Here is a 67,078-nt window from a genome sequence, read left to right as displayed (position 1 = left end):
TGGAGCCCAGCTTAGAACACAAGGCCTTCCCTCCCACTAACGGGAGAGGGATGAGTCCCAGGGCCAGCAGAGCAGGTTTGGAAACCATGCCCAGGCTTCCAGCTCCACCCGACCTCCCTCCTGTACACTTTGACGCCTAATTGGGCTGCCAGCCAAAGCCTGCTTCTGCCAGGCCTGCCCAGTCACACCCTACCTCTCCAGTCCTGCTGCAGTAACAGGCAAGCAGCTGGGGTGTATACAGAGAAAGAGTCCTGGTCTGAGAATCACACCATCTCTAGCAGACCCAAAAATGACTTGGCTGTCTGGCAATAATCAAGTCACTCAGTGCCTCAGTTTCCCCAGGTAATATGGAGCCAGCGTGACCTGAGGACTTTGGTAAAAGTATATTATATACCTTAAGGCACCATGAAAATTTGAATTGACATATTTTACAACCTAAACTCTGAAACTAAGGTGGGCCTACTTCCCAGCTGAGATTACATTTGTGAAGTGGAAAAGCCCTGGATTTGAAGTCAGAGGGTCTGGGTTCAAATTCTATCACTGCTTCTTACTACCCATTTATTAGTTGGTTAAGTCTATTCCCCTTTCTGAGTCTTGTTTCCTCATCTGTAAAATGAGGGGCTTAGCGTCATTTATTGTTGTTTAGTTATATCTGACTCTTTATGACCCCATTTGGAGTTTTCTTGACAAAGATACCGGAATGTTTTGCCATTTCCTTCTCCAGTTCATTTGACAGATGAGGAAACTGAGGCAAACAGGGTTCAGTGACTTATCCAGGGTCATACAACTAGTGTCTGAGGCTGGATTTGAACTCATGAAAATGAGCCTTCCTGATTCCAAGCCCATTGCATCCACTAGCTGTCCTTAGATCCACGATTCTAAGAAAAAGGAAGAGGGTGCTTTTCTTCCTTTGAATTGACAGAAGGTGAGGGTTTAAGAAAAGGGGAGAGCTAGGTAACACAGTGGATAGAGCAACAGGAGACATGAAGTCCTGGGTAAGTCACTAACCCCAATTACCTAGCTCTTACAGCTCTTCTACCTTGGAACCAATACTTAGTATTGATTCTAAGATGGAAGATAAGGGTTTAAAAAAAGAAGGGTGAATGCCCTTGGGCCATTGCTGTTCCCTCTCCCCTTGTAAGGGGCCAACCAGGCACATTGCGGGGTATATGATGAAGAAGAGAGTGTGGCCCTGGCAGGAGCCCTGGGTTCTAGTCCTGGTCCCTTCCCTGGGTCTGTTTCCTTATCTATCAAATGAGGGGATTGGGGTAGATGGTCTCCAGGGCTCCTTCCACTTCTGATAATAAACCCACTGTGTCCTCCATCACATGAGTAAGGTAGCATTGGGCTCCATGATAGGTAAATTAGGCTAGCTCAAAAGCTGGCTTACCACAGATTCTCAGCATCTCAGTTAGAAGGACAGAAGACTGAGTTTAGAGTCAGAGTGTTTGGGTTCAAATCTCCACTCACTATGTGTGTGACTTTGGACAAATGAATCTCTCTGGCCTCTGGGTAAAGGAAGTAGATTCTAAAATCTCTCTCTCTTCTCTCTTTGTCTGTCTGTCTGTCTGTCTGTCTCTTCTCTCTGTGTCTGTGTGTGTGTCTGTCTCTGTCTCTTCCTCTCTCTATCTCTCTGTGTCTCTGAGTCTCTCTCTCTCTCTCTATCTTTGTCTCTGTCTCTCTCTCTTTCTCTGACTCTATCTTTCTGTCTCTCTCTGCCTATCCTTACCTCTTATCTTGGTATCAAGGGCTAGGCAATCAGAATTGAGTGACTTGCCCATGATCACACAGTGAGGCCAAATTTGAACCCAGGTCTTCCCAACTCAAGGCCTGATGCTTTATCCGTTGTGATCCCTAGCTGACGAACTCTAAAGTCTGTTAATGGCTAAAGTCAATGGTCCCCAGGGCAGCCCTTCAGATACTTGGTCCTTATGTTCTTCCCTCCACTCTTGGCCTTCCCAACATCCTTGACTGCTTAAAGAAATTGTCATATGGGGGCATCTGGATGGCTCAGTGGATTAAAAGCCAGGACTAGAGATGAGAGGTCCTGGATTCAATTCTGATCTCAGACCCTTCCTAGTTGTGTGACTCTGGGCAGGTCACTTAACCTCCATTGCCTAGCCCTGATTGCTCTTCTGCCTGGAAGCCAATATACAATATTGATTCTAAGACAGAAGATGAGGGAAAGAAAGAAAGAAAGAAAGAAAGAAAGAAAGAAAGAAAGAAAGAAAGAAAGAAAGAAAGAAAGAAAGAAAGAAAGAAAGAAGAAGAAAGAAAGAAAGAAAGAAAGAAAGAAAGGAAGAAAGGAAGAAAGGAAGGAAGGAAGGAAGGAAGGAAGGAAGGAAGGAAGGAAGGGAAGGAAGAAAGAAAGAAAGAAAGAAAGAAAGAAAGAAAGAAAGAAAGAAAGAAAGAAAGAAAGAAAGAAAGAAAGAAAGAAAGAAAGAAAGAAAGAAAGAAAGAAAGAAAGAAAGAAAGAAAGAAAGAAAGAAAGAAAGAAAGAAAGAAAGAAAGAAAGAAAGAAAGAAAGAAAGAAAGAAAGAAAGGAAGAAAGAAAGGAAGGAAGGAAGGAAGGAAGGAAGGAAGGAAGGAAGGAAGGAAGGAAGGAAGGAAGGAAGGAAGGAAGAAAGGAAGAAAGGAAGAAAGGAAGAAAGGAAGAAAGGAAGAAAGAAAGAAAGAAAGAAAGAAAGAAAGAAAGAAAGAAAGAAAGAAAGAAAGAAAGAAAGAAAGAAAGAAAGAAAGAAAGAAAGAAAGAAAGAAAGAAAGAAAGAATCCTTATATGGTACCACCCTCAGGTCCTTCCTGCTCTGACTTATGCTGGTGTCATCCCCTCTTCTCCTGCGGCGCCCTCCCCCCCTTCTCTGTGGTTGTAGGGTAGACTTTGGATTGCTTTAGGTTAGCTGGGACTTGAAGGAAGCTGGGGAAGCTGGGAAAATGCTAAGAAATGCTTTTGTAAGAGAAACCCCAGAAATGGGCCTGGAGAGCTGGAGGCCCAATTCCTGACTTGTATTAAGTCAACAAGCCTTCATTAAGTGTTTACACTGGTCTAGGGAGGCAAAGGGGGGGCCAATTCTATTCCTGAGCTGCTTCCCCAAAGAGATATGGCCCTCCTCCCACTCCCAAGGACCCAGCTAGCAGAGACCATGCAACAGAGGCAAAGATAGGAGGCTGACCTCAGCTGCCCACTCCCACCACTGCTCTAGAGTCAAGCCCCAGACCAGATCATCCCTCTAAGATAAAGTTCAAACAAGTCTGGCATTTAAAGTCCTTCCCATGTCAAGTTCAATCATCTCAGTCTTATCTGACTCTTTGGGACCTCATTTGGAGTTTTCTTGGCAGAGATACTAAAACAGTTTGTCATTTCCTTCTCTAGCTCATTTTACAGATGAGGAAACTGAGGCAAACAGGGTCAACTGACTGTCACACAGCAAAGATTCTGGAGTAGTTTGCCATTTCCTTCTCCAGCTTATTTTACAGATGAGGAAACTGAGGCAAACCAACCAGTGAGGTAAATGGTGTTCAAAGGTCATTGTCCCATTTTACATGGAGGAAAAACTGAGGATACTGCACAGAAGGAATTTAAATGATGCTTTGGAAAGAAAAAAAAAGTGGTTTGGAAAATGAACATGGGCTTTCAGGGCTGGCCAAGACCTTGGAAAGCATCTTGTTCGCCCCTCATCTTAGGAGACCCACAGAGAGGAAGTAATTTGTCCCTAGTCACACAAGTAATTCATGGCAAAGCCAGGACTTGGACTGGGACCCCCAAACTCAAAACCTTCCCCTAACTAAATTGAATTGAATTCAGTTGAATAGAGCAGGGTTGGATCAGATCATTTCTATGAGGTCTGAATTCCTTGAGATGAAAGGAGGAAGTGGAAGCTAGGAGCTTGTCCTGGTCCCTCTTGGCTTAGCATAGGAGTACAAGACAGTGAGCTCCCCAAAGGGCACTGATGCTGGCAATGGAAGACTGACTGTAGTGCTCTCCCGCCATCAAACTGTCCTAGGAGATTGGGCAGCAAGGGGGCACCTGCTGTAGGAAGGTGACATCCTACAGAGGGGCTGGGGGGGCTGGAGCTCTTATCTCAGAGCACCCATCACCACGTCCCAGAGTAACTAGAAGTATGTATCGAGGATCCCTCCTCAAAGCTCACTGGGCTTGGGGTACAGGGGAATGGGACAGTGGGGCTCTTCCATAATAGATCTCCCCCATCCCCTTTGCTCTCCTCTGTACCCCCAGCCTAGATTGTAGCAATCTCCTTTATGAAAAGTTCCTGCCTCTGGTCTCTCCTCCCTACAACCTCTTCACCACCCAGTTGTCAAATGAATACGCCCCATTGCCCAGCCCTTGCTGCTTGTCTGTCTTCGAGTTGTTACTAGCATAGAAAGTAAGAATTAAAAAAAAAAATTCCTCTGCCTGAAACGCTGGTCTGATTCTGTCACTCCTCTGCTCAAGAAACTCCAATGGTTCCCTTCTGTCTCCAAGATAAAATGCCAACTCTTCCCTCTGGTCTTTAAAGCCTTTGACAATCTGGCTCCAGTCTTCGTTTCTAGGCTTGGTACACACACTACTCCCCTGCATGTATGTACCTATGAGCCAAATAAACTGACTTATTTGATGGCTCCCCCATATATTAGTTCCAACCTCCTTGCTTTGCCCAAGCTGTGCCCCATGCTTAGAACACACTCCCTTTTCACTTTGTCCTCTTATGAGCACTGGCTTCCTTCCAATATTAGTGCTAGGGAATTACTTTGTATATATTTTCTTTTTTTTTTCAAACTCTTACCTTTCAATTTCTTTTAACTATATGTTGGTTCAGAGGCAGAAGAGTAATAAGGGCTTAGCAATGGGGGTTAAGTGACCTGCCCAAGATTACCCAGCTAGGGATTGTCTGAGGGCAGATTTGAACCCAGGACCTCCTGTCTCTAGGTCTGGCTCTCAATCCCCTGAGCTACCCAGCTGCCCCCTTTCCTTTCAACTTCTAATCAATGTTGTGTTTTGGTTCCAAGGCAGAAGACTGGTAAGGACCCATCCGTTGGGACTAATTGACTTGTTCAAGGTCACACAGCTAGGAAATGTCTAAGGACTGATTTGAACCCAGGACCTCCTGTCTCTAGACCTAGCTTTCCACACATTGAGCCACCTAGCTTCCCTCTGTTTATATTTTGTATTTAGCTTCTATGTCCCCTATTCCCTTTCTCTCCCCTAAATAGAATGTTGGCTCCTTGAGGGCAGGGATTATTTTATTTTTATCTTTCCCATGTTATTATATCTTCCTTTATTATTCCTAGCACCTAGCTCAGTGGTCTAGGACATAGAAGGCACTTGGTAAATACTCAATCAAATGAATGAATGAATTTGACCCCAAACCCTCATTTTACAAACAGATACAGATTACTGAGACCAAAGGGGTACAACTTGCTCAAAGTCATTTAGATAACCAGAGGTGGAGCTGGGATTTGAACCCAGATCATCTAACTTCAAATCCATTCCTCTTTCCTCTGAATCCTGCTGCCCTCTGTGAATAAGGATAAAAAGGTTTGCAATTTGAAAAACTGTGCAAAAACTGAAAAAATGCAAACTTAGGAATGATTGACAGTGGCATGTGACCAGGTCACATGGGAGGGAGCCTGAAGGATCTAGGTGAAGATTCTATCTGCCCAACTGACTTCCTTCTCTCCTGAAGATGAAGGCTTGAAGAGATTTTCCTTGTGATCAAACTGAGGAAGGATTTTTTTTCCTGTATCTGACTGCTGGCAGCATCAGTCTTACTTGGACATTTAACAACAAAAGATCCTGGCTCTATTTGATTTTGGACTCCTGCTGTGAGATTGGGATATTTGGGAAGTTAAGGTTTTAGTTTAGTAACATAGTTTAGTTAGTTTTAAAATAAGACTAAGTAGATCCCTGAACCCTTATTCCTTTCCCTTTCCAAACAATAAAGCAGATTTATTTATGTTTTCCTCTTGTATTTCCCTTACCCCAAATCCTACCTTAATACCTCCTTATCTTAAGTGAGATTAAAAATGAATAAATGCTCAAAGTATTTCTTATATAGGATTTAATGATAATAAAATGAGTAAGAAAAGGTTTCAGTCAAGTGAGCAGAGCACAGAGCCAGAGACCCACACCTGTCGAGCTTTACCAAAAACCCAAGCTCAAAAAGAGCCCTGCAGCATGGATCTCAGCCAAATTTGCCTTCTAAGCCTCCGTACGTAAATAAAAGGATGCTGGGTAAATGTAGTTCAGGTGTAGAAAATTTCTATTTGCACACTTAGGAGATTCATTTCCAAGATCCAGATGCTCAATGAACAACAACAACAAAAAAAAAAAAACCACACACACCAAAGGCATATTTGGAAACCAATCGCAACTTTAATTCAATGTAGAAATAATTAATTTCTAACAATAAATATAAAAAATAATAAATTAATGTCACCAAAAAAAAATAACCCATAAAACATCAACCTTGCAAAGATTAACACTGACAGACTAGTGACCATCATTGAGGGGAGTAAGGCAGGAGGCCGGAATAAACGGAGAGGGAGGAAAAGGAAGACCATCCCTCGGAAGTCAGAGCATCTGACTGTGCAGCCTGGCCAGCCTGTTTCCTCCCAGACTCAGGAATGTCAGAAATAGGACCCTCCCATCCCCCCACTGTCTCCCCCCACCCCCAGCAGGGTCCCACACAAACACACTCTCTATGAAGTACAAAATATATAAAATAAAAATACTACCCAATGAAAACTTTCTAGGCGACAGCCAAACAGGACTTTGGGCTGGAGAATGAGAGGAAAGTGGGAAGGGATGGTCCAAATTACAGAGAATGGGAGAGGACGAGGAAGAGGGATACCCAGGCTCCTCAGTCGGTTTGTCTATCCGTCTGCGGTCTGGTCTCCATGGTGCTGTTTGGGTTTTTAACTTTTCAAGAGTTCAGGCTCTGTTCTCTTATAAAGAGTGAATGGGGATGGGGTACCTTTCCCCCATGGTGATGGTCGAGACCTGGACCACCCCCTCCCCACTGCCTTATGGGCAAAAAAAGCCCACAAAGCAGTTTTGAAAATGCCACAAGAGTCAATGGGTTTGTTTTCCCCAAAGATAGATACATTTAAGTGCTTGATGCCCATCAAGGTCGAGGCCCTTTCTCAGAGACACAGAACCAGTCTGAAGAAAAGCCTCAAACAGGCTGTTGCGCCAGTAGTAATCCGGCCTGGCGGAGGGGCATCAGACACCCCAAGCAAGGGGTTAGGAAGCCCTTGTACATTGAAGCCCGGGCGGCATCCATGAGGAACTTCCTGTGTCTGACGAAGAGAGCGCCCAGGGTCCAGGAAAATAATGCAGAGGCCCGGAAGATGGCGAAGCCCTCTCCTTACGTAGCAGCCAGTTTTCCTCCAGGAGGGAGGAGGCCATGGTTTGTTTTCATTCTGAGTTTCTTCAAGTATTTTCCATTTGTGGAGGAGAATGGAGGGGTTGCGGGGCACAGGAACATCTTTCCTCCCTGGGCCCATCCTCCGGTCCTACACTGGGTAGCTCCACTCAGATGGGGATCCCCACGGTGTTCACTTGCTCCTTAAGACCCAGGAGGCTGTAGGCAATTCGTTTCTGGTGGCCAGGCAGGCGGACCCCGATTCTCTTGATGTCGCTGTTCAGGAGGGAGGGAGAGAGGGAGAGTTAGGGACTGGAGGGAGGGAAGGAGGGAGAGTTAGGGACTGGAGGGAGGGAAGGAGGGAAGGAAGGTTTGGAAGAGAAGGAGAAGTGGGAACTGGAGGGCAAGAGGAGGATTTAGGGAGCTGTGGGAGGGAGGTGGAGGTTGGGAGTAGAGGGAGGGGGAGAGGTAAGGTAAGGGACCTGTGGGAGGGAGAGAGGGAGTGTTATGGTACCACAGAGAACCATAGACCTTTAGAACCAGGAGAGATTTTAGAGCCCATAATGTCAGAGCTGGAAGAGGTCTTAGAGAATCACAGTTGGCACAAGAGTCTTAAAATAAAGAATGCTGGAGGTGAAAGAGAACTCAGAACAAAGGATGTATGTCAGAGCCAGGAGAGACCTTAGACCATAGAACAGCAAACCTTCAGAAAGGAGAGTCTCAAAGCCTAGAGGAACCTTACAATGCAGTGTTACATATGGAAGGAACCTTTAAGCAGAGAAATTCAAACCCTGGAGAGACCTTAGAACTCAGAATGTTGGAGCCAGGTGGGACCCTTAGAACATGAAATGTCAGAGGTTAGAAGAACCTTAGAATATAGAATGTCAGAGCTTGGAGAGACCTTAGAACATTGAACGTTGAAGCTCAGTGGGACCTTTGAACATAGAAGAAATAGAACTTCTGAGCTGGAAGGGACCATGGAAGGCAGATTATTTGAGATGGAAGGGGTTGTAGAATAGAAAATGTCAGAACTAGAAGGAATCTTAGAGAATATCTAGTCAAACCCCATTATTCTTTGGATGAGGGGAAGTGGCATCATTTGGGCTCCTTCAGTGATCACCAACACTGATTTCAGATAGCTATTTCTACTGAATAACAAACTGGGAGAAACTTGGAGGGATGGGAGGGAGAATTATTTGAATGTCTCCTTATGTGGCTGGGATGACTGGTGGCCCAAAGCAGGGGATGCCCAAGGGAGTTGCCCAAGCCCTTCCACCCCTAGATGTCACCACTCAAGGCGTGGTTTCCCAGAATGAGTCTCAGTGTCTCCCCAACTTGCCTTCACTCTATCCAGTGACCTCAGAGCACTTAACAGGAGCAACAAAGCTTCCCAGTTTCTCCCTGGGGCATTTCCCTCTAGCCCCTATACAGGGAGACAGAAGACATAGAAAAAAGACCCCTGGCTCATCACCCAGGCTCCCAGAGATACTCAGGTCTTGGTCTGGAAAACTCAACAGTCTAGTTCCCTATGAATGATCGGCTGTAACTCTTCATCTTCCCAAAAGGGTCTTGGCCTTCTCCCAGCTCCCCCCCTCTCCGTATTCCTGTTTTTCCCTCCCCCCATGTACAAACCTGCCCATGCTCCCCCAAACCCCAAGAGAAGATCTTTTATTATGGTCTTTGTTAGACTCCCCTGCCGCCATCATCACCCACCAGCCCCAAACAGATGAAAACACCCAAGTTTTTATGGGACCAGTCTCTGGGTCGTTAAAGGAGCTAATTATATGGTATTTGCTTCTATTTGCATCTCTTAAGACATGATTTTCCCACAGGCTTTGGGAGCTACCAGAGAGATGTGCTGAGCAGAGAAAAGCAGACCCAGACTTGAGGACAGAGAAGATCTAAGGTTAAGGGTGGCCTGTCCCATCCCAGAACTACAGTTGCCTTCCTAGAGGAAAACCAAGGCCTCAGAATACATGCCACTCCTTTCCTAAATGCAATTACCGCTATTTAGAAAGAACTGTTGGCAGGGATCTTCTCAGAACCTGTATCTAGAGCTGGAAGGAATTCTAGGGACCAACTTGTTCCATGCTCTCATTTTACAGATAAGGAAACTGAGGTGAAGTGACTTCCCCAGAGTCACACAGGAAGGAAGCCTCAGAGATGAGATTTGAACCCAGGTCCTCTGATTCCAGAGTCATGACACACATTAGGGAGGGGAGTCTGCTTTGTCTAAATGGAGTGTATCTCCTAGTGCCTAGAATAGAGATCTTTATACACAGTTGGGGCTTCATAAATAATTCTCTAAATGAATTGAACTTCCTATTGATGGAATCACAATCATAGACTAAGAAGTGACTTAAAGGTCCTCTTGGTCCAACCATCATGGTGATGAGCAGGGCAAAGTCTGGGTGATTTGGGTCACATGATTTCTCATCCATGGGTCTCCTCTTTTGTACAATGAGGGAAATGGATAAAACAGAATTTTAGATTCCCTCCAAGCTCTGAATTTCCATATTCTATGGTTCTTCTGAGCTCTGACATTCTATGTTCTAAGGTTCTTCTCAGTTCTGACATTCCACATTCTAAGGTGATTTTTTTTTAGTTTAGATATTCTGAGACGTTTATGTGATGGAGACAAGTAACAAGGATCCAGATGCTCTTTCTTGAATGCTCCTGACTTCCCCACCTTTGCTACCCTAAGCACTTCAATGCCATTTCTATAGGAAAGCTATCCTGACTCTTGTCCTCCTCTTTTTCCAGAGACAAGGTTGGAGCCTCAAACCTACTCCAACTTCACGTCTAAGGGTCTATTCATCCCTAGACCCTGGGCTGGATTTCCTAGGGAATTGGTGCCCACTCTAGACCTGCTCTCAATCGCCCTATCCCGGATCTAGCTAAGTTTATATCTTGTCTTGAGTTGTTGGTCAAGAACCCTGCAGTCAGAGAAGAATGAGTCAGGAGATTCCAGGCTTACTCAGAGCCCTATCCAAACAGGAGAGGGGGAGGCGAGCTTTGAAGAATTTCTTGAATTTAATGAAATACTTTCACTTTAAAAGACCCCAAACTCATCAAACCAAGTGATGACTGTTCATGGGAAATTGATTAGCAAAGAGAACCCAGAGCTATTGGGAGATTCTTTCTGGAGGGTATATTTCCTTGAAACCTTTCTCTGTTGACTCCTTGGGACAGGAATTGTCTTTTTTCCCCATTAGAGGGAGGTAGGATAGTTTCTCTTCCTCTCACAGACAGGATTTGGAGAAAAGAAAAAGGGGAACCCTGGTGAACATCAGGAGAAAGATAAGCATTGAATGTTAGATCTCAAAGAAACCTGTCAGAGATGGAAGGAGTCCTAACAGCATAGAATGTCAGACTGGGGGTCTTAGATATCACCCAGCCTAAGCCCCTTATTTTTATAAAGGCAGGAACTGAGGCACAGAGAAAGAGGCGATGCCTCGCCCCTGGACGAACAGCCCCAGGACCTCTCTGTAGAAGTTACTTCACTGGGAAAAGTGGGGGAAATATTATATATTACTGTTTATTCATTATTAATTTTAAGTATTCTAAGTTATTATGTATATATATATATTCCTCCAGCTCTATCTCTTCCAGAACACTGTCTCCTCTCCTTAATCTAATTTTCTGCCCCATCTCCACTCCCCCAGTCTCCCCAGCCTGTCTCCTCCCCTTCTCCCCCCACCCCAAGCTGTTTCCCACCACAGGCAATCCCTTGGGGAAGGAGTGCTGAGACCGAGCAGGGTCCACTTCCAGCTGCCTGGTCAAGCGGATGACTTGAGTGGCTTTCCTGGGTGTCCCCAGAGGAAGCATGTGGACCAGTCCAGATCCAGGATCCAAGACTCTAGCGGTCCCCTCTGACCTCATCAAGTGCTTTCCAGATCCCTCCTGGGGCCTGTTTTCCAGGCTAGGGGCCTATTCTCATGAAGACCTCTGACCTCTCCGAAATTGAGCTGCTTAAATAATCATTTATTTTTAGACCCAAAAGGCCTCGAAGGGTAATTTTCCCCCTTCTGGGGTGGGGTAGCAGAATTCTCCCCCGACCAGGTTCCACCCTGCAAAGGAAGCTGGCCCCAGGGAGAAGGAATCTATGCATGGCCCCGTTCCCAAGTGCCTGGCCATGCCATGCCGGGAAAGGCCCCCAAACCCCAAACCAGAGAGAAGGGCGCAACTCCTCCAAGATGTCCTGACAAGGATCCAAAGCCTGAAGCTGTCAGGAACCTGGCCAGGACTTGGGAAGCTTAGAGGGAGAAGGAGCAGAGAATTTAATTTGGAAACGGGAACAGAGAGAGAGAGAGATGGGCAGACAGCCGCAGAGAGACAGGGACGGAGATCGAGAGGCAAAGGAGATACAGAGAAAAAGAGGCATTTTCCAGGAATGGACCCTGGACCATTTTAGTTCTGAATCAGAGGGACAAAAGGTAAAATTTACAGTTCAGAGAGATTGTAGGAATCATCTAGTTCAACCTGCTCTCATTTTACAGATGGGGAAATCGAGGTCCAAAGAGCATAAGTAATTTGCCCAAGAGCACACAGCTAAAAAGTATCAGGGGCAGGATTTGAACCCAGGTCTTATGAATTCACTCTATCATGATGACAGCCAGAGCACCTAACAGATCTGGTCTCCCTCCTCCTCCCTTGGTACCTCTGAGAGAGCAGAAGCAAGAAACAGAAATGGGGGGAAAGAGAAGCTTTGTTTCACTGGATAGCTTGGAGGGGGCAGGAAGGTAGGGAGGGGCTCAGGGATGGGGAGCAGGCATTAAGCCTGGCCTCAAACAACTCAGAAACCAGATGAAGCCGGTTTCCCCAGTCACAGCCTCTGCTCATGGCCCTGCTCCAAGCTCTGTTCCCTGAACCACTTCCCCTGTGGGCTAGGGCAGCCTCTGAGACTGGAGACAGGAGAAGCCGAGGAGATGGAAAGAAACTGGACTTGGGACAAGAGCATCTGGGTTCTGGACTCAGCTCCAAGATGAATTAGCCCCGTGACTCTGGGCAAATCATTCCACTCTCAGCCCTTTACTTTCTTTCCTCTTCTGCAAATGACTAGAAAAGCCCCTAAAGTTCCTTCACAGCTAATATCCTGTATTCTGAAGATCCCTTTGACTGTGGCACTGCATTCTAAAGTCCTCCTGGCTCTAGTATTTTGTGTTCTAAGGTCTCCCAGCTCTGATATTCTGTTCTAAGATCCTCCCAGCTCTGATATTCTGCTCTAAGGTCTCTCCCAGCTCTGACATACCCTGTTCTAAGCTCTCTCCCAGCTCTGACATTCTCTGTTCTAAGGTCTCTCCCAGCTCTGACAGTCTCTGTTCTAAGGTCTCTCCCAGCTCTGACATTCTGTGTTCTAAGGTCTCTCCCAGCTCTGACATTCTCTGTTCTAAGGTCTCTCCCAGCTCTGACATTCTCTGTTCTAAGATCTCTCCTAGCTCTGACATTCTGTGTTCTAAGGTCTCTCCCAGCCCTGACATTCTCTGTTCTAAGGTCTCTCCCAGCCCTGACATTCTCTGTTCTAAGGTCTCTCCCAGCTCTGACATTCTCTGTTCTAAGCTCTCTCCCAGCTCTGACATTCTCTGTTCTAAGGTCTCTCCCAGCTCTGACATTCTCTGTTCTAAGGTCTCTCCCAGCTCTGACAGTCTCTGTTCTAAGGTCTCTCCCAGCTCTGACATTCTCTGTTCTAAGCTCTCTCCCAGCTCTGACATTCTCTGTTCTAAGCTCTCTCCCAGCTCTGACATTCTCTGTTCTAAGCTCTCTCCCAGCTCTGACATTCTCTGTTCTAAGCTCTCTCCCAGCTCTGACAGTCTCTGTTCTAAGGTCTCTCCCAGCTCTGACATTCTCTGTTCTAAGCTCTCTCCCAGCTCTGACATTCTCTGTTCTAAGGTCTCTCCCAGCTCTGACATTCTCTGTTCTAAGGTCTCTCCCAGCTCTGACAGTCTCTGTTCTAAGGTCTCTCCCAGCTCTGACATTCTCTGTTCTAAGCTCTCTCCCAGCTCTGACATTCTCTGTTCTAAGCTCTCTCCCAGCTCTGACATTCTCTGTTCTAAGCTCTCTCCCAGCTCTGACAGTCTCTGTTCTAAGGTCTCTCCCAGCTCTGACATTCTCTGTTCTAAGGTCTCTCCCAGCTCTGACATTCTCTGTTCTAAGGTCTCTCCCAGCTCTGACATTCTGTGTTCTAAGGTCTCTCCCAGCCCTGACATTCTCTGTTCTAAGGTCTCTCCCAGCTCTGACATTCTCTGTTCTAAGCTCTCTCCCAGCTCTGACATTCTCTGTTCTAAGGTCTCTCCCAGCTCTGACATTCTCTGTTCTAAGGTCTCTCCCAGCTCTGACAGTCTCTGTTCTAAGGTCTCTCCCAGCTCTGACATTCTCTGTTCTAAGGTCTCTCCCAGCTCTGACAGTCTCTGTTCTAAGGTCTCTCCCAGCTCTGACATTCTCTGTTCTAAGCTCTCTCCCAGCTCTGACATTCTCTGTTCTAAGCTCTCTCCCAGCTCTGACATTCTCTGTTCTAAGCTCTCTCCCAGCTCTGACAGTCTCTGTTCTAAGGTCTCTCCCAGCTCTGACATTCTCTGTTCTAAGCTCTCTCCCAGCTCTGACATTCTCTGTTCTAAGGTCTCTCCCAGCTCTGACATTCTCTGTTCTAAGCTCTCTCCCAGCTCTGACATTCTCTGTTCTAAGGTCTCTCCCAGCTCTGACATTCTCTGTTCTAAAGTCTCTCCCAGCTCTGACATTCTCTGTTCTAAGGTCTCTCCCATCTCTGACATTGTCTGTTCTAAGCTCTCTCCCAGCTCTGACATTCTCTGTTCTAAGCTCTCTCCCAGCTCTGACATTCTCTGTTCTAAGGTCTCTCCCAGCTCTGACATTCTCTGTTCTAAGGTCTCTCCCAGCTCTGACATTCTCTGTTCTAAGCTCTCTCCCAGCTCTGACATTCTCTGTTCTAAGCTCTCTCCCAGCTCTGACATTCTCTGTTCTAAGCTCTCTCCCAGCTCTGACATTCTCTGTTCTAAGCTCTCTCCCAGCTCTGACAGTCTCTGTTCTAAGGTCTCTCCCAGCTCTGACATTCTCTGTTCTAAGGTCTCTCCCAGCTCTGACATTCTCTGTTCTAAGGTCTCTCCTAGCTCTGACATTCTGTGTTCTAAGGTCTCTCCCAGCCCTGACATTCTCTGTTCTAAGGTCTCTCCCAGCTCTGACATTCTCTGTTCTAAGCTCTCTCCCAGCTCTGACATTCTCTGTTCTAAGGTCTCTCCCAGCTCTGACATTCTCTGTTCTAAGGTCTCTCCCAGCTCTGACAGTCTCTGTTCTAAGGTCTCTCCCAGCTCTGACATTCTCTGTTCTAAGCTCTCTCCCAGCTCTGACATTCTCTGTTCTAAGGTCTCTCCCAGCTCTGACATTCTCTGTTCTAAGCTCTCTCCCAGCTCTGACAGTCTCTGTTCTAAGGTCTCTCCCAGCTCTGACATTCTCTGTTCTAAGCTCTCTCCCAGCTCTGACATTCTCTGTTCTAAGGTCTCTCCCAGCTCTGACATTCTCTGTTCTAAGCTCTCTCCCAGCTCTGACATTCTCTGTTCTAAGGTCTCTCCCAGCTCTGACATTCTCTGTTCTAAAGTCTCTCCCAGCTCTGACATTCTCTGTTCTAAGGTCTCTCCCATCTCTGACATTGTCTGTTCTAAGCTCTCTCCCAGCTCTGACATTCTCTGTTCTAAGGTCTCTCCCAGCTCTGACATTCTCTGTTCTAAGGTCTCTCCCAGCTCTGACATTCTCTGTTCTAAGGTCTCTCCCAGCTCTGACATTCTCTGTTCTAAAGTCTCTCCCAGTCTGACATTCTCTGTTCTAAGGTCTCTCCCAGCTCTGACATTCCCTGTTCTAAGGTCTCTCCCAGCTCTGACATTCTCTGTTCTAAGGTCTCTCCCAGCTCTGACATTCTCTGTTCTAAAGTCTCTCCCAGCTCTGACATTCTCTGTTCTAAGGTCTCTCCCAGCTCTGACATTCTCTGTTCTAAGGTCTCTCCCAGCTCTGATATTCTGTTCTAAGGTCCTCTCAGCTCTGATATTTTGTTCTAAGACTTTCTAAGCTCTGACATTAAATGAGTCTGGAAGTTTCTGAGATGGAGCCAGGTAATTGGGGATTCAAATCCTGTGGCTTCCCCCTTGAGAAGAGAGCCTGATTTCCCACCATTCAGGATTCCTAGGAATGAAAGTCAGGGCTGAGGTCCAAGCAGGCATGAGGGGCTGAGGCTACAGGGAGAGACACTCACTCATTGGTCATCTGCACCACCTTCTCGATGGCATTGTAGCCGGATGACATGAAGTGTTCTGTGTATTGGTGCATCTTGATGGACTCGAGCCACTCAGACACAGTGCGGAAGGGAATGCCCTCGGAACCACTTGTGCTGGGCAGTCGGATGGACACCCTGAAAAAAGACGCTCATTTCAGCCCATGGGGGAGAAGGCTAGGACCCTGGAGGCATAGGAGACTAATAGCTATGGAACAGTAGAGTAACAAGAGGCTACTTGGCATAATGGGAAGATCTTTGGCCTAGGAAACAATTCTGCTGGCCATCCCTTGACTGGTCCCCTTTGGGGTCACCATTCCCCTCTGGGTGTTGTATATCCTTCATTATAATGTAAGCTCCCAGAGGGCAGGAACTGTCACACTTTGGGCTTTGTATCTCCAGCAGCTAATACAAAAACTGGCATAAGTAGGTGCTTAATAAATATTTATTGAGGGGGAAGCTAGGGGCTCAACGGATTGAGCACCAAGCATAGAGATGGGAGGTCCTGGGTTCAAATCTAGCCTCAGACACTTCCTAGCTGGGTGACCCTGAGCAAGTCACTTAACTCTCATTGCCTAGCCCTGACCACTCTTCTGCCTTGGAACCAATACACAGTAATGACTCTGAGATGGAAGGTGAGAGTTTTTTTTTAATTAAAATTAAATTAAAATGAGATTAAATTAAAATAAAATAAAAAATAAATTAAATTTTAATTAAAATAAATAAAAATTAAAATAAAATTAAAACATAAATGTTTATTGATTGACTAAGAGTCATAAGATGTTTCTAGTCTGAGCCTTGCCTGCTGAGTGACTTTGATTAAGTTCTCTCTTTCTGGGACTCAGTTTCCTCAAATGAGAGAAACATCTGTATGTGATCCATAAGGTGCCTCTCAGTCTTAAAAGTCTACGGTCCTGGGATTCCATCCCTCATCCCTCTCTTTCCTCTAGCCTTTCCAGCTTCTTTCCTATGGCTGGCACCGGCCTGCTTAGCCCAGCTTGGTCTCTTATGGGAATCCTCAGACTCTATAAAGGAAGCTCGCTTCAGCAGTAGCTGCTGACAGAGATGCCTGCCTTGGACCCTACTACATAGGTGGCTCCATGCCACTGCCCTCCCCCCTGGGGAGCTGCCACCCTCATTGGCATAATCTGCTCCTGGCATAAGCCTGAGGATTGCCTCTGATAGCACTCTCAAACTGTTCCTTCCTGCCTCTCTAGAAGCTAAGAAGGAGGAGGGTGCCATAATAAGAAAGAAGAATAGGGGAGAGTGTGTGCCCAACCCTGAAGTGGGCTCCTGCCACCTGCCACTCCTGGCAACTTCGGTGTCCTGCCAGGAAGTTGGCCAGCTGTGCCCAGGGATGTTCAGGGGCCATAAGCAATGGATTAGGCCACGGCAACCCTGTGATTCCTCAGGACCTCTCTAGAAGCTTACCTGGGGTCAAAGTCTGCCAGGGTCTTAAGAGACTCTGGAGCCCGGATGAGTTTGTCCAGGATGCTGACAATGTCAGGGAACTTGGGCCTTCTTGTGCGCTCCTGCAGCCAGCACTGCATCATTAGCTGGTAGATAGCTGAGGGGCAGTCCATTGGCGCCGGCAGCCGGAACCCCTCATTGATGGCTTTCATCACCTACAAATAGGTGGGAAGGGAAGGAAAGAGAAGACAGAGTTTTAGAGCTTGATGGGAGAGGAGCAAGACCACCTGGGGGATATCTAGTGCTAGGACCTGGGTCAATTACTGCCTGTGTGACCTGGGGGAGTCACTTAACAACTTCTTTGGGCCTTAGCTTCCTCAACTGCAAAATGAGGGGATTGGATGAGATGACTCCAGCCACTCAGACACAGTGTCAAAAGGAATGCTCTCAGAACCACTTGTGCTGGACAGGCAGGAAGATCTAGGTTCAAATCTGACCTGAGATATTTCCTAGCTGTGTGACCCTGGCTACTAAATTAATCATAACTGCACAGCTCTTGCCTCTCTTCTGTCTTAGAATTAATATTCAGGCAGAAGGTAAGGAATGGGGGGGATTAAAAGGGGGGGAGAGAGAGAGAAAGGGAGAGAGAGGAAGGAAAGAAAGAAAGAAAGAAAGAAAGAAAGAAAGAAAGAAAGAAAGAAAGAAAGAAAGAAAGAAAGAAAGAAAGAAAGAAAGAAAGAAAGAAAGAAAGAAAGAAAGAAAGAAAGAAAGAAAGAAAGAAAGAAAGAAAGAAAGAAAGAAAGAAAGAAAGAAAGAAAGAAAGAAAGAAGGAAGGAGGGAAGGAGGGAGGGAGGGAGGGAAGGAAGGAAGGAAGGAAGGAAGGAAGGAAGGAAGGAAGGAAGGAAGGAAGGAAGGAAGGAAGGAAGGAAGGAAGGAAGGAAGGAAGGAAGGAAGGAAGGAAGGAAGGAAGGAAGGAAGGAAGAGAGAGAGAGAGAGAGAGAGAGAGAGAGAGAGAGAGAGAGAGAGAGAGAGAGAGAGAGAGAGAGAGACTTGGTTATCCCCTTAGGAGACGTGGGTCTGAATTTGGCTCTGCTATTTATTTACCACCTGTGCCACTTTGAGCAAAGAAGCCTCCTACCTGTGGGCCTCAGTTTCCTCATGTGTAAAATGAGGAGGCTTTACCAGATAAGCTCTGTCTTATCTCGTCTGTAAATCACTTGTGTGCTTCCCATAGACCCATGGCAGATGAGCCAGGATGAGCTCCAGGCACTAGTCCCAGGTGTCCAGACACTCACCTCATGGTTGGACAGCTCCCAGTAAGGCCGCTCTCCATAGCTCATCACCTCCCACATGACAATCCCGTAACTCCATACATCACTGGCTGAGGTGAACTTTCGGTAAGAGATGGCCTCCGGCGCTGTCCATCGGATGGGGATCTTCCCACCCTGCAGAGAAGAGCCAAACAGGCTCTGTTAGGAGGGGATTCAGGATACCGGGTAGGAGGCCAGGGTGCCTCCGCCTCAGGCTGAGGAGGAGGTGGAAGGTGTAGGAAGGAAGGGAGGCAAATTCCCCTTCTGACTTCTTTCTCCATACTCTTTGCTGGGGCCATTTCTACTTCACTAGGTACATCCGGGGACAAGGATGACGGAAGCTTTAATGGCTCTGCTACCAAAAGCAATGCCACATTAAGGAAGTCAGTTCAACTTTCTGTTCCTCTATGTACCAGCTATGACGTGAATGGCTGTGACTCAAGATCTCTAAGCTCTGACACAGGATGTCCTAAGGGACCGTCCCAGTCCTGACACTCTGTGTTCTAAGGTTTCTCCTCTCTCTGACATTCTGTGTTCTAAGGCCCCTTTTACTTCAATACCTTACAGCTATACTATCAAGAGACAGGAGATCTGGGTACTTTTAATTCGGGTACCTTGACTTTTTATGTAATCTGAACATTATTTAACAACTTCCCTGTGCCTCAGTTTCCCCACCTGACACACCTCCCTCCCAGGATGGCGTGGGCATTAACAAATGTGGAAGTTCTTTGCAAATCCACATTATATAGATCTAGTTGCCCTGTGGTCTCCCAGGCAGATGATTTTCTCAGATTTCCTAAGAAGGCTGCTCCATTAGCCCACCAGGAGATCAGAGCACTGGCTCTGCACTGACAGACTTGGTTCCCTCCCAACCAGTGCCCGGGCACTCCCAAGCTCACTCACGCTGGTCGTGTAGGTGGCCTCGGGGTCATCCTCTAGGACCCGGGAGAGTCCAAAGTCAGACACTTTGCACACCAGCTGGCTGTTGACTAGGATGTTGCGGGCGGCCAGGTCCCGATGCACATAGTTCATGCTGGCTAGGTACTTCATGCCCGATGCGATGCCCCGGAGCATGCCCACCAGCTGGATCACACAGAACTCTCCATCCTTCTCCTAAAACCCCCAAAGACACAGGATCAGTGTAGAAGAAGGCATGCAGACAACCCTAAACTTCATCCTGCCCCTGCCTCTGGAGCATGGGGTGTCTGGGATGTCCATTCCTCCCCTGACCCTATATAGCACAGACCTGAGGACTCACCCGGAGAAATTTGTCCAGTGCACCATTCTCCATGTACTCTGTTATGATCATCATGGGCTTATCTGTGGGTGAAGAACAAGAGTTATTATGGGAAAAGCCCTCTTCAAGGTAGCAAAGTGGAAAGTGTTATAGAGCCTAGAGTCAGAAAGCCCTGAGTTCAAATGTGACCTTAGACATTTCCTAGCTGTGTGACCCTGGGCAAGTCTCTTAACCCTGTTGGCCTCAAGTTTCCTCATCTGTCAAATGAGCTGAGGAAGGGAATGGCCAACCACTCCAGTATCTCTGCTAAGAAAACTCCAAATGGAGTCACAAAGAGTCAGACGCCACTGAAATGACTGAATGACAAAATGAATGAGTTTGGACTTTTGGCTTCTGATCTCCCGATGAGTGATCCTATGAAGTTATCTCTCCTTTGGCCCGTGGGCAGTGTTCCATATCATTTACTCCCTGGCTATGAAGATCTCTTCTGTTTTATTATTAATTTTAACTAGCAATCCATTTGTAATGGTCATACACATATGTGTCTGCCATATGCCTTCTGCTAGACCGTAAGCCCAAGAGGACTCCAAGGGCACCATGTTTCTCATTGAGTCTCCTTCCAGAAATGTTCCTGGATGAAAAGTAGTTTGGTATACTGGAGGGTGGAGGGTGGAATCTACTGTATTTGGAGTCAGAGGACCTCGGTTTGAATCCCCTCCTGGGAAATTACCACCTGTATGACCTTCAGCCAGACCTTTGTCTTTCCTAACCTACATCTCTGCCTCTTTTTAAAAAACCCTTACCTTCTGTCGTAGAACCAATGTTATCCATCAGTCCCAAGGCTTCAGAGCAATAAGGGCTAGGGAGTTGGGGTTAAGTGACTTGCTCAGGGTTACACAGATTTGAACCCAGGACCTCCTAATTCTAGGCTTGGTTCTCTAGTCACTGAGGCACCTAGCTATCTGTAAAGTCCCTCTCAGTTCCCAGGCTTCATCACTCCTGAAACTGAATGAATCCCTGCTCCTTCCTTAGTATCCATTCCCCCCCTCTCCCCCAGCCTCATCCAGTGGAAGTGGGGACTTACATTTGGAGACAACTCCCTCCAAGTGGATGATGTTGTGATGGCTGAACTGGCCCATGATGCTGGCCTCGCTCAGGAAGTCCACCCTCTGTTTCTCTGTGTAGCCTGCCTTGAGGGTCTTGATGGCTACAGGCACTTCCTTCTTCCCTGAAGCCTTCAGTGACCCTTTAAAAACCTCCCCGAATTCACCTGTTGGGGAAAAGGGGAGGAGAGAAGTTTGAGTAACTCAGCCCTACCCTGGGCTCTGGCTAGGACAGAGTCTAGTGGATGACAGCTGGGATTCTGGGACCTAGTTATCATCACCTTGTTCTATCCCCCCCACTATCGATGTCTGGCTAAATGGAGAAGGGGTTATAGCAGTGGATCTGGAGTCAGGAGGGCCTGAATTCAAAATCCTTTTCAGGAATTTACTAGCCATGAGGTCCTGGAGACTTCATTCAACACCCTTCTGGCTTAGTTTCCTCATCTGTAAAATGGGAATAATAATACCACCTACCACCTAGGGATGTTGTGAAGATAAAATGAAATAATCATTGTAAATCTCTTAGTATAGTGCCTAGCATTTAGTAAGTGCTTATAAATGTTGGCTTTTATTAGCCATATTATTACTTAACATCTTTCTGCCTCAGTTTCCTTATATGTGAAATTTAGACAAAATATCTCCACCTCACATAGTTGTGGCTGTCTTTGTTTTTGTTGTTATAACCATCACTGAGAGAATGGATGGCATCGTGGAAAAAGCATTGAACCAAGAGTGAGCCCAGAGCCCAGGGTTCAAGCTCCATATTTGCCATTTATTAGTTGTGTGGCTTCTCTGTGCCTCAGTTTTCTTATCTATACAATGGGATGGAGTTGTCCAGGTGAATCCCAAGATTCCTTTCAATTCTAAATCCTATGATTAAGACAAGGAACAGGGTACAAAGGAAAGAACGTTGTATTTGGAGTCAGAGGAACTGGGGTCAATCCTCAGCTCCACCGTTTAGGAGTTGTGTGACCTTGAGTAAGTTCCATGACATCTCTGGTCATATGTCAAATAAAAACATCGACTTAGATGATCTCTAAGGTTTCTTCTGCCTCTAGATTTATGATGTTAGAAATTTATAAAAATCCTTTCCCATGCTAATACTTCTTATTCCCAAGAGCCCTCCCAGCTCAAGATTCTTTGTTCTAAGGGTCCTCCTAACTCTGGCATCCTGTTCTAAGGTTTCTTCCAGCTCTAATATTCTAGGTTCTAAGGGTCTTCCCAGCCATGACATTCTATGTTCTGAAGTCCCTCCCAGCTCTGGTCTAAGGACCCTCCCAATTCCTGTCTTCTAAGGTTCCTCCCAGCTCTGACATTCTCTATTCTAAGATCTCTCCCAGCTTTGACATTCTCTGTTCTAAGATCCCTCCCAGCTCTGACATTCTCTGTTCTAAGATCCCTCCCAGCTCTGACATTCTCTGTTCTAAGTTCTCTCCCAGCTCTGGTATTCTTTGTTTTAAGATCCCTCCCTGCTCTGACATTCTCTGTTCTAAGGTTCCTCCCAGCTCTGACATTCTCTGTTCTAAGATACCTCCCAGCTCTGATATCCTATCTTCTAAGCTCCCTTCCAGCTGAAATTCCCAGAGAATGTTGAGAGGAACCTTAGGAGATTCCTCCCATCTTGGACATTCTTTATTCTAAGCTCCCTCCCATCTTAGACATTCTCTGTTCTAAGTTCCCTCCCAGCTGACATTCCCTGTTCTAGCTCCTTCCCAGCTCTGACAAGCCAAGTTCTAAGGTTCCTCCCAGCTCTGACACCCTGTGTTCTTTGGGTCCTCCTACCACTGAGATTTTCTGATTGTGGGGTAGAGGAGGGCAAAGGGGCATCTTTCACCTGCACCAATCACTTTCTGCCGAGTGACACAGGAGGGGTGGATCTCCGTGGTGAATTTCAGCACAGCCTGGTTGGGGTCCTCATAGGTGTGGGGGTCCACGTAGGTCTTCAGGGGCTTGAGTTGTTCTGAGGAGGAGAGAAAAGGCGTGGATGACATTATGCTTGGGAGGTCCAGCAAGGCTGGGGGAAGACAGACGAGATCTGAGATTTCTCTGCCTCAATTCAGGGTATAATCTCATTGGCTGGAATGTGGCCAGGGGGCTGGGAGGTCAGAGGGGATTCGTGAGTCTGGCCTGGAGCTGGAATCAGAGTGGGTTTTGGAAAGGAGAAGAACAAAGCTAGAATATAGAAAGGGAGACTGTCCTTACCTGACTTAGAGAAATAGACATCCTCAGATGACTGTCGAGCCCGCAGGTTCTTCCTCCTGCAATTGCCACATTGACCAAGGTTGGGACAGGTCCTGGCCTGGCCTGGGGGCCTAGCTCAGTGTCCCACACCCTGTCCAACCCTTCCCTTGGGAGGAGTAACAAGATGGGAAACACTCTCAAGAGGAAGCTGCCTCCTGCCCATTGGGCTACTCAGCACCTTCACTCCTTGTGACCCTTTCTTCCCTACTAAGTGGCCATAATTAGGCCTGTGATCATTAGTGTTAATTAGCCTTTCCGGCCCAGGTGAAATGTCCACACTCGGACACTTCGGAAATGATGATAAGTTTAATTAACAAGTAGGTCTAGCTCTCAGCATGGGCTCCCTCACTCCAGGCTGGGGACGCCCTTACGGTCCCCTTGCTCTGGGCAGAGTCAGAAGGGGGCCCTGGGCAAAGGAGACAAGGAAGCCTGTGCCCAAGACTGGCTGACTGAGCAGGGAGGTGAGGAAGGAGGGGCTGTGTCCTGACTTCTGCCCTCAGAAGAGCAGAATAGAGCTGGAAGGGATCTGAGAGGTCAGAGTCCAACCCATTCATTTTCTAGATGAGGAAACGAGCACGGAAGGGTTAAGAGCCTTGTCAAGAGTCATGCAGCCTGGAGGGGGATTTGGACCTAGGTCTTCCCAACTCGGAGCTCAGTGTTCTATCCATTATACCACACTGCCTTGAGCTGGGTGATCCCAGAAAAATCATCTTATGCCTCTTAAATCTTCATTTCTTCTTCCATAAAATGGATAGGATAATCCTTGAGCTCCTCCACAAAAGGATTGGGAAGCAAGCCCTTTGTCAAACTTAAAGCCCTGTAGAATTGTGAGCCATTATTCTTTACTCATTTGTCTCTTACTGTTGTTATCATTACCTTCGGTGGATGAAAAGCCCCGCCAGGGCCAGGGCCAGGAGCAGGACCAGGCCACCCAAGATGCCACCGATCACAGCCGCATTGCTTGAACTTTCAGTAGCTATAGGACAAGGGTGGAAGAGAATGATCCAAAGTGAGAAGGGAAGGAGCATCTCACTGACCCTCTCCACGACCCTCCACACACCGACAGATGGACACCATAGCCTAAAAGGCTCACAATGACCCCACTCTAGCCTCAGGCTGCTAGAGGAGCTCAAAACCCTCTAAACCCTCTAGTGGCCCTGTTGCCCACTTCCCTTTCCCACTTCCATTCCCTATATTGGCTATCACTGGCCTCAGACACTTTCCAGCTGTGTGACCCTGGGCAAGTCACTTAACCCCCATTGCCTAGCCCTTACTACTCTTCTGCCTTGGAGCCAATACATAATATTGATTCTAAGATGGAAGGTTTTTAAAAATATCTACTGAGACACGAGGATAAATCAGTGTTAGGTTGCTGGGGTCTCAGTTTATACTATAAGAGGTTATCATCATTTTAAGTGCTTTGAGATCCTTCTTTTTATGTATGTATGTATGTATGTATGTATGTATGTATGTATGTATGTATTTGAGACCCTCACCTTCCATCTTGGAGTCAATACTGTGTATTGGTTCCAAGGCAGAAGAGTGGTAAGGGCTAGGCAGTGGGGGTCAAGTGACTTGCCCAGAGTCACACAGTTGGGAAGTATCTGCAGCCATATTTGAACCCAGGTCCTCCCATCTCTGGGCTGGGTGCTCTATCCACTGAGATACCCAGCTGCCCCCCTTTGAGATCCTTCTAAGGATCAGGGTCATAGTTAGCCACTCTGAGAGGAGCCTCCAAACTGATGTCCAGAGACCTCCTCCCACAATCATCATTCAGGGCTTCCAACTCACAGAGGGTCTGGAACTCGTGGACTCTGCTGCCAGCCCCCTGGCCCTCCTGAGTTAGGGCCTGGACCTGGACCAGGTAGGTGGTGCCTGGCATCAGGTCATCCAGGGTCATGGAGAAGTCCTCTGTCCTGCGAACATTGTAGCTGTTGGTGTCTTTCTACAGGGGGAAGAGAAGGGAGGCAAGAATTTAGGTAAGCAGCCCAAAGGTACAACTTTGGCCTCTTGGGACCCAGGTATCCCCCAATACAGGCCATCAGGTGCAAAGAGAACCAGAGAGATACCACCAGGACCAGCACCCACTCCTGCAAAAAAGATTTATTTTCCCTCTGTCCTAAGCCCAAGGCCTTGGCTTCCCTGCTCAGACAGAAGATGAAGGACCTAGGGCAGGAAATGGGCCCTAGTCAGATCTGTTGCTAGGAGGCTAGTGATTAGTACTTTAGTCACATCTTCTCTTGGAGTCTGATTCCTAGAAAGGTAGCATGATGGGAAAGACAACTGGGGCCAGAGTCAGAGCCTGACTCGAATCCCTGTTGCACTACTCCCAATTTCTGTGTGATCTTAAGAGAGTCACCTGCTTTCTCTAGGCATCAGATTTTGCTCTGAAAAGCCAGGGATTTGGACTAGATGATGGTAAAGACCACTCTAGCTCTGACATTCTGGGTTCTAATAGACCTTCAAGCTAGGACACTCATTCTAATCTGGCATTTCATGTTCTAAGACCCCATCCAGCTCTGACATTTTATGTTCTAAGGTCCCTCTCAACTCAGATGTTCTGTATTATAAGGCACCTCCAAATTCTGACATCCTAGGTTCTAAATTCTCTCCCAGCTCTGACATTCTGGGTTCTAAGTTTTCTCTCAGTTCTAAAATTCTGGGTTCTAAGTTCCCTCCCAGCTCTAATATTCTGGGTTTTAAGTTCTCTCCCACATCTGACATTCTGGGTTCTAAGTTCTCTCCCAGATCTGACATTCTCTGTTCTAAGGTCTCTCCCAGATCTGACATTCTAGGTTCTAAGTTCCCTCCCAGCTCTAATATTCTGGGTTCTAAGTTCCCTCTCAGTTCTAATATTCTGGGTTCTAAGTTCTCTCTCAGTTCTAAAATTCTGGTTCTCTCCCAGCTCTGACATTCTGGTTCTAAGTTCCCTCCCAGCTATAATATTCTGGGTTTTAAGTTCTCTCTCAGTTCTAAAATTCTGGGTTCTAAGGTCTCTCCCAGCTCTGACATTCTCTGTTCTAAGGTCTCTCCCAGCTCTAACATTCTAGGTTCTAAGTTCCCTCCCAGCTCTAATATTCTGGGTTCTAAGTTCTCTCCCAGATCTGACATTCTGGGTTCTAAGTTCTCTCCTAGCTCTAACATTCTTGGTTCTAAGGACATTCCAGTCATGATATTCTATGTTCTAAGGTCCTTCCCAGCTCTGGCTTTCCATGTCCTGAGACCCCTCCTACTTCTGATATTCTTTGTTCTAAGACCTTTCCAAGCTCTGAAATACTGTGTTCTAAGACTCCTTCCAGCTCTGGCATTCCATGCTTTGAGGGCTTTCTTGACCTCACAATGGGTAGTATTTCTTTTGCATTATCTCATACAGGTGGGCCTTAGCTCATACCATAAGACTCAAATGGTTCTTCCCTCCCATTCTACCTGGGGGACCCCAGAGGTAGACAGCCCAGAGTGTAGTTAGTTACCTTCTTGTGGTAGGTGACCTCGTATTTCCAGACCCGGCTCTGCTGCCTCAGAGGTATAGTCCAGGACACACTCAGGGAGGTCGTGCTGCGACTGTCTAGCTTCACCTTGGGGGGCTCTGCACAACACAGTTATAAGACTCACCATTGGGGTGATAGAGGTATGGGGAGCAGGACCAGCCCAGTGAACCCAGATGGCCAAAACTCCCATTCAGGCTTTTCAGTTCCCCCACAGTTACTTGGTATCCTCTCTGACCCACTTCTCTCTCTCTGCCTCATATCACAGGGTCCCCCCAAATCTTATGCCCATCTTTTATTAGGCTCTGCCTATACTAGAGTCCCCTTGCCCCCATATAAGCTGCACCCCTGGGTGAAACTTTGGCAGTCCCTACAGAGGAGCTGCACCTTGCCAGAGGTCCTTACCAGTCTGGTTGATGCTGACACTGGCTGTCCGGAAACTCCGACTGGCCACAAGGCCTGAGACGCCATTCCGGGCTTCCACAGCGAAGGTGTAATTAATGTGGGGCTCTAGGTCACTGACAATCAGGCTGTTGCCAGACAGTCCATGGGGAGGCTGTGAGTAGCGCACAGTGGGCTCACAGGGCTGGCACTCCCCAGTCTCGGGCCAGCACTGCTCACAGGTAACAGTGTAGGTAATATCTTCCCGGCCCCCCGTGTCTTGGGGAGCCTTCCAACGAAGTTCTACCTTGGCCCCCAAGCCAATGACAGTGAGGTGATGAGGGGCAGAGGGAGGACCTGAAGACAAATAAAGAACAATCTTCAGGAGAGGTCCAGGTAAGTAGGCTGAGGACTCTGGGTCCCTGTGAAACCGACAAGGGGTTCTGCGCAGCTCTGATATTCTGTGTGCTAAAGGTCCTCCTAGATGTGATATTTTATGTTCTAAGACTTCTCCAAGTCCTGACATTCTGTGTTCCTAGGCTAAGGGCCTTCTTGACCCCATAATGGGTAGCATCTCTTTAGTATTATCTCATACAGGTGAGTTCCTAGACTGATATTCTACATATTCTAAGGGTTCTTTCAGGTATGATATTCTGTGTTCTCAAGGTTCTCCCAGTTCTGACATTCTGTGTTCTAAGAGCTGTTCTAGTTCTAATATCCTATGTTCTAAGGGTCCTCCTGGCTCTGACATTCTATGTTCTAAGTCCTCTCTCAGCTTTAATATTCTGTATTCTACAAGCCCTCTCAGTTTTGACATCCTGTGTTGCATTTTTACCCTAATTCAGTCTGGCAAGGCAAACCCTGGGTGCTAACAAGATGTCCTTAAAGCATCTTTCCCACTTCTAAGGTTCAGACTCCCCTGAGCTCCTCCACCCCCAAAAGAGCTGGCAACTTACGGGTACAGGGCATGGATGCAGGGTCCTCTGCAGCTCGGAAATAGCCCTCTTCACACTCACAGATCGTGGCACCCTCAGGGGAAGGCAGAGTGTGCAGGGGGCACTGGGTACAGGATCTATCTGAAGCATCAGACTTGAAGGAGCCAGGAGAACAGGCTGCAAGAGAAAACCAAGAGCCAGGTTAGAGCTCAGAGACCTCCAAACTTCACAAAACAGGTGCTAGCTTCTGGAGATTCTTCCTCTATTCTTTCTGGCCCACCAATTCTCTCTACCCTAAGGCAGTGTGATGAAGTAGACTGAGTGCTAGACTTGGAAAAGTCTGGGAACTAAGGAGGATATGGGTTCAAATCCTACCTCAGACATTTATTTGCCCAGATGCTTAACCTTGGTCTGCCTCAATTTCTTCATCTGTCAAACAAAGGGGTTGGTTTAGATGACCAGAAAGGTCTCTTCAACATCTTCCACATGGCCCTAGGAAGCTGCCAAATTGTTGTTGATTTCCATTGGGACTTATGTCACAGATCAGGACCGAAAATAGGATCCTAGATCCCTGCTGCTTATTAACTGCATGTCCTTAAACAAGTTCCTTTCCTTCTCTGGACCACAGATTCCTCATCTGTGAAAAGATACAGTTGGACCAGATGACTTCTAAAGTCTCTTTCAGTTAAATCTATAATCTTATGAGGCTTAGTAGAGGCAGCACTTAGCCTGGAGTCAGGAAGACCTACGTTTGAACCTTGCCTCTGGTGCTTACAAGCTACGTGACCCTGGGCAAGTCACTTAGCCTCTGTTTGCCTCAGTTTCCTTACCTGTAAAATGGAGATAATAACAGCTCCTCCTTCCCTTACTGAATCAAATGAGGTAATATTTGCAAAAGCTCTTAGTATCGTGCTCACGCATAGTAGGTACTATATAAATGAACTGCCAAAGTCTGTCTACTCCCCAGGCTCCCCATATCACATGGGTCCTCTTCCCTGCACTCCCTGCCCTCATGGGACCTCTTCCCTAACCTATCTTAGAAGAAACCCCAGATCTGGAGTCCAATTTGGAGACCTGAGACCAAATTCAGGCTCTGCTCCTAAATTCCTGGGTGACTCTAAGCAACCACTCTGGACTTCCATTTCCCCCTTGGCAAATGAGTAACAGCAGATGATCTCTGAGGCACCTTCTAGCTTTGAGAGCTTTAATCAGAGGCTGGCCAGCTGTTTTCCTGTAAAGGAAACAGGACCAATCATATCCCTAAAGATTTTCCCCAAGGAATTCGCTTCCCAGAGAAGTGGCTCTTCCTTCCCTCTGCATTGAAGGCCCTTTCCTGGAATTCGGAGCAGTCCAGTTTTCTGCACCTGTTTTGGGGGCCTCCTGTCTTACCCCATCTCCAGATCCTCCTACCACCCCAGCCAACCCCCGTCCAAACACAGAGCATCCTTTGGTCTCAAAGGCAGACAGATGCCTAAACACACCGTCCTTAGTGGGGATGGGGGAAGGACTATTTCCTCTCTAGGACTCGGTTTCCCTTTCTATAAAATGGGGGAGGAGAGTTTGCATTCTAGTCCATCAGTCTTAACCTTTTGGGGGCATCACAGATCCCTTCCCAGAATCATGTTTCTAAATGTACAAAATAGAATCCCTCGGATTACAAAGGAAACCCAGTATACCAGAATATGGTTGTCAAAATCTGGACAAAACCAAGCTCAGAGACCAGGGGAAGAACCCCTGATCTAGTCTAAGAGGGAGCACTATCACACGATGTGGCACCGTTCACACCAATAATTCACCATATTGTACCCAGCGAAGGTCCAAAAGGAAGAATTCTAAGGGAGCTGGGAGGAGAGGATTCAGTGGAGGAGCTTCTTCTCCAGAGAATGGGCATGGGGCTGGCGTTCTGCCAGAGAGAGGGCCCAATTCACAGCATTTCCTTTCACCCTGTGTTTGTTGCTTACAGCCCAAGGTCAGCCTCAAGACCTGCTCACTTATTCTACTCCCCTGGCAGAAGGAGCCTGAGAGGGAACTTTGTGGAGAGGTCAAAGGCTAGAGGGGAAGGGAGCCCAGGGTCCGAAGGCTATGGAATCTACATTCAGCGGTCTGAAATAACTGCCTAGTTCCTCAGGCGGTGGACCAGGCCAAGAAGAAGCTGGCAGTCCATTTGGGCATGGAAAGATGGAAAGAGAGTTCTATCCAAGCCCCAGCTGTGTCTCCATCCAAACGACTTTCTCGGGGACTGGGCATCAGGCCTTCGGAGGCCACCCCATTCACCCCATCTCCTCAGAGGGCAGGATTAGCAGGGATTTGGGTTGGGAACAGCTCGTTGCTGCACCCCCACCAAAAAAACCCATTTGGCTCAGTTTGGGGTTCAAAGAAAATCAAACCTCAGGCTGGTTAATGTCCTGAATTAGGAAGACAGACAACCACAGATCTAAATTCGGATAAACTCCCCCTTCCCTTTCATGCACTCAATACTTTGGGAAATGTCCCAATCCCTGGTGTCCGGGGAGGGGAGGGGGAAATAGGAGGGCTGATAAGCATGAGAGAGCAGGCTTGGGACAGCTGAGCTTCAGGGTCTCAACTTTCCCAACTTCTGGCTCTCTGGTTGGCAAAGAAGGGAAGCAAATATCCCACAGCAGGCTGGATGGCTTCCTGCTAAAAATATTTGCACAGTTTGAAAAATACCAGAGTCCAGATCCAACTCCTTTTTCCCCCAGCCCTGTTCCCTCTCTCCTTCCCAACCCTGATTCTCTCTCCTCTCCATCCCTGATCCTCTTTTATCCCAGTCGCTAGTCTCTTCTCCTCCCCAGCCCTGATCCCTCTCTTCTCCCCAGCCCTGATCCTCTTTTCTCCCCATCCCTGGTCTCTTCTCCTCCCCAGCCCTGATCCCCCTGTTCTCCCCATCCCTGATCTCTTCTCCCCAGCCCTATTCCTTCTCTTCTCCCCATCCCTGAGCTCTTCTCCTCCCCAGCCCTGATCCTCTTTTATCCCAGTCGCTAGTCTCTTCTCCTCCCCAGCCCTGATCCCTCTCTTCTCCCTAGCCCTGATCCTCTTTTCTCCCCATCCCTGGTCTCTTCTCCTCCTCAGCCCTGATCCCTCTGTTCTCCCCATCCCTGATCTCTTCTCCCCAACCCTATTCCTTCTCTTCTCCCCATCCCTGAGCTCTTCTCCTCCCCAGCCCTGATCCCCCTGTTCTCCCCATCCCTGATCTCTTCTCCCCAGCCCTATTCCTTCTCTTCTCCCCATCCCTGATCTCTTCTCCTCCCCAGCCCTGATCCCTCTCTTCTCCCCATCCCTGATCCTCTTTTCTCCCCATCCCTGGTCTCTTCTCCTCCCCAGCCCTGATCCCTCTCTTCTCCCCATCCCTGATCTCTTCTCCTCCCCAGCCCTGATCCTCTTTTCTCCCCAGCCCTGATCTCTTCTCCTCCCCAGCCCTGATCCCTCTCTCCTTCCCATCCCTGATCCATGCCCTCTGCAGAAAAGGAGAGGAGAGTATCAAGAACAAAGCCCCCAATTCTGTTGTCCCAGAGGTTGAAGGGATGGCCTACCTGTATAGCCACTGGTCTGCAAGAGGGACAGAAAGAATTTGGAGAGATTTCCACTGAGGATATTTAACTAAATCTTGAGGAGAGAAGGTAAACAGGGTGTTTGTTCACCTGATAAGAATACACAGGATCTGACCCCTTCCTAGAACTCTCCTGCTCCCTCTCCTCACCACCTGCCAACTCCCCTTACAAGTGAGAAGTTGAGGTTGGCTGAGGATGAGAGAAATAAGTAAAGGTTTAAAAAAAAAAAAGGAAAGGATACAAGCATTTACGAAGCACCGACTGTATGCCAGACACCATGCTAAGTGCTTTATAATTATCATCTCATTTGGTCCTCAAAAGAATCTGGGAGGTAGGAGTTATTAATCTCCTTTACAAAAGAGGAAACCAAGGCAAGTTAAATGGCTTGCCCAATGTCACAGAGTTAGTCAAGTGTCTGAATGCAGATTTGAACACAGATCTTCCTGACCCTGTCCCATGCTCTAGACATGATGAATGTGAAAATTTGTTTAGCTTGATTTTGTTTATTTATAAGATGGGGGAAAGTCTATCTTCCATAGCACTGAATCCAAGGCTTTAACACAGTAAATGCTTGTTTGTTGAATGAATGGACAAGCATTGTGGTAAACAAGCTCAGGGTTGGGAAGCAGAGGATTTGGGTTCAAATTCTGACTCTCCTTTGATCTTTGTGATCTTAAACAAATCACCTTCTCTCTGGGAGTCTCAGTTTCTCCCTCTGTAAAATGAGAGAATTAGACCTAAACAATTTCTACAGCTCTTTTTAGTTCCAAACATATTACAAGCCTAGAAATGAATGACTTCAACCAAACCTTCAGGGCCACCAGAGCCAGCTTTGGATTGCCTACAAGTGATAGATTCTCACTCCTTCCCCAGGAGGTTTGGTGACAGTCCCTCACCCACCTGGGGAAGCAGAGAATACTTTTAGCATATTGACAAGGATGGCAGCCTTGGGCCAGGCTAGGGAGAGAAATTAGGGCACAGCTGCACCTGGCCTTGCACCCTGGTTTTTCCAGTTTGTCAGATGCCCGCCCCCAAGGTGGCACCTCTGGGTGACTCAGGGACAGACACCCTCCCAATTGATGCAAGGCCCAAGGACCCCTCCCATCCTGAGGCCACCTCCCAGCCCGGTAGTGGCGTGGTTGAGGTCACAGGGTTAAAGGTTAAGGTGGCAGGTCACCTCCCGGAAGCACTGGACCATCAGATAGGACCGCCTTGCCAGGTCTGGCTCCCTGCCGAGGTAGAGGGACGCCAGCCACTGGACTTTGTCCTGTCCACGGATGGCCAACAAGCAAGTGACCTCAGAGCCATTGACCTGACAAATAAGGGACAGGCTGATAACTGGAGCTGTGCAGTGCTAAAGAATTCCCCACTGGGGTAGGCTTGACCTAAGAAGCCTCTCACTTGGTTGGAATTTGGGGGTCCCCTGCAAAGCCCTGGTCCTAGTTAGGTTCCCACCAAAGCCCTGGAGTTTACGCTCATGCCCAGGGGCAAGAGGGCATGAGAAGAGCCCTTTATACACACCCCAGGAATTCTCTCTCTTGTGCATTCTTTGACCAGCCAAGGAGAGATAAGGAGGCTGCCCTCTGCCTCCGCCTCCGTTTTGCTCTCTCTGGCTGTTTTTTATCTCCTGTTTGCTTTCTCCCTTCTCCTTCCTTCCGCTGGGCTCTGAGGACTCACTTATCTATCTCTGGGTCATAAAGGAAGGGGCTAGACAGGCCCTGAAGCCCAGACATGGCCACCGATGGGCTTTTTCTGCCAATGGCATGTACTCCTGGGACTTAGAGGCTGGCCTAACCCCAACACTGGAGAAGCCCTGGGGCAGCACCCAGGAAGGGTGGGGAGGAGCCCTGGGGCCACCCTTCAGTGGACAAACATACTGTGAGAGATGGCGAACAGACAAATAACTCCCCAAAATTCCTGAAAGGAGCTGAAATGTCACAAAACAAGATGGTACATTTAGAGCTGAAAAGAACCATGGTTGGGGGCTAGGGGGGGTTCTGGTGACCTTGAGGAGGTCTGGCTATGCCCAGTGAACATCTGACGTGTCTCCCCAAGTTCAAGGGAGAAGCAGGCCCCCTCTTTCCACTCCCAAGCTTGATGTGTAACCTTGGGAAAACAGCTGTCAACTCCACTGGGTCGGGAGATCTCCTAAGTGGTTTTTCTACACCCAAGAACTCTAGGAAGCTAAACTGGCTTGTTCAAAATTGCAGGGATCTAAAGTAGTCCTACTAGTGGGCAGCTAGGTGGCTCACTAGTCTGAGAGCCAGTCCTGGAAACAAGAGGTCCTGGGTTCAAATCTAAGCTCTACCACTTCTTAGCTGTATGATCCTGGTCATTTTAATCTTTATTTATTTTTTAAATTTAATTAAATTCTAATTTATTTTTTATTTATTTTCGTTAAATTTTAATTTAATTCATTGCCTAGCCCTTCTCACTCTTCAGCCTTGGAACCAATGGAACTGATACTTAGTTATCAATTCCAAGACAAGGTAAGGTTTAAAAGGAGAAAAAGTAGCTATCCTGGGGTTAGAACCCAAGCATCCTGACTCTCAGAAAGTATCAGACCTGGATACATCGTCACAAAAGGTCAAAGCCAAAGACTTTGTGAATGGGCTGGGCTGGGATTCCCCTCAGTTTCCAGGGTGTTGGGTGATCAGGGCCAAATCCCTTGATTTCACCGAGCTCTGGTCCCTCAGTTGTGAAATGTGAGGGTGTTGGGTGAGATGACCATCAACGGTCCTCCCAGCTCTGACGTCCTGGGTTCTGAGTTCCCTCCCAGCTCTCAGCTCCTCTGTTCTAAGGCTTCTCCCAGCTCTGACATTCCGGGTTCTTAGGGCTCCCCCAGCTTCCACATTCTAGGTTCTAAGGAACCTCCCAGCTCTGAGATTCTGTGTCAGGGTCCCTCTGACTGATAGTCTATGACTCCCCAAACAAAAAAGCCTTTCTCCTAGTCAAGGCTGGTGGGGGTGGTCTTGATTTAACTGAGATGCTCACTGCAGTATGTCCCGAACCGAGCAGGCTCTAATGTCCCCCAAGAGGACAGGTGAAGGTACCCCAATAATTCTGGGACCCGTAAGGAGGTTTTGAGAGCATCCCAGCCCTAGCCCTGGCCCCCTCTCCCATCAGGCCTGAGTCTGGCCCAACAGCTGCTGGGCTCTGCCCTCTGAGGATGGTGCCCGCCTGCCACCTGTTCACCTGGCCTGGACCGCTCCCACCCCCCCACAGTGGCGCCATAGCCCCCAGCCGGCCAGGCCTCGCTGATGCCAGCACAGGAAGCAGAGACAGACAGAGCGGCCCCCAGGGGAGAAATAGAGACCAGGTAGAGTTTCTCCAGTATCTTCCTTCATTCCAGCTCCCCCATCCATCAAACAAAGCCATTGGATAGAAGAACTGGGTGGGAGGGATTGGGGGGGGCAGATCATCATTCCTGACATAGCTGGGAGTTCTCTGGGGAAGCCTGCCCGCCCGCTGCCCCACAGAGCACCTGGGGAGGGGCACAGAAAGCCTGGGGCTCTCTGACCGTCCCTCCAAATTAACTCTTTCCTGATCCCTCAGGCATCTAGGAAATCAGAGGCAATCTCATTTTCAAAGTATTCATCCCTAAGGAGGAGAGGGAATGGATCAGACACCTGCTTGGCCAGTGAAAAGCCTCAATGAGACCAGGTTCCTCCCTTCCCTTCCTTCCACTGAGCTAGGATTTAGAAGTTGAAAAGGCATTAGAGATCATCTAGTCTGGTCACTGTACAAATAAGGACACTGAGGCACCAACAAGGAATGCAGTTTGCCCAAGGACACCCAGACAAGAGCCAAGGTTCTCTCCAGCAAACCGCACTGAGCTCTTGCCTCGAGCATCCTGGAATAGAAGGGACATTAGAGATCCCCTAATGTAACCTCCCCATTATACAGATGAAGAAACTGAGGGCCAATTACCTCAAGCCTTAGGAACATGTCCCTTCCTCACCCAAGGGAGGTCCCCGGGGAAGGATAGGGATCTGAGGGGGTGGGGGGTGGTAACAAGGGGGAAGGGAATTGGCAGCAAAGTAGAACTATAGCCAGACAGGAAAGGAAAGAGGGCTGGCCCCCATTCATAGCTTCCTCTGCTACTTCCTCAAGGAGGGAGGGAATTTTCCCTGGCTACAGCCAGCCAGCCCATGGGCCCATGAGCTGAATGTTCCCAGCCTGATTTCCCTCCCCAGACCCCTTCCCTCAACCATCCTTTTACCCTCCTCCCTCCATGCATACACATCCTGTCCCCTGCTGGAGTCTCCCCCCTTTCACCCAGTCCTGGCTCTCCAGGATCTACCCTCCATGGGCCTGGCTGGAGGAACCAGAGGCCCTTCTGGAAGGAAGTTTATAGGGGAGCCTTGGGGCAGTGGAAAGAATACTGGGGAGGCAGCCAGGAAACACCTGGAGGCCGATCTTGACTCTGCCCCTCATTACCTGGATGACCTGAGCAAATTGCTTCCCCCATGGACTGTTAGGATACATGGCCCCCAAGGTCACTGACCGTGCGGAGAGGAATGCCTGGGGGAGGCCAGGAGGCAGGGCCTGGGCCGTAGGTCCGATTTGGTGCAAGAGGCTGATGGGAAACCAGCAGCCAGCATCTGCCCAGTGGGCCCAAGGCCTCCCCCCACCCACACACAATCACACACATGCAAAGCATGAAAGAACAATCTCTATTTGGAAATTCTGCCAGCATCCTTGACCTTCTAGACCCCTTTCTCCAGAGGACGGAGGGAGGGAGGGAGAGACAGAGGGAGACAGAGAGCGGGGGAGAGAGAAAGAGAGAGGGAGAGACAGAGGCAGAGACACACACAGAGAGGGAGAGAGACAAACTGAGAGACAGAAAGAGAGAGGGAGAGACAGAGGCAGAGACACACAGAGAGAGGGAGAGAGACAAACTGAGAGACAGAAAGAGAGAGGGAGAGACAGAGGGAGAGACACACACAGAGAGGGAGAGAGACAAACTGAGAGAGGGAGAGGGAAAGGAAGAGAGAGGGGGAGGGAGAGACAGAGGGAGACAGAGAGCGGGGGAGAGAGAAAGAGAGAGGGAGAGACACACACAGAGAGGGAGAGAGACAAACTGAGAGACAGAAAGAGAGAGGGAGAGACACACACAGAGAGGGAGAGAGACAAACTGAGAGAGGGAGAGGGAAAGGAAGAGAGAGGGGGAGGGAGAGACAGAGGGAGACAGAGAGCGGGGGAGAGAGAAAGAGAGAGGGAGAGACACACACAGAGAGGGAGAGAGACAAACTGAGAGACAGAAAGAGAGAGGGAGAGACACACACAGAGAGGGAGAGAGACAAACTGAGAGAGGGAGAGGGAAAGGAAGAGAGAGGGGGAGGGAGAGACAGAGGGAGACAGAGATAGGAGGAGAGAGAGGGAGAGAGACAAACTGAGAGGGAGAGAGACAAACTGAGAGGGGGAGGGGGAGACAGAGAGAGGGGAGAGAGAGAGGGAGTGACAGAAGAAGAGACACAGAGAGAGAGAGGGAGAGGGAGAGAGGGGGGAGGGAGAGACAGAGGGAGACAGAGACAGGAGGAGAAAGGGAGAGAGACAAAGAGAGAGAGGGAGAGGGAGGGGGAGGGAGAGAGAGAGGAGAGAGGAAGACAGCAGAGAGACACACACAGAGGGAGAGAGACAGAGGGAGGAGGGGGAGGGAGAGATAGAGATGGGGAAGAGAGAGGAGAGAGAGGGAGAGAGGGAGACAGGAGAGAGACACACACACAGAGGGAGAGAGACAGACAGAGAGAAGGAGAAGAGAGAGAGAGAGAGAGAGAGAGAGAGAGAGAGAGAGAGAGAGAGAGAGAGAGAGAGAGAGAGAGAGAGAAGGAAAGGGAGCTTTCCCTGCTTGAGCCCTGTGACCCCCAAGCAGCCCTTCCAGAGGACCCCAGTGCTTATCTCAGGGCCTGAATCACCAGGCTGTGGAAAGTTTTCACCCCAACCCCCAACCCTCACATTCCTCTCTGAGGATGTCATGTGGGGAGCGGCCAGCTTGCCTGGCCCCACTCACCACCACCCCCTTCCCTCCCTCCCATCCTTGGCAGTCATTATCTCAGTCAAGGGGGTATCTGTGGGCTGGACCCTTGGGTAGGGATTATGTGTGTGCCTATTAGAGAGGAAGGGACCCTGCTCAGATTGAACAGAGGTTCCGTTTTGGTTTTTTTCCCCCTAAATCCTTACCTTCCATCTCAGAATCAAGACAGAAGATCAGTAAGAGGTAGGTCATGGGGGTTAAGTGACTTGCCCAGGGTCACACAGCTAGGAAGTATCTGCATCCAGATTTGAACCCAGGACCTCCCATCTCTAGGCCTGGTGCTCTATACACTGAGCAACCCAGCTACCCCCAGACAGACTAACTCTTAAAAGAAGTGCCTGCTAAAAGAAATAAGAAAAGAATGGGCAGCGGCAAGGTTAAAGCAATGAATGGGGCTGGGATCAGGGACCACCACAAAGTGCCAGAGCTAGGAGGACCCTGAGAAGACAGAATTTTAGAAATGGGAGGGAACTTAGAACACAAAATGTCAGAGCTAGAGAGGGATGCTAAATCGCAGAACATAGAACACCAGAACAGGGAAAGACCTCCAAAGATCACAGGATCATAGAATTTAGAAATAGCAAGGCCTTGAGACAGCTAGGTAGCATAGTGGATAGAATACCAGGCTTGAAGCTGGGAAGACCTGAGTTCAAACGTGACCTTAGTTATTTCTTAGCTGTGTGACCCTGGGCAAGTCATTTAACCCTATGTGCCTCAGTTTCTTCATCTGTCAAATGAGTGGGAGAAAGAAATGGCAAAACACTCTAATACTTTTGTGAAGGAAACCCAGAAGGGGCAGCTAGGTAGCCCAGTGGATTGAGAGCCAATCCTAAAGACAGGAAGTCCCAGGTTCAAATCTGACCTCAGATGCTTCCTAGTTGGGCAAGTCACTTAACCCCCATTGCCTAGCCTTTACCACTCTTCTGCCTTGGTACCAATACTTTGTATTGATTCTAAGAAGGGAGGGGGTTAAAAAAAGAAGAGTATTAGGGTGCCACAGTCCATGGGGTCCCAAAGAGTCAGAAAGGACTGAACAACAAAAAAAGGGCCCCTTTGGACTAATCCAATCCCTTCATTTTGCCAATGAGAAAAGACAGGCCATGGACTTGCCCGTGTCCACATAACCCACATTTAAGTCCCCACTCTGCCAAGTCAGGAGAATGTGCTAAGTGCTGAGGGCTCTACCTGCATTTGGGACTCAACTGGCCAAGCTCCCAACATCTATCCCTGACTACTCTTCAGTTCTCTACCATTTAAATGGAGACTCCCAAAGGGGTAATGGCAACCACCCCGAACCAGAAAGTCAAGAGGACCTCTGGCCTTGGCTCCAGCACTTACTGGCCACCTGTCCCAGAGCAAATCACTTTCCTCAGTGGGCCTCAGTTTTCTTATCTGAAAAATGGGGAGAATAATCTCTGCCCTGCTTTTTCCTGTCTCAGTGACATGAGACATTTTTTTAACCCTATCTTCTACTTTAGAACTGATAACTAAGTTTTGGTTCCAAGACAGAAGGGTGGTAAGGGCTAGACAACTGGGGTTAAGCAGGGTAGAGTAAATCTAAAATTCACAAGAGACTTGCCCAGGGTCATGCTACTCGAAAATGTCTGAGGCCCAATTTGAACCCAAGACCTCCCATCTCCAGAACTGGTTCTATAGCCATAAAACCATCTAGCTGCCCTTGATACAATGTAATTTTTTAATTTTTTCTTTTTAAAAAACCCTCACCTTCCATCTTGGAATTAATACTGTGTATTGATTCCAAGGCAGAAGAGTGAGTGGTCAGGGCTAGGCAATGGGGTGAAGTGACTTGCCCAGGGCCACACAACTAGGAGGCCAGATTTGAAACCAGGACCTCCCATCTCCAGGGCTGGTTCTCTACCTACTAAGCCACTTAGCTGCCCCTAACACCAAACATTTTTAAATAGTGAAGGGCTGCTTGCCCTTCATTATCCTGAGTACCTGGGAAGAGGGACTGAATGGGGCACTCACCTTGGCAGGATTCTTCCACCTTCTCATAGCCCGCCTCGCACATACACTGCCCGATGGGCACCAGCCACTCTCCATCAACATTGCAATGCATCGTGGGCTCCTCGCCACCCGGTGCCACTAATGCATGCTCCACACAGGTGCCAGCCACCTTGGCCAGGTTGGCTGAATCAGATCCGGCAATGGTCTCTGGGAATCGGGCCAGGCTCTGCAGCATCTCGGGGCACTTTTTGTAGTAGATGCGTACAGAGAGGAGGGCCACGCAAGCCCCGATGTCCTGGAAGGCCAGGTAGAAGCCGTTCTGTGTCAGGGGTCCCACCGCACGCTCCTCCACGTTCAGCTTCACATTGCGGGTCTCGAAGTCACTGCTGACCGTGATCTCGTCGGGGGCGATGGTATCGATCTTCTTGAACTGGCGCTTCTGGAAGTTGGTGCCATAATCCACGTCGGACTCGGCATAATACAGGTTGAAGGTTTCCTTGCAGGAGGTGGCCCTGCCCGGGAAGCTGTTACAGTCTCGCACAGTGAACTTGAGCTCGATGAAGACCTTCTCAGCTTCGCTGCGGTAGATCCAGTTGGTCCGCAGCCAGTTGTCCTGCTCACCTGATTCGACATTGCACACAGAGTACATGTAGATGGGCTGGTCATCCATAATGTTCTGCATCACGTCCCACTGGAAAGCAGTTAAAACCCAGAATGTCAGAGCTGGGAGAGAGCTTAGAACAGAGAATGTCAGAGCTGGGAGAGAGCTTAGAACAGAGAATGTCAGAGCTGGGAGAGAGCTTAGAACAGAGAATGTCAGAGCTGGGAGAGAGAGCTTAGAACAGAGAATGTCAGAGCTGGGAGAGAACTTAGAACAGAGAATGTCAGAGCTGGGAGAGAGCTTAGAACAGAGAATGTCAGAGCTGGGAGAGAGCTTAGAACAGAGAATGTCAGAGCTGGGAGAGACCTTAGAACAGAGAATGTCAGAGCTGGGAGAGACCTTAGAACAGAGAATGTCAGAGCTGGGAGAGAGCTTAGAACAGAGAATGTCAGAGCTGGGAGAGAGCTTAGAACAGAGAATGTCAGAGCTGGGAGAGACCTTAGAACAGGGAATGTCAGAGCTGGGAGAGACCTCAGAACAGAGAATGTCAGAGCTGGGAGAGACCTTAGAACAGGGAATGTCAGAGCTGGGAGAGACCTTAGAACAGAGAATGTCAGAGCTAGAAGGGACTTTAGAATAATGTCAGAACTGGGAGAGACCTTAGAACAGAGAATGTCAGAGCTAGGAAGGGATCTTAGAACCCAGAATGTCAGCACTGAGAGAAGACTTAGAACATACAATATCAGAACTGGGAAGGACCTTCTACTTCTAAGACTGCTCTTTCTCTCCCTGCCCCGGCTGGGTGACTTTGATATTTTATAGGGGGCTTCAAGAGTCTTTGATTCTGCTCCCAGTTCTACCATGGACCTCACTGGCTTTCAGGGGGCATCCCATAGCTAACCTCCTCTGGGACTCTGCATCCCCATCGGCCAAGTAAGGGAGCTGGATTAGATGAGCTCAGAACCCTTTCTAGTTCTATCATTAATATCTAACTGGAAGGGCCCCCCAGAGATTCTTTGGTCCAGCCTCAGTGTTTTTCAAGGGAAGAGACTACCGCCCAGAAAGAAGAAGGGATTCAACCACTCTAACTCACTCAGCCAGGGAATGAATGATCAACATGAACCCAGGAGTCCTAACCCCCAAGCCAGGGCTGAATGAACAGGTTTAGGGCAGAAAGGGGGGAAATGGATGGGAATTAGCATTTATGTAGCATGTAAGCATTTTATAATTATAATCAAATTATCTCATTTAATCTCAGCAACAACTCTGGAAGGGAGATGGTGTTATTATCCCCTTTTTACATTTGAGAAAACTGAGGCAGACAGAGGTTAAGGGACTTGCCCAGGGTCACATAGCTAGTAAGTGTCTGAGGAGGGATTTGAATGAAGGTATTCTTAGCTCCAGGCTCAGGACTATCCACTTCACCACCTTGCTGCCCCCTTTAAAGCTAGAAGGGATATGAGGTCCAGCCTTTGTGAGCGCCTAGCCTGACGGAGAACTGGGTGGGGATCCCCTGGGACCTAGAGGGATGACAACCACCCCACGTATTCTGTGCCTGAAGATACTGGGAAAGCCATTTGGAGTGGGGGACACCAAGCAGGAAGGAGTTGGGCTTCCCTCGGCCTAACACAGATATATGCCCCGAGGGGGGATGGGGAGATCGGGCTGCAGAGGTATGTCTTCCCCACTCCCTGGGAACTCTCTGGCTGAAAGGGAAATCTTCAACTCCTCTTTTCCCTGGGAAAGATTTCTCAAGAGGCTGGTAGGAGGAAGCTGGATCAGAGACCTCAACATTTAAACAAGAAGCTTCAGCATACCATGAAAATATCTCCTCCTACAAAGGCAGCTCCACAGAAGTCAAAGATTTAGATCTAGGAGAGACCTGAGAGGCCATCTACGCCAACGCCTCTCCTCTTACATATGGGTAAACTGAGGCCCATAAGGAGTGAAACAACTAGCTCAAGGTCACAGGTTATACATATTGGGAGAGGATTATGAACCTCCAAATCGAGAGTTCTTTCGACTACATCATGATCTGGGATGTCACTCAGTCACTTAAAACTTCCCCCTCACCTTCACGTGTTGGGCCGAAAGGTATCACCCACCCCTCACCCCTAGACCCCCACCCTCCCTTCCCCTCCAGGCCTGGAAACTTACACCATTGTTGTAGGGGTACGTCAGCCATCCTAATTCTCCTTTAGCAGCAGCAAAATCTAATAGTACCACTGGAAGAGAGGGCAGAGAAGATAGCAGAGTGAGCTCTGGGGACCCCATTCAACCCATCCCCTCAGTGATCCCAGAGATCATATACCACCTGCCCCACCCCAGGACCTTGGTGTGTCTCCCAAATCTCTCTAAGACCCCAGAGGCTCTGAAGCCCCCAGCAACCTCGTGGCCATGCGTGGAAGGGTCTCCCATTACAAAGCAGGCACAGGATCGTATATTTAAAGCTCAGACAGGCAGAAAATCTCATCTCTAAGACTCTCCGCATACAGACACCTTCTCGGGATGTTTTTAAATGCACAAAATAAAATTCCCCAAACTACAAAGGAAACTAGTCAAACTGCAATCAAGATGTCATTTTTTCCCTCCCATCCAAGTTCACAAATCCCCTACAATCTATCCACAGACCCCAAGTTTAAAACTTCAGATCTGGGGCCAGCTAGGTGGCTCAGTGGATTGAGAGCCAGCCCCTGGAGGTCCTGGGTTCAAATCTGATCTCAGACACTTTCTAGCTGTGTGCCCCTGGACTGAACCCCATCTGCCTAGCCCTTGCCATTCTTCTGCCTTGGAACGGATCCCTAATATGGATTCTAAAACAAAAGGTACAGGTTTAAAAACGCTCGATCCAGAGAAACTAAGTATTCTAAGAAGCAGAGCCTGAGCTGGAAGGGACCTCAGAGGCTGTCTAGAACAACCCCCTCATTTTACGGATGAGGAAACTGAGGCCAAGGGAGAGACCAAGGTTACACGGTTAATAAGCTTTGGAGTCAAGTTTCAAACCCAAGTTCTTTTGATCTGAAATTTAGAGCTCTTTCCCTACCCCAAGGGTTTGGGATGTGGCTGGGAGAAGCAGTGGGTAGGGCAGGTCTCGTGCTTCCAAGAGAAGGAAAGAGATAAGGCTTTGGGACCAGATAGGCACCCCCCCTTCCCCCAGCAGCCCAGGATTTCTAAGCCAACCCCAACCTGAAGTCAAATCCGGGGCCAGCAAGAGTAGGGAGAGCAGCCCAGCGGGAGAGCGGCAGCTGGATGGAGTGGGGGGATGAGGGGGATGGGGCATGTTAAGTGATACCACAGCCCTCCCCAGCAGGAGTCCCCAAACTGGGCCCCTCAACCTATTCGCAAACACACATGGTCAGAAGCACTAGACCGATGTCCCGGGTTCAAGCCCAGTCGCCCAAAGCAGCCACCTGAAGCATCAAACACCCCCACCCTCAACACCCAAGCACACCCAGGGCCAGGGACATGCTCTCCCAGGTCGAAATATCATGGGCTGTCAAACCCCAAAGTACATGAGCCCCCACGGGTGGGGGCAGGCAGCCTGGGGCACCCAGGACCAGAAAGCTCTTAACAGGTGGGAACAATTCCAAGGCTCAGTAGGGCTGGGGCTGGGGGTGGGGTACGAGGAGAGAGTCTTGGAAACTGATCCTCTCACCGCAGGGAAACCACAAAGCCCACAGAGCAGGAGATCAAGCCAAAAGCACGGATGCTTCCCCCCCTCCCCAAAACCTCCCCCCTCCATCTCCCCCAGGAAGAGACATAACCCCCTCCCCCCAAACAGACACAGCTGGCTGGGGCCCCCTTCACTGATGCTGGGCAGGCAGAACAGCTCATGCCAGGTCAGAGGGACGATTTTAAATAGCCTCATTCCCATCCCCAACTCCAGCCTCCACTCTGACTCCTGCTGACCCTCACCACCAATACCTGGGTGACTGGAAGGGCCAGGGCTCAGAGAATCCTGTCAAATCACTCCCCTGCTCAAAAATCTTCAATGGCTCCCTACTCCTTTATCTGCTGTCTTTATCTCCTATCCCTCACCTTCCATCACTTTAGGCTCAAGAAAATTGAACTTCCCACCTGCCTCTCCCCACTCCCCCAAAACACTCTGCATCTCCCTGCCTCAATTGCTCTGCTAACTCTTTCTCACACTTAAGACTGTCTTCCCTCGACTTATAACTTATTGATTTAGCCACAAATTCCTCAAAGCCCAACTCAAAGCCTGCCACCTCCTCCAGGAAGCACCCTCTGATTCTTAGTTGGCAACAACCCAAGAACCTTTCTTTGAAGACATTACCTAGCTCACTCAGTGTTTCCTCTCTTGAATCTGATTTATCCTTCTAGTGGGCTATAAGTGAACCTCATCTCACTTAAACTTGGTATCTTTTTCCAGGCATCTATGTGGCTCAGTGGATAGAAACCTTGGCCTGGAGTCAGGAAGACCTGAGTTCAAATTTGACCTCAAATGCTCACTAGTGTAAGACCCTGGGTAAGTCCCTTAATTTTGTTTGCTTTAATCCTTTGGAGAAGGAAATGTTAATGGCTCCAGAATATTTACAAAGAAAACTCCACGTTCAGCACTGTTGTGATACAATCCACAGGGTCACCAAGAGTTGTACACAGCTGAACGACAACAAAAAATTTTTTTTCAAGCAAGGCAGCCTGCCCAGATATGGACAAAGGAAGACCTGCAAGTCAGGAGAACTTGGGTTCAAGGTTCACCCCAGGCACATGCCGGTTGTGGGATCCTGAGAAAGTGCCTTTATTTCTCACTGCAAGGCAACTTTTAAAAACTATCAGACAGAAAAGATATTGATCTGTGAAAGGAAGCAAGGAAGGAAGGAAGGAAGGAAGGAAGGAAGGAAGGAAGGAAGGAAGGAAGGAAGGAAGGAAGGAAGGAAGGAAGGAAGGAAGGAAGGAAGGAGGGAGGGAAGGAGGGAGGAAAGGAAGGAAGGAAGGAAGGAAGGAAGGAAGGAAGGAAGGAAGGAAGGAAGGAAGGAAGGAAGGAAGGAAGGAAGGAAGGGAGGAAGGGAGGGAGGGAGGAAGGGAGGGAGGGAAGGAAGGAAGGAAGGAAGGAGGAAAAGAAAGAAAGAAAGAAAGAAAGAAAGAAAGAAAGAAAGAAAGAAAGAAAGAAAGAAAGAAAGAAAGAAAGAAAGAAAGAAAGAAAGAAAGAAAGAAAGAAAGAAAGAAAGAAAGAAAGAAAGAAAGAAAGAAAAGGAAGAAAAGAAAGGAAAAAGGACTTACTATGTGTAAGTCACTGGTAAAGGAAATTTCTCCACTGGAAGTTCCCAATACTAATAAACTCATTAGCTCTTTAAAAAAAAATCTCCCAATGTTGAATGGAGTGCTAAGTACACTTTGTCATAGTAAGTATTTAAGGCATGTTTATTGAATAGAATTAGACTGAACTATCCCTGGGTGACCCAGGCTGCCCAGGGAAGTGACTAAGCCCTGGGGCTATGATGATACAAGGCTGGGTGGGAGTGAAGGGGGGATGGAGGAAGGGGGAGAGCCTGAAAGTCAGAACTTGGGGGTCCGAGGAGATAGAGAGGGAGATGTTAGGCTCCACTCCCACAGGAAGCAACAGCTAAGAGGGGGGCAATCATTTCAAGGGCCATGTTGGAGGTCTAGAACTAGCCAGGCCTGCCCATCTCTTCCCATCCTGCCCCATAGCTCTCTTGGCTCTCTGCCTACCCAAGATGCCGCACCCACCCTCCTTGTACCTAGGTCACCCCATCCCCCACCTACTCCTCAGCAAAGTCCCAAGAAATTAGAGCCCTGAGGCCCCATCAGATGACAGGGACTTTGGGTGGGAGGGAGAGGGGGAGCAGGGCACAGGAGGGAGTGATTCCCCACCCAAAAGGAAGCGAAGCCACGGGATTAGGTGGGGAGGTGGGCCCTCCCCATTCAAGATAGTCCAAGTTGTCAGTAAGCAAGCAAGGTTTTGGACTGGGGAGAGGGCCTCCATGGAGGGAGCAGAGAAGGCCCAGGTGCTCAGTGGGGGGACCCTCCCAACCCTTAGGCTGTGGGGGCCCAGGAGGGGGAAATGATAATGATGATAACAGACACTTGATGGTTTACAAAGTGTTTTCCAGACTTTATCTCATTTAATCCTCTACTTCCCCCCTGAGATTCAGGTGGTATTATCCCCCCTGTTTTACAGATGAAGAAACAAAGGCTGAGCAGGGTAGAGTCTAGGATTGGGAAAGCCTTAAGGAAGCCTATACCCCAACTCCATTTTAAAGATGAGGAAAATGAGGTGCAAACAGGTTAAGAACTCTTCTTCCTAAATTCAAATTCAGACTTAGACATTTACTAACTCTGTGACCCTGGGGAAGTCCCTTTACCCTGTTTGCCTCAGTTTCCTCATCTGTCAAAAAACCTAGAGAAGGACATGGCAAACCACTCCTGTAGTTTGTGGACAAGTCACTTCACTATTTGCCTTAGTTTCCTCATCTGTCAAAAAAGCTAGAGAAGGACATGGCAAGCCACTTCTGTAGTTTGTGGACAAGTCACTTTACTGTTTGCCTCAGTTTCCTCATCTGTCAAAAAACCTAGAGAAGGACATGGCAAGCCACTTCTGTAGTTTGTGGACAAGTCACTTTACTGTTTGCCTCAGTTTCCTCATCTGTCAAAAAAGCTAGAGAAGGACATGGCAAGCCACTTCTGTAGTTTGTGGACAAGTCACTTTACTGTTTGCCTCAGTTTCCTCATCTGTCAAAAAAGCTAGAGAAGGACATGGCAAGCCACTTCTGTAGTTTGTGGACAAGTCACTTTACTGTTTGCCTCGGTTTCCTCATCTGTCAAAAAAGCTGGAGAAGGACATTGCAAACCATTCTAGTATCTCTGCCAAGAAAACACCAAACAGGGTCACAGAGAGTGGGACATGACTGAAACAGGTTCGGTGACTGCCCAAGGTCATCTAGCTAGTAAGGAGGAGAGGTAGGATTAGGGGGAGGAGCTCTGACTCTCCTTCCATCACCCCACACCTCCCTTAGCAACGGAAAGCTCTCCCAACACCAGCAGGAGGAAGAATGGAAGTGAGGAACAATCCATTAACTGGGATTTAGGTCTCCAAGCATTCGCCTCAGTGATCTCAGTCCTGAGAGGTGGGTGCTATTATTATCTCCATTTTCCAGGTGAGAAAACTGAGGCTGAGAGAGACTAAGGGACTTGGGGGGTGGGGGGATGGTCATAGGCACTACGATGTAGGATCTGAACTCAGGTCTTCCTGATTTCGGTCCAGGGTTCTGCACCTCCCCTGGGTCATACCCAAAGAGAAGGTGAGAAGGGCCTTAGAGATCACCTAGGTTATTAGTATGACCCGGGGCAAGTCACTTTCTCTCCCTGTTCCTCCCGGAAGAGGTCAGCTGGGATAGGGATGAAAGCCTGAGGCCCAGAGCCCCGAGGAGGGGCAGGGGCAGGGGGAGGGGCTCCCGGGCCAGCCAGGCTCTTCTTGGCACAGTGGCCTGCCACAGGAAGGATGCCGACTGCTTAGATCTGAAAGAGGAAATCCGACGTGGCTCAGGCCCCAGGTCAGAGGCTGTAATGTCCTGCCTGCCGGCAGAGGGAGAGAGATAGGGGAGGTGGGGAAGCGTAGGGGGGAGGGAGGGCCCTGCAAGGGAGTTCGGTGAGCGGATTTGTCCGGACATGCTCAGGCCTGGAAAATCACAGACCACCCCCCCTCCCTCGGAAATGGAATGTTCTGGCCCAAGAGGAAGGAATTCAGCGTTTCTCCCCCCTCCCCTAGAGAGATGAGGCTGGAGAAAACGGGATTCCCCCCCCCACCCCAGCCCCACCTCATCTTCTGGATGGAAGTTAGTCCGGGACTGGTGTTTCCGATCCCTCCTAGTGGGTAGTTCCAAAGGAGTTTCAAAGGCTGGTAAGTCTTGCCAGGGACCCATCGGGCAAAGGGAATGGCTTGGCATCGGGGAAAAGACACTGACTTTAGAAGTCAGATAGGTTCAAATTTCTCATCCTACTGTTTGCTACATGTGTGACCTTGGGAGAGTCATTTCTATGGACTGCAGTTTTCTTCATTCTAAAATGGAGGTGGGCAAACTAAGGCTAGATGACTTCTAAGGTCCTTTTCAGCTCTAAATCTCATTATATATATATATATATATATATATATATATATATATATATATATATATATATATATATATACATAAATATATTCTTTATACGAAAAAGATGGAGCAAAAGTTCTGGTCTTAATTTTGGCCACTCAAAGGGAGCCCTCCAGCATCTAGAATGATCTAGAACTCTCCTAAGTACCCCCCCCCATCCTAAGCCAGTCCTCAGAGCTCTCAGGGCCCCAATTTCAATGGTATCTCCTCAAACAACCTGGGGGGGGGGGGGAAGCCGTTGGCTGGAAATTCCCTGGAACTAGGAAAAGCTTTAAAGTTCCGCCCTCAGCCTATCCCTTCACAAAGCTTAGTGGCAGGCTGAGTGACCTGTTTTTCACTAGATGCCTGTTCCAAGGGAAGGGGTTTGGCGAAGACTCCCAGGATCTAGCCTCACAAATAGGAGACTCATCATTTTAAATCTGGGGCCTTCCAGGTCATCTAATCCCATCTTTCTTGTTTTTCGGAGGAAGAAAATGAGCTTGGATTTGAACCCAGGTCCAGAATGCTTTCCCTCTTTTTTAAAACCATGCTTTAGGGGCAGCTGGGTGGCTCAGTGGATTGAGAGCCAGGCCTAGAGATGAGAGGTCCTAGGTTCAAATCTGGCCTCAGCCACTTCCCAGCTGTGTGACCCTGGGCAAGTCACTTGACCCCCATTGCCTAGCCCTTACCACTCTTCTGCTTTGGAGCCAATACACAGTATTGACTCCAAGATGGAAGGTAAGGGTTTAAAAAAAAATGCTTTACTGACAACCTTTCTTTTTATGCCATGCTTTTGGCATGTTAGTGAGAGGATAGTCCCGGGTTTCAGTCTCTCCTAAGTTCAGCCACATGTATTCTCTATGGCTTTCCTCTCTCTGGGTCTCAGTTTCCCCCTCTGTAAAAATGGGTCATCTCTCTCTAAGAACCCTTCTCATTGTGACATTCTACTATAAGGGAGAGAAGATGAGCAAGAGCTAATCTATCCATCAGCAAACACTGTGTCAAGAGAAAACCAAGCAAAGGAGAACTGGAATACCAGGCTGTGGTTATAATGGCATCCACATCAGGGGAAGCAGAACCAAGGCCCTGAGCCCAAGGAGGGAGGGAGGGAATTGGGAAACCCACATCTGCAGGTGGCCAGAGGGTGCAGAAGACCAAGCCCCGAGGGGATCTCTAGGCAGAAACCAAATGACAGCTCAGAATCATTCCCACCCCAGAGTGTGAGTGCTAGCTAGCTTGGGGTACTGAAGGCTACCAGAGAGGAGCAAAGAGCAATCCCTACCCCTGCCCACTCCCCCCCTCCCCTCCCCCCCCCCACCCAGCCAGCCTAACCCTGGAAAGGCTGAAATCCGGAGAGTGGATGAGTTCAGCCACAAGACAGAGGGAAGCTCTGGTTGAATCATCAGTTCATCCTGAAATACCTTTCTCTCCCAGCCCCCCACCACGATGGGTCAGCAGGAAGGGGGGGCAGGGAGATTTTCCAGCTGTCTTTCCTCTCCAACCACAGACCATGGGGAGGGGCATACTTGAACCAACTAAGTCACAGGGAAGGGAGGCATGGAAGGTGGGGGGGTGGAGGGTCCCAGTGGTTCATCTTCTGCCTACCCACTTCTGGGGAGGCCCTCAATTAATTCACACATACCCTCCCCCAAAGAACTCCTTGGCCCAAGGAAAGCCGGTGATGGGAGAAGAGCTATCACCCATAAGGCCAATGTTTCCTCACTGTTCCATTTCTGGAAGCCTCCCCTTTGGGGATTTAAAACAGCCCCCAAAACGAGGAGGATGGAGACCAGTCAGTCAGTGAACAGACATTCCTTAGACCCTTGCTACATTTAAGACACAACACTGACCTGGATGGATGGAAATGAAAGTAGAAGAGAGATGGGGCTCCCCTTTGCCCCCTCCACTGGAACTACGAGCCCCACCTTTTCTCAGCGGGAGGATAAGAGCCCTCGCTGCTCATCTACTTTAGCAATTTAGCTGTGCCCTTATCACTTGGCTCAGAACCTGGCACATAGGAGCACTTGAGCGCTTCCTGACTGATTCCCTGAAACCCTCACCCTTCTCCTCTCTTCTCCCTCATTCAGTTAGCAGAGAAAAATCCTCTCTCAAGCTCTCGGCCATTCATCGTAGGTGGAAATGGAGCCAGGAAAGGAAGGGTGTAGCCCCCAGGTTGGGAGGCAGGAGAAAGGCACACTGGACTTCACTTGGGGGAGCCGGTCTCAACCTTGGTCCCAGGGAGGTCCCGTAGGACTGCGCCGCCTCCAGGGAGCCGACCATTTGTCCCCCAGTCCAAGCAACCTCCCTAGGGCGATTCGGTGGCCCCTATTCAAAGCCGTATTTAAATGTGGCTTGGAGATGCTTCCCTCTCCGACGAGCTGGAGAGTACTCTACTAGCTGCTTCAGTTTTACTCGAGTGCGGCGCACAACAACCAAGCTCGTCGCCAGGGTTAGAAAACCCAGAGACGAGTGGGCTCCCAGGTTCCATTCCCCGCACTCCCTTCAGCCTCAGCCCTTCCCCCTGACCCGTAGGAGATCTGAAGGCCAGCCCCATGTGTCCGGGGCTCTCCCCTAAAGGTGTGAGAGACACACCACGGAGCGGGGAGACCGCACCCCCATCCCCTGCATTTCAGCGCTCTGAGTCACCCCCTTTCTCAGAACCTGGGGCACAGAGACTTCCTGTCCGGCCTCTCACTTCCACACCCCACCTTCATAAGTCCAAGCGTGACGGCTCCTGCGGTTTGGGGGGTGAGAGGGAAAACGCAAAGCGCAGACCCAGGAACTGGGAACAAAGTATGAGGAGGAGAGCAGAACCCCTGGAGAAGGGGGACTACTTGACTGTCAAACAGCTCCCCTCCTCATCCCCAAAGAAGGGGAGATCCCTAGAATAATGCCCCAAAGCCCCCTCGAGTGAAGGGAGCCGGGTTGGTGTCAGCGAGAACTCTACTAGACTGACTCCTTGCCCTCCCTACCTCCAAGTGATCCCTGAAATTCGCCCGTAGGAGAAGCTGCTCCTCTGCCTCAGTATCCCTGGCTCGGGCTGTGTCCCGTGGCTGTTAGGCATCACGACCTCGTGGCCTTCAGTCCGGCAGCCGCCTCACCCTCTACCCCTTCCTGCCCCCACCCACCGCCCCGCACCGCACCCTCCTTCCGAACGCTGCGCATCGGCCTCCCGGGACATAGTCCTGGACTGGGGTTCCCCCCCCCCCGGCCCGCCCGTCCTTCAGAAGCCCAGAACCGGAGCCCCACCGGCGCCAGGTCAGTATCGCAAGTGCCGGCCCTTAGAGCAGGTCCCCGTGCTTCTCGAGGGCGGTCCCGATCCTCCGCCACTGCCCGCTCACCTTCTTTGCCCCGTGCGGCGGCCAGCGTGTAGCCCAGGAAGAAAGAGAGGGCGACCAGGGGCACTCGGGGTCCCTGCAGCTCCATGGCTTCCTGCCTCGGCGTCCCGTAAGCCTTGCCCAGCTCCTCCTGCCCCTGCTTCGGACCGATGTGAACCGTGCCCTCCTGCCTTCCCTGCCCCGGCTCCCAGCTCCCGGCTGCTGCTCGGGCTGCTGCCACCTCCGACTGCTCCCTCCTGCCCACAAGTCCTTAATGGAAGTTTGGTGAGAACTGGGCTCCTGTTCATTCATGCCTCGCGCTGATGTCACCAAAGCCACTCCCTCAGGAATGTCTTTAAAGGGGCAGGACGGCGGGGAGGGCGGGGGAAGGGGAAGCGAGGCCCGGGGGAGGGCAACTGAACCGAAAGCCGGCCGGAGAGAAGGGGAAGCCCCGAGGGTTCCTGGATGGGAGGGAGAATCATCTGTGGGACTCTGGCACTGGCTCATCCTAGGCTGGGCATGAGGAAACCCAATCTGCTTGCCCCACTGACTCTCTGCGGGACATAGCATTATATGCTGGGACAGGGCCTCTAGGTGTAGTCTCTCCTGGGTTCAGGATTCACCTCAGACCCACCCCGCCTTCTGCAGGAACCCTCTGACCCCCTGCTCTTCCCCTGGAGTCCAAGAAAGGAAGAGATTACCTTCCATCCCCCCTGTCTACCTTCGTCTATGCCTATTGTTATTTGCACGTTATCTCCCCCATTAGACTGGGATCTCCTTGAAGGCAAGGACCCTTTGTATCCTCAGAGCCCAGCAGGAGCCTAGCAAATAATCTAGGCTTAATGAAGGCTTCTGGACTTGATTGGAACTTTGGCCTTTCGCAGGATTATGGCTTTACAAGCGGAAGCGACTTTAGAGATCAGAGGCGAGTCCCTGTTTACAGATAAGGAGGAGGAGGTCCAGAGACATTCATTGATTTGTCAGTGGGCACACATGTAGCAGCAGGTAGTGTGGAGGTGAGTGGGACTCAGGAGACTTCAATGTTTTTGCAAACAGGTCACTTCAGCATTGTTGCTTTTCAACCCTTACCTTCCATTTTAGATACCATGTATGGGTCTGGCTGTGTAATCTTTGATAAATCCACTTCCCCTCTCCAGACCTCAGTTTCCTCTTGTGTAGAGTGTGTGTGCTCCATCCCAAATAGGGTTTCTAAGGTTTCTTCCAGCTCTGGCTCAGTTTCCTCATCTGTAAAAGCAGGGGTTAGACTACATTTCCTGGTTTCTTTCCATCTCAAAATCTCATGTTCTGATATTTAACATTTTAAGTTCATAGAATTAGGGGTTTCCAAATTTTCTAGAACCATTCAAACTCCTAACAACTCACAATTATATAGGATGTGCAGAGTTCTTTCCTCTCAGTAATACTGTGGGGTACAAGTATCATTAATTTCTCCCAAGTTTGCAGATAAAAACATTGAAGCTTAGTGTGGCAACTACATGGCTCAGTGGATAGAGAGTCAGGCCTGGAGATGAGGTCCTAGATTCAAATCTGACCTCAGATACTTCCCAGCTGTGTGACCTTGGGCAAGTCACTTAACCCCCATTGCCTAGCCTTTACCACTCTTCTGTCTTAGAACCAATAGATAGTATTTACAATATATCATAAATCGCATAGATACATGGTATCTAAAATGGAAGGTAAGGGTTGAAAAGCAACAATGCTGAAGTGACCTGTTTGCAAAAACATTGCTATTGGGGAGGGGGGGTGGCTGGATTTGAATCTAGGGCTCTAGGTCCAACAATCTGTCCACTATATCATGCTAAGGTCTGCTCTCACATTCTATGTGTCCTTCCGACTCATGAAACCCCAGGATCATAGCTTGGAAGTCAGAAAAGATCTGGGACAAAACTGAGGCCCCACAGGTGTTCAGTGACTTGACCAAGCTCTGCTTTTCTCCGATCTAAGACCCTTCCAACCTGAAATTCCACGTTCTATGCCTCGATTCTGTAACAAGGAAGAGGCTTCCCTTTCTTCCTGCCCTTCCTCTCCCCCAGCTGGCCCCTCTAAGTGGCCTCTCCCCAAAGGTGTATCAGACATGATCTCATCCCCCTTCCCAACTGAACCTGCTGCTGTTAAGGGAGAGAAACCTGGAACTGTCCTTTCACCCACTCTCCCTCTCTCCTGGCCACCCAAGATTCCTCTTGCCCAATCCCCATTTGGCCTGGGCCAGGGATTCTCAGCCAACAACAGCTTTCATCGACCCTCAGCCTCATAAGACCTTCCTCTCCCCAGGGGCCGAGGGGGCTCTGCTGGGCAGCACTGGCACTGCCTACTTAAAAGGGAGAGGGGGGAGAAGAGATGGGGACAGGAGGGATATGGCAGAAACTTCACTGCAGGCTCTTCCCTCTTTTGGTCTTCTCTGAGGCTCAGTTTCTCTATCTGGAAATTGGATGGAGAGGTTTCCCCTGGAGGTGAGAGGAGAGTTAATGAGCATTGTGTAGGCAGAGGGATTAAAGCTTTTGCCCAAGATAATTGGAAGGGATCCTGGGTTCCTGCATGTGTAGCCTTCTGGCTGTGTGGGAGTGGGGCAGAATAGGGAATAAGGATGGGCTTGTAGGTAAATGGGGAGAGGAAGGAGAATTGGATTTAGTGAGTGTACAGAGGATCATGGGACTGAAAGCTCCAGGGGACTGACATTATCCCCAGGACCAAGTGCCTCATTTTCCAGAAAGTGAAACTGAGGCCATGAGAAGGGAAATAATGAATTCGAGGTCACACAGCTGGTAAACAGAAGAGCAGGGATTGGAATTCAGGTCTTCTGACTCCCCAACCAGTATTTTGTTTTGTCTCCATATAAGGCTCTGTGTGCACTAGTCCATCGTGTAGGAGGACTCTGTATATAGTGTATGTTACATGGAAGCCTCTGCATGGATGTGGGTTCTGGAGGTGGAAGGTTTGTTCTGTGTGTGTGTAAATGTGTCGGCATGAGTGTCAGAGCTGAGTTATTTCTGTGTTTCTTGCATGTGAGACGAAGGGGACCCCCTGGTCGGCATGGGGGACCACGGGATCCCCGCAGGTGACAGTTTAGAGCAGGAAGGGACCAATACGGTTATTGAGGCCAAACCCCTCATTTTTTTTTTAAACTCTTACCTTCTGTCCTAGTGACAACTCTAAGACGGAAGGGCAAGGACTAGGCAGTCTGAGTTAAGTGACTTACCCAGAGTCACACAGCTAGGAAGTGTCTGAGTTTGAACCCAGGCCTGGCTCTGGATCCATCTCTCAAATTCCTCATTTTACAGATGAAGGAACTGAGGCTCAAGGGAGGGGAGGGACTGCTGGAGGTCATATTGGGAGTAAGCAAAAGAGCCTGGTGACACCTCTCCCCTCCAGCTGCAGATTTTAGAATTGTTCCTTATGAAGGGCTTTATTTGTATTCTGTTCAATTAAAAGTAGTGTTATGAGGTAGAGGTGGGGAGGCTTGGCTCTATTTTATATATTATATGCCTGCTACTTACTAACTGGGCCACCTTGGGCAAGTAACTGTCCCTCCCTGGGCCTCAGCTTCCTTATCTGTAAAATGATAGGGTTTGGCAAGATGATGTTACACATAGCTTCTAGCTTTAAATCTCACCATATTATGATACTTTCACTCGCAATATACAAGGTGTCCCAGAAGCCTTAGTGCCATTTTCAGCTATTAAAGCTTAATGTTAGAAAATGCTAGCAGAGCTTAAATGGTACTAAGACTTCTGGGATGCACTGAATAAAACACCAATATACAGGAAGACTTAAAAAGAACGCTGACACACAAAGCCCTATAAATGGTTTATTCTAGAACTCTAAGGTTCCTTTAGAGCTCAGATATTTTATGTTCTAAGGCCCCCTCCTGGCTCTGATATTCCATGTCCTAAGAGTCCTCCTAACTCTGACATTCTGTGTTCTTAGCCCCCCTCTCAGCTCTGACATTCAATACTCTGTATCCTAAGACCTTTTCCAACTTTATTCTCTGTTCTAAGGGTCCTCCAAGCTCCGGCATTCTCTGTTCTAATAGTATGTTTTAAGGTCTTTCCCAGTTTTTACATTCTTTGTTCTAAGGCCCCCTCTCAGCTCTGACATTCTCTGTTTTAAGGTCCATCCTAGCTCTGATATTCTGTGTTCTAAGGTCTCTCCCAGCTCTGACATTCCCTGTTCTAAGGTCTCTCCCAGCTCTGACATTCTCTGTTCTAAGGTCTCTCCCAGCTCTGACATTCTCTGTTCTAAGGTCTCTCCCAGCTCTGACAGTCTCTGTTCTAAGGTCTCTCCCAGCTCTGACATTCTCTGTTCTAAGGTCTCTCCCAGCTCTGACAGTCTCTGTTCTAAGGTCTCTCCCAGCTCTGACAGTCTCTGTTCTAAGGTCTCTCCCAGCTCTGACATTCTGTGTTCTAAGGTCTCTCCCAGCTCTGACATTCTGTGTTCTAAGGTCTTTCCCAGCTTTGACATTCTTTGTTCTAAGGCCCCCTCTCAGCTCTGATATTCCCTGATCTAATAGTCTTATGTTCTAAGGTCTTTCCCAGCTTTGAAATTCTTTCTTTTAATTCTTTTCTTTTAAAAGAAATTCTTCCTGTCTAATTCTGGTATCCTATGTTATAAGGAGCCTCTGACCTAATACTCTTTGTCCCGGGGCCCTTTCCAGCTCTAGTATTCTATTTTCTAACATCCTGTGTTCTGAGGTTTCCTCCCACCCCTACTAATACCCTGGGTTCCAAGGTTTCCCTCCCAGCTCTAACATTTTATATTCTAAGATTTCTTGCTCCTCTGACATTCTATGTTCTAACAGTCAACATTCCAAAGTCCTTCCCAGCTTGAACATTTTGTGTTCTAAGGTCCCTCCCAGCTCAGACAGTCTGGATTCTAATAGTCTGTGTTCTAAGGTTTTCCCCAACTCTGACAGTCTTTGTTCTTGCACCTCTGACATCCTATGTTATAAGGTCTCTTTGTTCGGAGGTCTCTTCCAACTCTGGAATTCTATTTTCTAACATTCTATGTTATTCCCTCCCTCCCCCTCCTGAGCTAATATCCTAGGTTCTAAGGTTCCCTCCCATCTCTGACATTTTAGGTTCTAAGGTCTGTCCCTGCTCTCAGTCCATGAGGAAGGCTAGTGGGGGGACAAGGGTGCCCTCGGGGTTCCAGGTAATCCTCCCTTCCACTGCCCTTTACCCACCAAGCTGAGCACACCCAGACACGCCAGCTTCTGCCTAGCCCAGGTCTCTTCCTCAGCCAGTGCTCAGGGTGCCTGACTGCTTCAGAGAAGGAAAGTTCTGTCGATTGCTCTTTATAAACCACCACTGAAAGGTGGTATTTATAGAGACATAATAAGCCTTAATGAAGATGGAATTACCCTATAAAGGCCTGGAAAGGGCCCTCGGGTCCTGAATACCATCGCAGTCCTGGAAGCGGAGGGAGACAGGTAGAAAACCCTAGTCTCATGCTTATTTATTGTTTTTTTAGCAGCCAAGGTGATGGCAACAGGAGTTCCAGAAGGGAGAAATGCACTGAAGGGATGGGGCGGCTCTGGCCAGCAGGCCTGGGGTAAGGACAGAAGAAACAAGGAGACCGTTCGTGAATTATTAGAGCTCACATTTCTTTCTTTTTAAAAAAATACTTTTTGATTGATATCATTTGTTTGAATGTCAGTGACTTTACCAATGGATCCTTTTCCAGACCCCTCCCAGAAAGTCATTCATTATAATAAATGCTATTTATTTTTGTTTTTTGGATTGAAATTTTTAATTAATTAATTAATTTACGATATTGTTCCAAGGTTCCATGATTCACGTTCTTTCCCTCCCCTCCTCTCCCCGCTGTAGCCGACACACAATTCCATTAGGTTTTACGTGTCAAATAAATGATATTTAAAAGGAAGACTAAGAGATCCAATTCAGAAAAAATAACCAGCATGTCCTACACTCATAGGCCACTACCTCTAGGGAAGGAATGGAGGCAGTTATGATTCCCATTTCCATATGCAGTCAGTCAAGAGTATCTATCAAGAACTTATTTTGTATCAAGAAGGCAGTTACGTGACTCAGTGAATAGAGAGTTGGGCCTAGAATCAGGAAGCCCTAAGTTCAAATCCAGCCTCAGATATCTGTGTGACCCTGGACAAGTCACTTAACCTCTGTCACCAGAGAAGCAAATGGTAAACTATGTTAGTATCTTCACCAAGAAAACCCCAAGGACAGTGAGCTATGGTCCATAGGGTCACCAAGAGTCGGACAGGAGAACATGACTGAGCAACAGCTTTGGGTCAAGCATTATACTAAGAGCTAGGATACCAAAAGAGCCCAAGAACTGATGGGGGAGACAGTGACAATGACGAAGCGTGTACAAATCAGCTCATGGAAAGGAAATAATCACCAGAAGGAAGCCACTGGTTTTAAGAGGGATTAGGAAAGGTTTCTGTTGAAGGTAGGATTTTAATTGGGGTTTGGAGGAAGCCAGAGAAGCCAAGAGGCAGAGGTGAGGAGGGAGAGCATTCCAGGCACAAAGGATAGCTGGAGAAAACATCTGGAGTTGGAAGATAATGTGGCAGGGTGAGGGGGCCAGTAGCCCTGGATCAAAGAAAAAATGGGGAGGGGGGAGGTCTACGATAAAGAGCTTTGAACCTGAGAGGGTTTTTTATTTGGCCCTGGGGTCATAGGGAGTCCCTGGAGAAGATTGGGGGGGTGATGGGGGAAGGTTTCCAAAATGTTTTTAGATAACTTGTGTCATCTGATCCTCATCACTCTGCAAAAATAAAGATTACAAGCATCATTAGAATCATTTTACAGATGAGGAAACTGAGGCTAAGTGACTAATTCTGCCCAGAGAGTGGTGGACTAGTCCTCACTTGTTCAGCTAGAGAGTGTCAAAAACTGGATTTCAACCCGTTTTCCTATTTCATTCAAGTAGAATTGAAAGGATATTGGATTTTGGAGTTGAAGGACTTGAGTTCAGATCTCTGCTACTGTCTACTTGTTTGGATTTGAGCTCATCTCTGGGCATAATTTTCCCCCCACCTTTAAAATAAAGAGTCTTAATTGAGGACAGCAGTATGGTCTAATGGGGAGGCACGGCTTTGGAATCAGAAAAGCTCTTCCATAGATATGGGCTTATTACTTCACCCTTTGGAGCCGCCAGTACAATTGTAAGCTCCAGGAGGGCAGCAACTGCCCAGTGCCTCCTTATTGACTTTGTTATCTCCAGGGTCAAAGGTTTAGAGGGAGAAGGAGCCTTAGAGGCTAACTAGATCAGCTCCATTTAGAGTAAATTCCTGTGGATTGGCTGGTCAGGTGACGAATGCGAAAGCCATCATGGAACAGTGGCCAGAGGACCAACTTTGGACCCAAGAAAGACCTAAGTCTGGGACCTGCCTCTGATCCATAGGAGCTGGGTGACCATGGCCAAATTACCTAATGCCTCAGTTTCTCCTAATGATAATTGGTTGTCATCCTTTGGACTTGATGAGGACCAAAATGGCATCCATGGTGATGTCTCCTGACTTGTGTCTGGATTTGAGTGAGGCAGAGTTGCACATGATGACTGGCCTTACTCTCGTCCAGTCCAGTGTCATCCGGGTCCAGTGATAAGACAAAAGTCAAGATGACTAGAGATGGATGGGGTGGATGACCTCGGCTTCTCAGCGTCTAACTGAGCTTTAAGCACCCACAACGTCTGCTTTGGCCACCTTCATGGGCATTGGAACAAATCGTCCTCATCTGCCCCTTTTGCTGGGGGACTCTCCACACGCAGGGGCTAGACACCCCCCTTGATCATCGATGAAGGCTGAAAGACCTTTGGCTGCCACAAGGTTTTGCCAGGGTGTGACCACTGCGCATGCTACAGCTTCTTGGAACCTTGGGTGAGAGCTGGGTGCCAGATAGACCCCAAAGGTGAATGAATGCAAGTCCTCACACCAGAAGTACTTCCATGTCTTCCCTGAACATCCTAGATACCTCAGTGGATAGAACACTGGGCTAGAGTCAGGAAGACCTGAGTTCAAATCTGGATCCCTCCATTTACTAGCTGTGTGACCCTGGGCAAGTTACTTAACCCTGTTTGCCTCAATTTTCTCATCTGCCAAATGAACTGGAGAAGGAAATGGCAAATCAATCCAAGATCTTTGCCAAGAAAACCCTCAAATGGGGTCACAAATGGGGACACAACTGAATAACAATAGTAGCACGATAATTATAGACAAGTTGAATAGCTTCATCAGTGGAGGGAACTTCTCTACTGGGAGGCCCTTACATCAATACAATCACAGGCTAGTGGTGGGGAAAATGAAATATACTGGACTAGATGATCCTTAAGGTCATATTCAACACTCCCAAGTCAGGACCTAAGTTTGAATACTTCCTCAAACAGAATTCAGCTGTGTGATTGTAGGTGTCACTTTATTCTTCCCGAGCTCAGTTTCCTCATCCATAGAATGGGATAATTGGACTGGATTGCCTCCAGTATCCCCTCCAAACTGACATCTAGAAATGTCCAGGGGGCTTTAGTAGAGCTGGGACCTGAAACCACCCTTATTCTTCCCAGACTTTTTTTTCTTGTTGCTACTCCTAAACAGAATTTGCCCCATAGGCTCTGTGCCAGGATTCCCCTGTATCTCCAAACCTCATTCCACCCCCAGGTATTTTCTTGTAGTTGTTATTCAGTCATTTAAGTCACGCACAATTCTTCGTGATCCCATCAGGGGTTTTCTTGGCAAAGATCTTGGAAAGGTTTGCCATTTCCTTCTCCAGCTTATTTTATAGATGAGAAACTGAGGCAAGCAGGGTTAAGTGACTTGCCCAGGGTCATGCAGCTGATAAATATCTGAGGTGAGATTTGAATTTAGGTCTTCCTGACTCCAGGTCCAATGCTCTATCCACTGAGTCCCCCAGCAGCCCCCCATCCCCAAGTATAAGTATCCCTAATTTACCGAAATTACTTTCAGTACATAGTCTCCCTCCCGACAACATGGGTGCAAGTCACAACTCTGCTGCACCTTTGTAGAGAGTTTCACTAGTTGCTAAGAGCAAAAATGAAATAAAATCAGGCGGAGGGGCTCTCCAAAACAACTGGTGTGGCTATATATTTTTATTTTTAATTTATTTTATTTTTCAGTTACATGTAGATGTGGCAATATATATTAGGGAATACAGGGCAGGCCTTGGCGTCAGGAAGACCTGAATTCAAATCCTGACTTTGACACTGACTAACAGTATGACTTTGGTCAAGTCCTTCAATGTCCCTAGACCTCAGCTTCCTTATCTGTAAAATGAAGGAATGGTTCTTGATGACCTCTGAGGTTCCTTCTAGCTCTAGATCCGGGACCCTAAAATCAAAGAACTCCAGAATTGGGACCTAAGAGATCACCACACCCCAGACTGCCATCCCAAATGAGGCATTGAGCTTTAGCATTAAGCCTTCCCCATCATTGGCCGGGAAGCTCATCACCTCCTGGGGCAGTCCATTCCATTGGTGAATATCTTGAATTGTTCGAAAACTCTCCCTCTAATGACATTCAACAAGCTTTTATTTTATTAATTTTTCCCAAAAACATTTATTAAATGCCTACTGTGTTCTAGGCAATGTGCCAGAAGTGCTGGAGGTACCAAGGTAAAGCAAACCATCCCATGCCCTTGAGGAGTTTCTATTATTATAATATTACATTCTATTCGCAAGCAGTAGCAAATACAAACTATGGGCCAAATCTGTACAAAGCCATTGGGAGCCACTAACAATGGGCAAATGGGTCTAAATCTTACAAAGAGATGGTGTTTGGAGAGGGAGGGCTTCCAAGAGACAGGAGTGAGCAGGAAGGCAACAACATTTACGAAGCACCTACTATGTGAGCTGTTGTTCCATCTTTTCAGTTGTGTCTGACTCTTCCTGACCCCATTTGGGGTTTCCTTGACAAAGATATTGGAGTGGTTTGCCATTTCCTTCTCCAGCTCATTTGACAGATGGGGAAACTGAGGCAAAAAGTGACATAGTTTGCCCAGGGTCACACAGCTAGTAAGAGTCTGAGACCAGATTTGAACTCATGAAGATTAGTCATCCTGGTTCAGAGCTACAAGAGAGCCAGATATTAAGAATGGAAGTGAAATGGGGGCTATAGTGACAGATACGATATGTGCTGGCAGACCAAGTCAGAGTGGAGGGTAGCTTGCTTAACTCTTCTAGTCCCACCCCACTCATCTCCTAGTTATTTGACCATGGCCTCTAGGCCTCAGTTTCTTCCTCTGGAAAATGGGAATAAGGATACTGGCCCTCTCTACTTCACAGGCTATGGTGACTAAAGTGTCCTGTAACATCAGCGTACTAGGGAAATGGGAGCTATGATTATTTCAGGGGCTAGGGGAAAGAGGGAGGGGATATGGGGGGGGGGGCAAGGGAGGAAGTCTGAACAGATCTAATTAGGAGGGCCCTCCCTCCCCCATCCCCAGAGGGTGGCAGAAGGCTGAACTGCTTCCTTTCAGGCTCAAACTGACTTCCCTCAGCCCTTTGAAGTGGGTTCCATCCCAATCCGCCTGTTGAGCTCCTGCTGGTGGGGGAAGGGAGACCCGAGGCTGGGGGCCAGGGAAGCTTGCCAGGTGGAGCCTAGGCAGAGACTAAGGCTGCCAGGTCACCTGCCATATCCCCTCTCTCCCATCTCAGCTCTTCTTCCCCTTTTAATAATCACTCAGAACCTCAGTCCATGGCAGCCCTTCCTCACGTCTCCCCATTGTGTTGGACAGATGCTTTTCGCTCCTCTCCTTTGGTTCCCCTCCCCTCCCCAGGCCCTCCTGGGTGGGCTTGGGTCACCTGGTACACATTCTATTCTTGCCAGTTGAAGTGTCGACACTGTCTTCCTAACAGGCTCACTCTGCACTTAGAGCCCAGAGCTTCCCTTCCAGCAGACACAGAGGAAGCATTCCTTCCTTCCTCCCTCCCTCCCTCCCTCCCTCCTTTCCTGCCTTCCTTCCTTCCTCCCTCCCTCCTTTCCTTCCTTCCTTCTTCTCTCCCTCCCTTCCTTCCTTCCTCTCTCTCTCCTTTCCTGCCTTCCTTCCTTCCTTCCTCTCTCTCTCCTTTCCTGCCTTCCTTCCTTCCTCCCTCCCTCCTTTCCTTCCTTCCTTCTTCTCTCCCTCCCTTCCTTCCTTCCTTCCTTCCTCTCTCCCTCCCTTCCTTCCTTCCTCCTCCCTCCTTTCCTTCCTTCCTTCCTCCTTTCCTTCCTTCCTCCCTCCCTCTCTTCCTTCCTTCCTTCTAGTAGACAGGCCCATACAAAGCACTCACACATTCCCTTTTTCACATGAAGCCTTGAATTACTGCTCAGCAATCCTCTGTGGAGCTGCCCTTTGGGTCTTCTTCCTTTTCATCTTTCAGAAGCCTTTGTAAAGAGCTTGTAAGCTCAGGTATGGTGCTTAATAAATGCTTATTCTTTGAAGAATTCAACCAGATGGATGTTTGCACACTGACCTTAGGACAAAGGATGTCAGAACTATGAGAAACTTGAACCAGAATGGGCCTCAAAGATTGATTAATTGAGGGTGGCTGGCTGGCTCAGTGAGAGAGAGCCAGGCCAGGAGTCAGGAAGATCTGGGTTCAGATCTAATTTCAGACACTTCCTAGCTGAGTGACCCTGGGCAAGTCACTTAACCCCCATTACCTACCCTTATTCCTCTTCTTGTCTAGGAACTAATATTGAGAATCAATTCTTTAAAAAACAAAACAAAAAACCCATCCCTTACTTTGGAAATAGCTAGTTGGCTCAGTGAATTGAGAGCCAGGCATATGGACCTGAGGTCCTGGGTTCAAATATGACTTCAGATACTTCCTGGCTATGTGTCTCTGGGCAAGTCACTTGACTCCCATTGCCTAGCCCTTACAGTTCTTTTGCCTTGGAACCAGTACACAGAATTGATACTAAGACAGAAAGTAAGGGTTAAAAAAAACCAACACAAACTCTTACCTTCTGCCTCAGAATCAATACTAAGTATTGACTTGCCCAAGGTCACACAGCTAGGAAGGACCACACTTGAACCCACGACCTCTTGTCTCCAAGTCTGGCTCTCTACCCATCGAGCCACCTAGCTGCCCTCAGTATCAATTCTAAGACAGAAGATAAGTGTTTTGTTTTGTTTTGTTTTGTTTTGTTTTTAAATCACTTAATTCAACCCCCTCACTTTATAGGCAAGGAAACTGAGGTCCAGAGAGAAAAAATCATTCACATAGCATACAACACAATCAGAACTCAAACCAGGTCTCCCAGCTCCCCAAACTAATGCTCTTTTCCCACCACCTCCAATCCACCCATTGCCCCAGCCATAATAATCAAGGTGTCAAGCAGTAGGAAGCCATATTCCTGAATTGGAGAACCTGAAGAAGAATGACTGACCATCAGATAGAGAAAAACTTCCCCTACGGCATTGCCTCTCCGAACCCCCACACTTCCCTTGTCCAGGCACCCCCATTACTCTTGTCTTCACTGTCCACATGGCACATGGATAGAATATTGAAGGAACAGGAAGCCCCCAGGCCAGATTCTGTTTCGTTTTGGTGTTTTAAACTCTTACCTTCTATCTACCAATACTATGAATTGGTTCTAAGGCAGAACAATAAGGGCTAGACAATATGGATCAAGTGACTTGGCCAGGGTCACACAGCTAGGCAGTGTCTGGGTTCAGAATTGAAGCCAGAAGCTCCCATCTTCAGACCTGGTTCTCTACCCACTGAGCCACCCAGCTTCCCCCTCTGTTGTTTTCTTGCTGTCTTGTCTTAGGATAAGTCATCCTGTATTAGCCTTGGTTTCCCCTATAGTTTGGGATGGCCATCTCTGCCCTGCCTCCCTCACAGGGCTCAGAAAGCAGTAATCAAAAGCACATTGTGACCATAAAGGGTTGTATTAGTGTGAGCTGTTTTTATTAAGCTATTAAAATTCCCTCAAGCTCCTAATCCTCTCTTCCCTCCCCCATTCTATGAGGAGCAGCATCTGGAAACATCTGGCTAGATGTGCCCTCCCATCTCCTCCGCTCTGCACCTTCTCCTTTAGGGAGGAAGATGACGTGAAAGATCTGCTCACAGACTAGTAATTTCTCCTTTCTGGGTCAGTTCCTTTATCTATAAAATTCAGAATGGGGAGTCTGAGCAGATCTAATTAAGAAGGTCCTTCTGAGGCAGCTAGGCTGCTCAGTGGATAGAGCACCAGACCTGGAGGTCCTGGCTTCAAATCTGAACCCAGACACTTCCTAGCCGTGTGACCTTGAACAAGTCACTTAACTTTAATTGCCTAACCCCTACCGGTCTTCTGTCTTAGAACTGCAACTTAGTGTTGATTCTAAGGCAGAAGGCAAGGTTTGAGGGCTGGGGGAGAGAAGGGGCATAGTTCTTCTTCTATATTGAGGGGGGGGGGTTGGACTATATCATTGCCAAAGTCCCTTCAAACTCTTTCTATGATCCTCTGGTCTTAAGATACCTATGAGAAGCAGTGTAGTAGGACCTTGGAGTCAGAGAAGAGTGGGTTCAAATCCTACCTACAATTGACAGTCACTTCATTTCTCTAGTCCTCAGGCTCCTCATCCATAAAATGGGAATAACACCACCTGTAATCCTGCAGCCTCCCAGGGTTGCAAATACACTCAAATGACTGTAAAGTGGTATACAAAGACCAAGAAGGAAATACTCTCAATGACCAACAAGTTCATATTCAAATAGAAACCATATAAATAGAGAGCCAAGAAATATACACAAAGTAGTTAAGCACAGTTGTTACTGTTAGTACAGTGTGGCTCTACCCTCTCGGTTCAGACTCATCCACTATTATTCTCCCTCCCTCCCTACTTCTCTGCTCCTGCCAAACTGGCTTCTCTATTGTTCCCTGTTAAATATTCCATTTACCATCTCCATGCATTTGCCCATACTTGCAATGTAGTCCTTCCTAGCTCCTCCTCCCCGATTCTCTAGTTGAATTCAAGACTCAGTTCAAATGACCTTAACTGATTTCATTTATTAGTGTTGCCTTTATCTCTATCACTGATTATGTGTGTGTATAAATAGATGAGTTGTTCAGCCATTTTCAGTTCTATCTGACTCTTCATGAGCCCATTTGGGGTTTTCTTGGTCAAGATACTGGACTGGTTTGCCATTTCCTTCTCCAGCTCCTTTTACAGATGAGGAAACTGAGGCAAACCAGTTGTGTCTGACTCTTCATGACCTCATTTGAGGTTTTCTTGGTCAAGATACTGGACTGGTTTGCCATTTCCTTCTCCAGCTCATTTGACAGATGAAGAAACTGAGGCAAACTAGGTCACACAGCCCAGAAGAATCCAAAGAGGCCAGATTTGAACTCAGGAAAGTCAGTCTTCCTCATTTCAGGCCCTATCCAGTGCATCACCAGCTGCCCACAAAGATATATACTTAGTTTATCCACACATTTTTTCCTTCTGTTGTATGCATGTCCTAAGGTGATATCATCTATAAGAATAGTTAAAAAAAAACTGTGATTGTTCCTCCTAGAGAAGAGACCATGGTGGGGGGGGTGGGGGTGGCTCAGTGGATTGAGAGCCAGGCCTAGAGATGGGAAGTTTTGGGTTCTAATCTGGCCTCAGACACCTCCCAGCTGTGTGACCCTGGGCAAGTCACTTAACCCCCATTGCCTAGCTCTAATTGTTCTTCTGTCTTGGAACCAGTACACAAGTGTTGATTCTAAGATGGAAGGTAAAGGCTTAAGAGAGAGAGACAGAAAGACAGAGATAGAGAGACAGAGGGAGAGGGAGAGACCATTGGGGGAGCTCTTTTCCAGCAATGGAAGCACTTTCCTGGGGGCAAGAACCCGGAGCAGTGGATGGAAAGCCAAGAGAGGCGCATTTGGGCCCGATGCCAGGGAACTGCTCCCCCTCCTTGGGGGCTGTTCAGCCAAGGACGGCTCCCTATGGGTAGGGTAGAGCTGGGCTGGCTTTATCGGTACGGACCCCGGGATGGCCCCGATGGCCGCCGAGGTCCCTTCCCAGTTCTGCGATTGTGTCTAAGCTCCGTGAGAACTAGCGAGCTTGCAATCCCAGCCCTGGCCGGGCACCCGGGGGGCTCCTGATACATGCTGCTTGCTTAATTGACCGGTGGATCGGACGTGTCCTCGGGTGGCAGGACTGGGGGAAGCGGGGGCGGGGGGAGGGCCGGCGGGATGGGAAGAGCCGGGCTGGTGTATTTCCTGCAGAGGAGGAGCCGGCAGATCTGACACCTGGGTGCCTAGCTCCGCCTTCCGGTTATCACTTCACACAATGAGGTGTGATCCATCAGGAGGTCTCCCCCGAGGGCTGCATCCTCTCCTCCCCCAGAGCCCACCGCGCAAACACGGCGGAAGACCCCCAAGTGCCAGCAGGGGAGAGGGCGGGGCAAGGAGGAAGCCCCAGACATGTGCACACCACACTCACCCAGATCCAGCACTATGGACACAACATGACTTTACACATGTCCCTGTCCCGATGGACACACATGTATGAACATGCACTCACATATGAACATACACACAATATTCACGATTACGCAACTCATAGAGTGCTTCTAGGTTTATCCAAGGCTTTTCTCCAGATGAAATGAAGAGCCCGGGCTGTATTATAGATAAGGAATACATAAGGACGGGGAAGCTCCAAGGGAAAGTGACAGGTCCAAGGTCACATAGGTGCCCCAACATCAGGAGTCAAATCCGGGTCTCCCACTTCCAGATCAAGGCTCTTTCCTCTCTGTATCACTGCTCTGTCGAC

General features: G+C 48.4%; 1 protein-coding gene across 3 annotated transcripts; it reads right to left on the bottom strand.

Moving 5' to 3' along the window:
- Positions 1 to 6,348: 6,348 nt before the first annotated feature.
- EPHA2 (EPH receptor A2) lies at positions 6,349 to 51,658 on the bottom strand. 3 transcript variants are annotated; one of them, XM_056795719.1, is made up of 17 exons: positions 51,360 to 51,641; positions 42,068 to 42,135; positions 39,331 to 40,000; positions 27,757 to 27,912; positions 26,825 to 27,157; positions 26,405 to 26,520; positions 24,726 to 24,879; positions 23,811 to 23,910; positions 22,896 to 22,951; positions 22,528 to 22,653; positions 20,675 to 20,860; positions 19,612 to 19,673; positions 19,257 to 19,466; positions 18,339 to 18,488; positions 17,065 to 17,258; positions 15,616 to 15,771; positions 6,349 to 7,843 (listed from the first exon to the last, which is right to left on the bottom strand). In XM_056795719.1, exons 1-17 carry the CDS (start codon positions 51,442 to 51,444, stop codon positions 7,642 to 7,644), a joined length of 3,024 nt encoding a protein of 1,007 aa, XP_056651697.1. In that variant the 5' UTR covers positions 51,445 to 51,641; the 3' UTR covers positions 6,349 to 7,641. The 3 variants fall into 3 exon arrangements, with proteins under 3 accessions (XP_056651697.1, XP_056651698.1, XP_056651699.1); XM_056795720.1 differs by having other exon boundaries at positions 6,349 to 7,637; positions 51,360 to 51,638; XM_056795721.1 differs by lacking the exon at positions 15,616 to 15,771 and having other exon boundaries at positions 6,349 to 7,637; positions 51,360 to 51,658.
- Between the last annotated feature and the right edge of the window lie 15,420 nt (positions 51,659 to 67,078).

This window comes from Monodelphis domestica, chromosome 4 (assembly GCF_027887165.1).
Source record: "Monodelphis domestica isolate mMonDom1 chromosome 4, mMonDom1.pri, whole genome shotgun sequence".
Classification (NCBI taxonomy): domain Eukaryota; kingdom Metazoa; phylum Chordata; class Mammalia; order Didelphimorphia; family Didelphidae; genus Monodelphis; species Monodelphis domestica.
Note: the sequence above shows the minus strand (reverse complement) of the source record. Positions and strands in the feature narration are given on the sequence as shown.

Excerpts from the sequence above, each read along its gene's own strand:
- EPHA2 (XM_056795719.1), bottom strand. The coding sequence starts at position 51,444 with ATGGAGCTGCAGGGACCCCGAGTGCCCCTGGTCGCCCTCTCTTTCTTC. Across the intron at positions 27,913-39,330 it reads GGTGGAAGAATCCTGCCAAG|CCTGTTCTCCTGGCTCCTTC; the intron begins GTGAGTGCCCCA and ends TTTCTCTTGCAG. Across the intron at positions 23,911-24,725 it reads CCACGAGTTCCAGACCCTCT|CTACTGAAAGTTCAAGCAAT; the intron begins GTGAGTTGGAAG and ends CTTGTCCTATAG.